The 72,089-nt window shown below is 36.5% G+C and overlaps 1 protein-coding gene across 1 annotated transcript; it reads left to right on the plus strand.

Annotated features, from left to right (window-relative positions):
• Nucleotides 1–4,002: 4,002 nt before the first annotated feature.
• KCNH8 (potassium voltage-gated channel, subfamily H (eag-related), member 8) lies at nucleotides 4,003–44,282 on the plus strand (the record flags this gene model as incomplete). The annotated part of the gene is made up of 9 exons (XM_010019532.1): nucleotides 4,003–4,200; nucleotides 6,960–7,159; nucleotides 8,708–8,957; nucleotides 13,126–13,340; nucleotides 25,162–25,200; nucleotides 26,929–27,284; nucleotides 31,043–31,149; nucleotides 32,239–32,315; nucleotides 43,572–44,282. Coding segments are annotated over 9 exons (2,153 nt in total), but the record flags the coding sequence as incomplete, so codon positions are not given.
• Between the last annotated feature and the right edge of the window lie 27,807 nt (nucleotides 44,283–72,089).

The raw sequence follows: 72,089 nt of genomic DNA on the forward strand, positions 1-72,089 counted from the left end.
ACAGCTTCTTGCTCTAGATCCAAAATGGGGAGCTATGAGCAGCGAACAGGGACTGCTGCAGTGGGAATCAACATAGCTCACAGGTCACATGGTGATTTTAATTTTAAAATGCATTCCAGTGATGAAAGATCTAGTTTCTCTTGCACAGTTTTTATCTTTTCCCTAATAAAAAAGGGTTTGGCTCACTCTTTCTCTTTTATCACCATCATCATCACTGATATACTGGGGGACTGTTCCTGCCTTCAGGCATTCAGGGATGATCTAAGAGGTACTCCAAGAGATGGTCCTTATCCATACCTCTTTGCACTGCCTGACACAATAGTGCAGATTAAGCCAGTGAGTTTTCATCTACATTTTAACTGGAAAAAAAAATATTGGTTTATAGAATAAATTCTGTAAGTAGTCAATGCACTAGAAAATGAAACGATTTTCTAAGTTTCTAAGCTTTTGAAGTACCAGACAGCATTTTAGTATGTTAAGTGTATGGTGTATAAGCAAAATTTAAGTAGCTGTATAGAACAAATCTGAAAATTATAAGGAGTGATGTACCTGCTCAACGCAATGCAAGCAATAAACCAGGGGAAGACTGAGTTTCTGGATGTCCAGTAAACTAGATAATGTGTTTTACATCCAGTTACAAAGTATGTCATTTATGGATGTTTAAATGCTTGTTTATGTTTCTGCTGGTACTTAAGTATTCCCCATATACATATAAGATGAAACTTCATGCAGATTCTTCCAGCAATTTTCAAGGTAGCCTAATGGAGCTGGATAGCTAAATCCTGCTGACTTTTCTGATGGGACTTGATTACTTAAGTGCTCTTTTTCGTTTTGAAAATTCTTCCTCTTAATTATGCTAATTGATGCTTAAAAATGTTTTCAAAGTTAAGAGCTATATCTAGATAATACTAATTCAGAGCCAGACAATATTAACAATGTTAAATTCTAGGAAGCTTCCTCTGACTACAAGGTATATTTATTTTTCTCTTCTTCTGCATGGGTAAAAATTAATTACTCAAGTTTGCCAGAAAATCTACTGAGAGCTGTTACCTATAGGAACCGAAACAGTAAAAGGCATTAGTCAATCATGTTACCTCACAACTACTTCCATTGGTAATGAAAGTATTTACAGCCAAGAGTAGCTTACCTATACCCCAAAACGGAGAAAAAAATGTGCTATCAACACAAATCTGTGAAACGTAGATGATCTGAAAAAACTTGTGGCATTTTATGTATTTTGGCTGAAACCTCATCCTGCATTTTTTTCAAAAGGTCCTGATTAAGAATTTCTAACAGCCAAAATAGAAATAAGAGGCTGTAAACATGTCCTTATCTACAAATCAGAGGAGAGTATTTATTGGGTTTTCCCTTTCAAATACATGTTTTCTGTTCCAAATCTCATGGTCCTTTTCTAAAGAAAGTTACCTAATAGCTTTTCTTTACATAGTGAGCATTTTTTTACCAATTGTTAACAATTGCTAATAATTGCTGATTGCTACTGTTGTAGCTCAGTGATAAGCCATTCATCTTACTGATTAAAATAACTTGTTTGACCTTCAGTTATGCCACAGAACTGGGCTAAGAGTGCTGGACTTGTTTCAAATAGTGGTGTCCTGGCCAGGTGTGCTTGTCAACAACTGTAAGATGCTAATATTCCATTTGGTACTTTGGTGGTAGAATTATAAGAAATATTATAGATATAAGTACTTCTGCTGTTTGATACAATGTAGGCATAAATTTTTTTGTACCTTGCCTTTACTAGCTGCAGTGCATCCTTTATCAGTGATGTTCAGTAGGGTTGGATGTTTTGCTTGATAATCTTGAAAGTGTGCTGTAAAGGAGAAATCAGTTTACCAATTGACAGATCTATCAATTAAAGAATGGAGTCATCCACTGTTTTTGGATAGCATTGAAAATGTATTAGTCTCAAATTGAGGCCCATAATGTTTCATATAAAGTAACAACAGCTAAACTAAATTGTTTGTTTGCTTGATAGCTGAAACTGAGGTGGAGAAACTTGCAATTAAATGCAATATGACCATCAGGAACAATGAATGTGAAATTCATTCAGATAATAAAAAGCAGACACGTGGGAATACAGAGGCAGGAACCAGTGGCTTTTGGAACACTCACAAGAAAGAGATTTTCTCCTAGATATTATCTCAGTAGTAATCCATCAGTTATAGTTATTTAAATAACTTGGTTTATTTCAGTTTTGCAGTTCTTTATAAACAAGAGCACTTTCAAAACCTGATACTGAAACTTTTTGATTATATTTCTCTACGTTAGTTTTAGATAGAATTTTCTTAACTCTATTTACTCTTTGACAGGGATTTTCATTGGTTTTTGGTTTTGTTCTTTAACGTGCGGGGTTACATTCCCTAACACGAACATAGGAATGAAATCTGCTGTACAAAGGGCCATATTATTGTTGACGAATTGTAATGTAATCTCAGGGAAACAGTAGAGCACAGAGAGAGGACTGGTATTAGTTCAGTTAGGCTTTGGTTTTGGTGGGTTTTTTTATTTTTGCTTTTCTTTCATTCATTTCACTTTAGCCACAATTATAAAACAGCTACACATGATTAATACTTTCTATGAAGGTAAAATCGAGATTTTCATGCACTTTCTTGTCACTGGCAAGGTAAACAAGCCCACTCAGTACTGCCATTTTACGGCAATGCAGAGCACTTTCACTTATGCTTTGGATTAAATTCACTGTCCTGAATAGGGTGGGTCAGCAGGGTCAATGCTAGATCTTAAACTGTTACTACCCAGCCCTTCTGGCTTAGTTTTTTCTCTGTAGGAGAGCATTCAAGAGAGTATGGAGCTGAGGATGGTAGCAGCCATGGCTCAACAAGTCTGCTGTAGGTGGTAAATTCTTAAGGACTTTTTCCCCAACATAACTAGAAGTGTTGGGAGAGATACTTTAAATCTGCCCCCTACTTTTGCAGGTATTCTGTACAAGGGGATTTCCCCCAGTTCATATTTGGGTTCATCCAAAATGAAGAATAGATGCTGACTGAAGTGGAGAGAGAATAAGCTTCAGGAGGTGATTCAGTCTGTCAGGTCTCAGCTTACAACAGGGGGACCTCCAACCAATATTCTAAAATAAAACTCTGCTAGGAATATTTTGTTTTGTCAGTTCTTCCTAGATACCCAGGAAAGATTCCCAGGTGAACTGCTAACAGGCAAAACTGGGCACACAAATTATTTTTATCTTTATTTTTTCTCCCTATCTTTATTTTTGTGAAGCATTTTGTTTATGAAATTCATTCTGGTTATTTATTTCCCTGTTCCAAAAGAGGAGCTATATACTTTTTCCTGGTTTGTTGCTTCGGGTTTTTTCTTGGTTTGTTTTTGTTTTTCAAATATCTATGAGGCAGTAGCTAATTCTACTTTCTTTAGCACACTTAGACTCATTTAGCAAAATTAAAGATAAGATTAAATGAACAATTTAGAAAATACTTACTGAAGCATCTTTTGAAAATTAATTCTGGTTTGTAAGTTATGTTTAGTTGTTTGAATCTTTATCTACTGTAAAAAGAGACATGCAAAAAGCTTTTAAATATGCAATTGTTATTGCAAGAAATTAGTCTTGGAATCTGAAAAAGCTTTCCAAGTATTAATTAATGGAAATAACCAAATCAATATTGCATTCTTGCTGCAATGTTATTAGGTGATGATTTTTATCTTTCAGTGCCATAATGGATCTTGTGAATTATCTAATTAGACCTGTAATATGCAATTCAAAAACACTTGATTTCCATACAGAAATAAAGTTCTTATAAATAATCATGCATAAAAATAAATACTCCAGAGACACAATACTTAGCATGCTGCATAAATTCCTACAGTTTAATGTTCTTTTTCCTCTTGAAATTGTTTGAAGAATGCAGTATCTTTAAATAAATAATTTTAAGAATTATTTTGTTTTACAGAATGTGTAGTTTTCATGGTGTCAGTTTTCCTTAATAATTCTTTTTATGCTTTGTTTTTCAGGTTGGCTTCATGAGCTAGGAAAACGTATTGAGTCTCCTTACTACGAGAATAATACACTAGGAGGCCCATCAATCAGAAGTGCCTATATAGCTGCCCTATATTTCACCCTCAGCAGCCTCACCAGTGTTGGGTTTGGAAATGTTTCAGCCAATACCGATGCTGAAAAGATCTTCTCCATTTGCACAATGCTTATTGGGGGTAAGTACAAATGTTAAGCATCATGTAAAATATTTTGGGGATGTACTGACAAGTAAACTTAATGCTGAAATTGTGCTAAGTTTCTTAAAAAAAAAAAAAAAAACAAAACCAAACAACAACAACAAAAAACCAGAAAGTTTAAAATAGCAAACGAAGGAAATAACTTTGCTGATTTTGATTTTACACAAGACAAACTCTCTTAAGCAGACATATTTCTAACCATTTGATCACTTATGGTGACAAAAGACAGTTGCCACCCAGTAAAATGCAAACTCATATTATTGTCAGGTTATGTGCCAGGTACTTGTCCAGTCAGCCAGGAAACTGGGGTACATTCAGCTTCAGTTCAGTCTCCACAGCAACCCTGGGAATGATGGCAAGGGGAAGTGGACAGCTCACTGATGAATCTGGCTGTGAGCTGGTGAGTATACTCATGCGTAGGACTAACCCAGAGAGAAAGCGACAGAGCCAGGAGAACTATTTGGTGAGCTACATGTGACTCTACCATAAACAAAAAGCTCTGTAATTATCACAAAGTACATTTTACCAAATCACTGTTCAGATTAGAATCAAAATGCAATATTTTTGTCACTTTTGGAGCTCTAGTAGTATTTATATTAATTACCTGGTCATACTGCTGGGGGAAACCAAGTGCTCATTTATGGTCTCCTTTCTTCTGAGGCACCTGGGCACAACCAGTGAGCTGGTGGCACCTGTAGAGCTTGGTAAACCAAGACCACTAAAGAAAGTACCTGCAGCTCTCTTTACCTTCATCTTCATCTCAATAAAAAATCAGCTGTGCTATTTCGTAGTGTACACCATACTACGCAAAGATGTCACAGTGGGCATGAAGGCTAAAATCAAACCACAATTTCCCACTGCCCCCCTCATTATAATTTTTTCTGTTTGCCTAATTGTTCTGGAAATACTAGTACATATTTCTGCAGCAGTAGTCAGTAAGGCACTGGTTGTCAGCTTTACAGCATGAATTTTCCTGGGCAAAAAATAAATTGGCAGCTTGACACTTACAAGCTGGAACACAGTGAATGACCCATAAACTATGTATTTGTGGCACTGAATGATACAGAAAGGGCTAAATGAATTATTGTCATTTTTCCCAGTCCTGAAAATGGGTGGCAACAACATAATGGATTATCCAAAAATTATATTATTTTGATTTTGACAATGTCACAAAAACACAAGCAGCTTATTAGTTGCCTTTGCTGGTAGCATAAAATTATAGTTTTAAAATACAATGTGGTCTCTGTGTTTTGGGGTTTTCACTACATAAGATCTGTTGGAATGAAGGAAGGAGTTTTCATTTTTATCATGGAATAGAGAGATATCATGTGTAAGGCAATGATGAATATTTAATTCACTTTGATACAGCAGAGCTTTCACAAACTTAATAGAGCAGAATATAAAAGTAGCCTATACTTTTATTTAGTCCAGTTATGGCAATTTCTCTTTCACTTATATTACTGAGTGATATAACTGATATGCTTGTGACTGAATAAACTGTAAAGAACTAGCTGACTAGAGTGCACAGAGGGAACTGAAAACTGAAAGGCAAAGTTACTCATAGGCAAGTAGGTAGAAGAGTGACTTTATACCTGTGAAGGTCCAGTGAACAAGATACGATATCTCCAAACTAAAGAATTTTCTGCCTCTTTCTACCATCTAAAGCATTATTAACCACCAAAATGTATCCTTTCCTCCTCCTATTCCCTCTAGTCTCTCTTCACTCACACTGGACTTTAAATTGCCATAAAAGGTCAACATCTTGTCTTGTTTATAAACCAATTCTTTTGCCACGCTGAGGAGTCTGTCTGCTTTCTTTCAAGCACTATAAAGATAGATGTCCCTTAAGAGCAATAATCAATCTCCTTAATAGTTTTTTCAATAAACGATTTGTAAATGTGGATATTATATGCCTCAGATCAATACCACATGATAGGCAATCTGGCTGTGATTCTTCCCACGGATAAGCAGCAAACACATTTCTGCACAGACAAACCCAGATGTCTTGTATTTATAAACATTTCTTCAATTTTGCTTCTGCTGCTTTTATTCCCAGGCCAGTCTCTACTTGCAGACAAACTTAGGATGTCAGAACTTTTTGATAAACAATTTCACACCAGATTTGACCTTCTCAAGCAACATAAGAAATCAGATTGTCAGTTTGAATGTATCTTTTCCTTTTTTAAAAAAAAAATAACACCTGAATTTCTTCTCTACAATGTTTTGTTTTGTTTTAACATCTTATTCCACATAATATGATACATCTCTAAATGTTTGCAACCACATTCCACTACACATGGTCCCCATTAGTAATTGCTTTTATTTATATGAGTTTTTGAAAACCTGGTACATTCTATGTAGTTACTAACTCACCATTTGAGACTAGTTTTCATACTGATTAACAGCTTCTCATTATTTCCTGAGCATGCCTGCCTACATGAGTTCATCTAATTTCCTTTTTTCTTAGACTATGAGCTCAGTTTGGCTTGGGCATTCTTTTGCTTCGTACCCTGACTAGATAGCATCCTGTCCCATGGCAGTGACTGCTAGTGACACAAAAAATGGAAATGAAAAATCATACGAATACTGTACATTATTCATGGAGTCTTGTATTCAAAAGCTTTATTACATCTCTCAATCAGGAAATTGATTTTCTGTGAAGATCCTGTTTATTTTCTGTGTTATGTTTTAATGATCAACAAGTCACCACATTATGCTTAATTTCTGTCCTCTTCCAGCTCTGATGCATGCCTTGGTGTTTGGCAATGTGACTGCCATTATTCAGAGGATGTACTCTAGATGGTCCCTTTATCACACAAGAACCAAGGACCTGAAGGACTTTATACGGGTCCATCACTTGCCACAGCAGCTAAAGCAAAGGATGCTTGAATATTTCCAAACCACGTGGTCTGTCAATAATGGAATTGATTCCAATGAGGTAGCCAAACAAGGGAGGTTGTATTTTTGATGGGTTTTACTATGGACTTAGAGGTGGGGTGGTGCTGTAATCTTCCATTTGTGATGCTGTGTTTTGTGTGAAGTTCTTTTTTTATAAAAAAGAACATGCCTAAATATAAAGCTGGGTAACCCCAGGAAGAGGGTGTGCTATTGAAACATCTGGTTTAGAACATCATACCATAAACTAAAAATTCAAAAACTTTCACAGTTCTCGAATGCCGAAGAGGCATTCATCAGAAGTCTTTTGGACGATGCCAATAGAAACACCCCAGTGAGTAGTCTTGCCTTTCACGCAACAAAAAATCTCCTAGGGCTTTTTAGATGTTTATTAAAGGAGGGACTTCTTTACTGCTTCTTTACTGCCCTTTCCTCCCTTTTTCATTTTTTTTTTAATTCCTTGCAATACTGTAAAAAAATGGTTTGGCCTGAATTTTTCTGTTATTAATTTCTCTATATTTTTAAATATTGCAGAATGTAACATGAGAGTGAAATCAAAAGACATTTCTGATCATGTCTTTCTTTGCTTGCTTGCATCAAATGACTTATCCAGGTTATGTATTACTATACTGCAGAAGAAATACTGGCTCCTCCCTGCTGGAGTGTTATTTGAATGAACCATTCCCTTCAGAGTTCATGTTATATATGTCATTATAAAACTCAGTGGCCTCTAAAGATAATGTGGAAATAAGCAGAAAGATTTGGTTTTGAGAACATTCTTCCCCTGAAAAGTTCTCTTCTGTGACGTGCACAGCACAAAGAATGGGATATTCAGCAGCATCCTAGCAACAGAAGGAGCCTAATAAGATTTCCAAAGATACAAAAAACACTTAGATGTCAAAGCTTTCCTAGATTTTGTTAATGATCACCTTCAGCTTCTGTACCTTTAGTCGCACTGAAAATGAGTGACTGCTGTACTACAACAGCAGTCCTTGAAGAGACCATCAGTATTTCATGATTTCCCTCCATCCACAAACGACATTGTTAAAATAAACAAGCAAAACAAATGAAAAACACACAAAAAGAAAACTTAGAGAGTTTTTCAAGTTATTCATCTTTCAGTGGTTTTAACATATGAGAAGCAATATAGCCTGTTGATGAATTTTATATAAGCATTTTAAAGAATATTGAAATAAAGTTTGTTTTTACTCTCTTTTCAGTATATGCTACTGTATACAGTGATATATATCTGAACAGACTACTGTATTCTAACAGCTGAGAAGAGCTGGGACAAGGTTAAATTGTGCATTAGGGGGAATTAACACTTAAATGTTGTTGAATTTTTTTTCTTGATTCTATATAAAGACATCTTTTTATTTATGTTTTTCCTGGAATTTATCAGTGTTTATTGCCATAGTGATTTATTAAGACATAGCACACATCTTTTCAAGGGAATAAGAAAAATCAAAGGGAAATCTTTGTATCAATACGATATGTGTAGGACTACTAAATCAGATTACTTCTGCAAAAGAAGAAATAAATTATTTTGCACTTTTCCTCTTTTTCACTCATTATTCTGTTTTTTGGACAGCTCTTAAAAGACTTCCCAGATGAGCTGCGTTCAGACATCACCATGCACTTGAACAAGGAGATTCTGCAGCTCTCCCTTTTTGAGTGTGCCAGCCGTGGTTGCCTCAGGTCTCTGTCTCTGCATATCAAAACCTCCTTCTGTGCTCCTGGGGAATACCTCCTCCGGCAGGGAGATGCCCTGCAAGCTATTTATTTTGTGTGCTCAGGTTCCATGGAAGTCCTGAAGGACAGCACGGTGCTGGCAATTCTTGGTATGTTCATAATCATAGTTTCAAAGAGAAAAAGAGTGGCCCTCCAGTGTAGGAGTACCTTCACTACTAACAGTTAATGTGTCCTAACAGTCTGAGGAGAAAGAATCTGTTTTATCTTAATATGCTATTCATACTCTCTGGTCATCCCTAAATTTTTTATTTTAAACTTCCTTATTTTTTGCCCTAAGGAGTTTTCAATTGCTGGAGTGCTAACTGTACAATATTTTACTTCCATACTGATTTTCCTATACTTATTCTCTCTCCTTTACATGTAAGGAGGTATATGCTAGGTTTTGACAGAAATTGCTGCTTTCAACTAAATTTGATGACAGTACTGACACCTCAAAGGACATTGGTTATTAGTTCTCAAAACTTTCATGAAAATTAGGGGGCAGTCAGTGCTCCCTAATGCAAAAGAAAGAAAACAATGTGAGCTTGCTCTTATTCTTTGATGTATGCATATGAACACCCCTTGCAGGACAGTCATGTGTTGAAAAACAAGCATTGTTGGCCCTAGTCCCCAAAGAGTTCCTTCCTCAAGCTAACTCATGTTGTCAACAGTCACCTGAGTATATTATAGTGAAAGGCCAGAAGTTCTGTCCTAACAAATTTCATTTAGTTGTTTGCTAGATGGCTGCTTTGACTTATCAAGTGTTGAGCATCTCAATTTGTAAATTTCAGTGATTGGCCTAACTCTAATACCTAACAAAGAGATTCCCTTTATCTTCCACTAAAGGATGATTCAAATTGTCTGAGTTAATGTTTATAAACTGTTTTGATAAAAGAAAATATAAAATTTTACTCTAAAGAATTATCTTAATGCATCTTTAGATTTAAACACATTCTTCTTTCTAGTAACTTTTAATATTCTTATAAAGCAGAGTTAAAAAGAACATTTCCTTTTTTGCTTTCCTTCCTGTTTTGTGGGATTGCTCTAGATTGTTGATAATGCAAGGTTCTGGTCTTCTGTAATTGAATTTCCTTTATTTTACTAATATGCATTTGACTGGTCTTTTTTTTAGAATATAAGTATGATACACGTCCTTTTTGTTTCATAACTCTTTAATTCTATTAGATTGACAGTCCACCTCGCTCCATCACTCATTTATAATTAGGAAGATTTAGAATGCCTTGATTTCACTGGATCACATAGATAAAAGCTATAAAATATGGCTTACAAAAACCAGAAGCTTAAATACAGAAAAAGCTCAAGAGCTGCCCCCATTGGAACTATGATTTCATTAATGATTCCATTTCCAGGCACTTCCAAAAATGTTAATGAAAGCATCATTGTGTAATGGTGTCAATGAAAACAATAAGAAGGAGATTAGTGGATTTCTGAGGGAAGTTAATGAAATCGTAATGCAAACACACAAACATAATACAATGAAATAATGTTTTGTTACAGAGAATGGGAGCTTCATCATTTAAACCTAATTAACATCAGCAAAAGATGAATGTATCAAACGTGTAGGTCCCTACAAGAAACTGTGTTACTAATGTGAAGTAAATCCAAGAGAGCAGGTTTTTTTCCCTGACAATGCTGGGTTACTTACAGTTCTCAGACTATGATTTTGTAATTCTGTCATGATTCTAATTCTAGTGGATTAGTTTTTCTTTATTGAACCATTCTCAGTAACAAGCAATACGGCAAACAATACAATGAAATGCTCCGATTAAATAGACCTGTTTAGTTCCTCTTGAGACTATTATTACTTTAACAACGGCTGTTAAGATATCTTTTATAGGACAGTATGTTTTACTATAATAGTTAGTTATGTACTTTTTGAGCATACACCTTAGAGTTCTAAAAAAATTTTAGCCATAAGTTGTTTAAAAGATATCCACAAGGAGAATAAATTTATAACTTCGACTTCATGTCCCAGATACATTAACAGACGTGTCTGCAGAAATATTTACAAATATGTTCTGCAATGAAAAAGAAAGAGCTACTAAGAATAACTTACACGATTCTGTTTATGCAACTAATGTCAATATTCAAGACACAATCATTTCACTGCTGCAGTGAAACTGCATGAAACTTCAGTGTACTACCTACAGCCTTTACTACACGATTTTCATCTAAAAAGAAACATATATTAACACTGTCAAATCTGTTGTAGCATCTTTCAGGCTGACATTATTTCATCAAACACAACAACAATCTAATTGTAACTACAAACAAATATAACTAACATTTTTTCCAAAATATTTATGCAATATTGATACTAATACTGTTATATGCCTAAAAAGTTTCAAAATGAGATGCTTAAAGATCAGTTTTGGTAAATTTGAAATATTTTTTCCTTTGTCTATATTTACACAGCCCACAATAGATTAACATTGCCAGCCCTCTGCTTAATAGTATCAAATAAATTTAAAGAATTGTTCATATTTACAGTAAAATGAAAAAGTGGATTACTGTTTAGCTTTATGCTACGTTTAATTATATAAGCACTACATCATGTGATGAGCAATGACAAATGTTATCATCATCTATGATTTACCTTTCCCAGATTGACCTAAACATGTACAAGTTCTTATTTATACTAATAGCAATTTTTAAGAGACCTCAAAGCAGCAGTATTCCATGTATATTCCAATAATAATAGAAAATCCTTCCTCTGCTGGGTTTATGATAAGCTCTTTTGAGAAAGTTGTTCAAGCTCCATATAAATATAAAAAATTGCAAGTAGAATTTGAAAGTATAAAATTATCTTTTTTAAGGAGCTTCAGTTTGGCTGCTTAATTTAACTTACCCTTCAAGTTCACCATTTCCTGTGTAATATACAGTTGGAACCACATGCTGGTGGACTTTCAGATTTTACAGTCTTCACTTATTATTTATTGATCACAGAATAATGTAAGATTGGAAGGACCTTATACACTATGTTCTCAAGTCCCTGATCACCTTGGTGGCCTCTTCAGGATTCACTCGAGTATGTCTATTCTGTTTTTTACTGGGAAGCCACAAACCGGACACAATACTCCATATGTTATATGACAGATAGAAGGAAAGGGTCACTTCTTGGGACTTCCTGGTGGCACTCTTTCTAATGCTGCACAGGAGGTTCTTGGACTTCTTTGCTGCCAGGGCACATTGTTGACACATGTTCAACTTGTCTACAACGACCCCCGGGTCCTTTTGCAGAAAACTGCTTTCAAGCTGGTCAGTCCTCAGCCCATACTGCTGCAAGGGAAGTTTTCCATCCCAGGTGAGGACTTGACATTTGTTCTTGTTGAACTTCATGAGGTTCCTGTCAGATCTTTTCTCATTCATTGAGAATCCTCTTAATAGCAGCTTTGCCCTTCAGCATATCAACCACTTCCCCCACTTTGATATTGTCCATAAACTTGCCAAGAATGCAAGATATCACACTGTCCAGGTCTTTAACAAGCACCATGTGCATTAAATTTTGAGGAAGACCTCTGATGCAGTGACTGTTCTTTGGACTTCACACCTCAGATCAGATCTTTAGGGAAGCTTTTCATTATAAATTTTTTGTGCTCTTCAATATATGGTCATTTGTGGGTTTTAATACATCCAGTATTCTAAGGCACTATTCTAAGGCAGTTTTGCCCATCAATTAAACTATAATGGCTTAAGAATTCATTTGTTTTTCTGGACAGAAGACCCATTGAGCTACACAGCTATCAATAGCTTATACAACTAAGATACATCATAAAGTGTAGCTACACAGCCATGGTTATCATAGGAGTATTTTGCAATCCAAGTTCTAATAAAGGTGTCATTTGAATAGATGATCTACACTTCACTGCGTTATTGTTAAAATGCTATCTTAAGACCTGTCTGTTTTATGAAAAAAAACCCAAATATAATGTTAACTTTTTGAAAAACAAATCCCACCTGCTATTAGTCATTCGTGTAAATCTTAATCTTATATGTATTTTCTTGATTGCTCCCTTAGAACAGGTAGTTACCTGTCTGGAAATTAGTCTTCATACCTCCAATTAGTTGCATATAAGACTGCACCTTGTAAAAAACAAAGACAGCTTTTAGTCAAAGATCCTTTAGAATCTTATGAATTAAACAATGCAGTGGTAATAATGTGATTTAAGATTTAGAAAATCTGATAGACAGATTTATGATTCAAAAAAGAAGTAAAGAATTCATGTTTTGAAGATTTTTTTTCATGTTTTCTTTTAGGTAAAGGAGATTTAATTGGAGCAAACCTATCCATTAGGGATCAAGTTATTAAAACAAATGCAGATGTTAAAGCTCTAACATACTGTGACCTCCAATGCATTATCCTCAAAGGTCTCTTTGAAGTGCTCGACCTTTACCCAGAGTATGCTCACAAGTTTGTTGAAGACATACAGCATGATCTCACATACAATTTAAGAGAAGGCCATGAAAGCGATGTAAGTATCTTTTAAGGTCTATGCAGTTATTGTTACCTTTAAGAAGTTTCTCATACTTTAGCCAGTTCTCATAATTTTGCCACAGTAAAGAAATACTACACAGATTATGTTGAAAGGACCCCCATTCCATTTGTTTGATAATTCAGACATTACCTACATGAATTGTTTATCTGTTGATCAGATCATAAACAGTGAACATGTTCTGTGCTTCTCATTTTTACATAGAAAATTTCATCTATGGGAGAACATTCCTCTTTAATATTTTGTCTTTTTTGCTTATGTTTAAAAATAATTCATAGTTATGTAAAGCATGTGTCCAAGTAAAAGTATATAACTATGCCTTTTCTAGAAACTCATGTGCCAGCCTAATGAACATTTATTTCACAGATCACTGATTATCACTTCATAGTTAAGAATGTCATCATGCACATTCAAAATGAGAACCAGTTGTTTCTCATCACACTGTAACTAAAATGTGATTTTCCATTTAAATGAACAATTTAATGTGGGAAAAAAAGAACAACAAGAAATTCCAGATAAATCACTGCTGAAAGAAGCAGTTCAGCTTTGCTGAACTTAATTTAGGTCGGGAGCACTTCAGTTTAGACTTACCAAAGTACTTCCACTATTATATTTCTTCAGTGTGAGGGTGGTGGGACTCTGGCACAGGTTGCCCAAAGAAGTTGTGGCTGCTCCAACTAGGCTTGGTTGGATGGAGCTTTGAGCAACTTGGTCTAGTTGAAGATGTTCCTGCCTATGGTGGGGGGATTGGAACTTGCGAATACACACTGTATTTTCATGGTATAGTGCATTATCTTGGAAATATAAAGGTGGGGGGAAAAAATCCTGATGCTAAGCACCATCCAGTGTCAGAGGCAAACAGAGAACCCAAGACAGATTATTGTAGTCTCCTACATCCTCAGGTTAACTATGCCCTCCACTAGTGTTTCTCTTGCAGCAGAACTAACCTTGGTTGTGTGCACATCATTTCTTATCCAACTGTTTTATTTATCAGTAAGGATAAAGAGCAGGAATAAGGTGGCCAAAAATTGTACAACCACAAAAAGAGGGCTCAACAAATGAGGGAACATATTTGTTAGTAGCAAAAGTGTCTGGTCAACCACTCACTCTGCTACATCTAGAAAATACGATGTCTTCATGAATATAAATTGCATGCAGAAATAATCCTAGAATCATCTGATGGTTTACTCTCACAGAACAGTAAGAAGGTATTCAGAAGTACAATTTGTGGATATGAAAATATGACTTTTTTAATATAATATTATTTCTTGAGAATAGTGCTATGGGAGAGTTTGGCAGCTGTGATAATGGTATCTTGATCTCTCTCTTCCTGAAAGAGAGAGATTTTACCTTTGTGATTATGTATGTCTCCAGCAACTTTATGGAAATTTTGGGTTTGGAGAGCTTTTCCATAGTTAAACATAGAACTTAATTTGACTACGTCATTTCTCACTTTCTTTTTCTTTGGATGTTTTGAATTACTGCAAATTTGCAACTGAATGTGAATTTAATGCTGAAAATGGATCAGTAAGAGTATTTAGGGTCAGGTAAACCACAGTAAGTGCACCAAAAGGGCCAAAAGTCATCAGAAGTTTCCTGATTGTAGAGTGTCAAAGTTGGATACTTAGCACTAGATCACGACTACCCTACCCACACAGAAAGCTCTAGGGAAACTTTTAAATTTGTTTTCTCAGTTCTGAATGTATATAATGATGTGCTCCTTCTGCATTACAATCCAAGTAAGATGGAAAAGGCTCCAGGATTTCCACAGCTATGTCACTCTTCAGTAAAGCAAGGAGGAGTGTTATTTAAGCAATTGTGGAAGAAAAGCTCAGGAGATTTTAAGTACAGGAGTTGTCAATTGTGTAACTATTTCAGCCTCTAATGAGCAACAGACAGAGAAACAGGAAGACACAAAAATGGGGAGATTAAAGTTTCAGCGGAGTCTCATGGTAGCTCTAAAAGCAGCAATCATTAAGTGATTTATTATTATAAACATTAAAGTGTGTGCAATCACACTGGCAGTGCTATTATGCCATCTTTTTATACATTCCCATCACAGCAAGATGTGAGTTAGGAAAAAAGTCTTTATGTTCATCATATATATACTGTCCCTTGCTTTCTTTGCTGTGTTTTCCTTAAGAAATTTCTAACTGTTTTTTAAATGTACTCAGTTATTTGAGGACAGTTAGAAAAAGCTAATTTGTTTGGTAGCTGGAGTTGTAACGTTAAAAAATATCTGGCCATTCAACTGTTTCAACCAATTTTTCTAGGTCTGTGACTGATGTCACAGTCATGAAGCAGTTTGTTAAATGACACAGATTTTAACATCCACCTCACCCCACCTATATCATTTTGCCCTATATGTCACAGGTTTCATATACAGCAGGCAGTGAGAGAGTCAGGTATCTGATTTGCTAAAACTAAGCACTCAGCACTCATAAGAAGGTTTTTACAAAGAAAAATACCATTATGTGAAAGAAACTGGGAATTATTTTGGTGTGCACCATCCCTGGGAAATATGTGCTACTTACATATTTAGAGAGCCGTAGCAGATTTTGAATGCAAGCACAAAATTCAGCTGAAAGTCCGCCTAGCCACTGTCTGTGTTTCAGCTAGTAGATTACTTATTTGACATACATTCATTCTGCACACTTTAATCATGCTTTTGCTAGTATAGGTCTGCTGAATTTATGAATGCTGTTTATCAGTATAGTAATAACTCAGAAGGAATTCTATCTGTTACATCTTTGATTATCTGTTATGAATCAGCAATGGAAATAGCATGGCATTTCTGACTTTTTAATGTATCTCTACTGTCTGCATGAATAAATATAATTTTGCTTTAAAGAAATAAATCAAAGTTATCCTATTAGCAATTCTATAGATATTAAGGAAAAAATAATCATATTGTGTTGGAAATAGTTGCTTTTAATTTTGGCAACTGTTGTGAAATAAGAAAACTTAATAGAAACTTCAGTCACAAAATTACTTATTGGTGTGTTTAACTTTGAAAGCAAAAAAAATCCTATTTCTCTGCTATTACCTGTGTGTTTAAAATAAAACCTAGGCATTGAAAAATTTAACTTCCAAACCAACTCTTATTACGCTGCTATACTTAGCCATAAGTCCTCCACCCCAGCCTAGATCAGAGCTCATCCTGTGCACTGCAGGGCAATCACAGGTTGCAAAATGTTTTTCATTATAAATAATTTTCACAGGTAGTTTCCTAAATAATTCCAACCACCTTTCAATAGAGGGTTTTGTCACATTACCCAGCAGCTATGTAGAAAAAAGTGGCTTATCCTAGAAAAGTTAAAAAGCCCTACTTTGACAGTTAGAGTGGAGTTGTATAACTCTGAGGAAAACTTGTCATTTTTAAACAAACTTACATGCAGTTAGGCACTCGCCTTTGTCAATAGCTCATCTGGTAGAAGGTCATGTATTTTTACTGCAGACATAATTCACTGGTGTTTATCAGCTGGCACAGTAGGTATAAATCGTGCAAAACAAGAGACCAATCAATTGTAATTTTTCTTTTTCTGTACAAGAATTATTACAACAGGTGGAATATAGAAGTGAATAAATCACCTAAAGCAACAGAAGTTTAATACTTCATCTGCATGAGTATTCTGGGGGGAAAAAAAAAAAAGAAAATACCCCAAAAGTTAGATTTCTGTTCATTATCTTTCCCTTTAGTTCATGTTGGCAGTAACACAAAACAAATTCCCATTATTCTATTAGAGACCTTAAGTGACTGTGCATCCACTTTCTGCCTGTCAGCCATCATATTTCCTTTTTTATACCTCTTTTGATGTGAGATAGGGTCTACAAACTTCTCATCTTCTCAGCAACTGTAGTATAGGAATGAAGGTGCTCATCATACTATCAGAAATTAAAATAATTTAAAAACTGTGAACATATTCACTTTGCAAACCTGATGTATTGACTGAAGTAGGTCTCTTACCTGCTTCTGTGCATGGACTACTCTGCAATCAGTGCTGCTGTGAAATATTGCTCAGTGGTCTTTCACATTTTACAAGCTACTCCGATTTTTTTTTGTTTATGCTTCTGGGACCACCTGGAACTTGTTTTCTCCTTCTTCCCTCTCTCTGTCCCCCTCTTCACCTTCCCAAAACACTTTACCCTACTGCTGAACAAGGCAGCACTTATAAAACGTCACTTACACAGCTCAACTTCTGTATTTCTATGGAACAAGTAACAGGATTGTGCAGCTGTAGAAAGGACATGACCAAGTTCCTTTGTCTGTTTTACACTTAATTTCTGATTTTAAATCAATGAGAAGCAGTTTGCCAGATAGCTTTGTCATTTAGCTGTCTGCAAGATATTCCCCAGGCCTCCTACCTGTATTCGTGACAGTAAGCATGTTTTAGTGAATCTTTGTCTATTTAAGGTGGATGCTAGTTTCAGATTGTTGATGCTGCTGCAATATTCCCCTCCCTGTGCAGTTAGTCAGTCCTTTCTCCACATCCTCAACCTTGAAATTACCTGCTTCACTCAGCGTGGGAGCAGAGCCGTCCTGGAGCTACAGTGCAAGCCAGGTTTCACTCCTTTTTGTTGTCTGCCAACTCATAAACCTTGTTTACTTGCAGTCATCGGTGAGCCTGATGTGTTGTGCCCCTGAGCCATCAGTTCACCTGGTACCCCTCAAGATAATAATTTCAATATCATGTTTCTAATATATCCTTCACTATGGTACACTGCTGAGAAATAATGCAATATGTCTTTTCTCAGTGGCCTTTTCATTTTCTTTCCTAGTGTCTTCACCTGAAGATTTTATTTTATTTTTTGCTGCTATGCTCCTGTTCCATTTCTGCAGCCTTCAGTCATTCTAATATTTTTTAAAATACCAACACCCAGCCACCTCCACTGTCTGTTTTTTCTGATAGTTTATTCCTTTGCTTTGTGGTAATTTTCTACAACTTTTTGATGCAACTATGTCATCTTTTCCATTTTTTCTTTTCATTAATTCTTGTGTTTTTAAAATCTTGACAATTTTACACCTAAAACAAATAGATGATTGGCTGTAAGAATGAATCCCACAAGACGTGAAAGAGGATAAAGGGGAGGAGAGGAAAATAACTCATAAAGTTTTGGCTAGGAATATGTTATATATATGTGACCTACCCCAAAATTCCTAACCCTGTGGTCACTCTTACTTTTTTTGAATAGCTTAAGAGACAGGAATTATGATTATCAGTTATGCATTATTTATAAAAAGACTATTCAATGCGCGTATGTAAGTAGGATTTTCACAATTGGACTTTCTTGACAAATATAATTTTCACTGTAACTTAAATGTTTAAATAATTGAGAAAAATTTACTTCTAATTTTAGCTTCTGAGTCCTTTTGAACGTTATCCATTCTCATTCATTTCACTTCCTGCGATTATTACATTCTGCATCAGATTATAAAGCTTAACCAGAGGGTTACATGCTGGGGAAAAAAAATCCAGGCTAGCAAAGCAGCTTATTGATGTTTTTAGACTGGCATAAAAGGAGGGTATGAAACACTGTGTCAAATAGAATTTTAGCCAGGAAAAGCTCCTGGCTTTCACAAGTATTGCCTTGGAATCTAATCATATTTCTATTTTAATTACACAGGGATGTTAGATGATAACTTTTTTCACTATGCTTCACTGTGCCTTAGGAAATATGATAACATAACTTTTACAACATTAATATTATATCTTTGTCTCTACATTGGAAAAATTGAAAATAAAATTAAACCTAATACATCTTAACTTTAAAGTGGCATGAAGCTAGAGGGTGGACTTGATTTTGTTTTGCTTTTTTCATAATCGCTTTTATTTTGCATTGGTAAAGCAAGGACCAGATAATGGCCTTAAATTTAGAATCATTCTTACAGGAACCTAGCCTTTTATTATTCTGTGTAAAGTAAGACTAATTTATGAAGGAAATTGTAATACTTACCACAATTTCTTCTATATGAACACTAATTCTGAAGGCACAGACTGTCTCGAGATGTAATGAGCATGTTGGACTAGCTTATGTGTTAAATTTCTTATATGACATGCAGAGTTATTGTAACCTCAGGATACAGGCTGGAATGTGTGAAATTAAGTATGATGTATTCTTTGAGCAAACTGTCTATAATCAGTGCAACTTGTGTATCAAGTAGGCATGGTACATGGATACAACTGTGATCTCAATTTTATTGAACAGGTAACATTTTTAGTGCAACTTTCTTAAACATCAAAAAATGTACAAATGCAGTCTAAGATTCTACTGATATAAAAACAAATATATCAGCATATTTTTCTTTTTAATTATCTATACAATCAGTAAAATCAGAGCTACAGGGCCTGCCTACATAAGTGTAACTAGAGTTCTGACAAAAATACAGTTCCTACTTAAGACATATAGATCCCTTTTTCAGTGCTGTGATAAATAATTTTATTAACAAAGAGGTACATAAAGTATGTATGTATATACATGTTTATAATGTACAGTACTGCCTACCTAGTAAGTAAAGACAGGCTCCATTGATAATCTCACTATGCTCATTCCTTCAGCAAAATTGATATTAGATTTCTCTGACACTGGGTTTGGTTTTATATCACGGTACTTTGAAAACTGAAGCAATGTTATTCACTTATTGAGTGTCCATATTGTCTTAGTTTCTAAACTCTGCAGAACTTCTTGAATAACATAGCTGGCAAGAGCTACAAAAATCTACGCTCTCGGCTTTTCTGTATTATGCTTATATAGAAACACAAATTGCATCTCAGGGGAAGGAAGTTATGATAGCTCTTTTAATAAAACTATATACTACTTCTTAAAAATAAAAGATATAAAAATAAAGCTATGTTCTTCTTCATAAAGCTATATACTTCTGCTGTATCTTCACCTGCCAGGACATGGCCTCTTACCCTGAGGTAAAATCATGCAAATTGCTTTCACAGTTACCTTATGGCTCTGTCTTCCCTAAAGTTTTATTTCTGAATATATCGAGGGGCCAGATATGTGCTCAATTTGCACTTTGCATCCTCCTGGGAGAACTGACTAGATGTTAATCTGCTGATCAAGTCACTGCCCAAAAAGCAAACTATTCATAATTTAGAAAAAATGTTTCTGATTAAAAGCAAAACAAAACAAACAAAAAGAAAACACAAACAACAAACAAATTTTAAAATAAAGACACAGATTATACCTGTCCCTACTTTCTTTTTTTGTAAGGTCTGCATATATTTATGAGCGTATGAAATCTTAGAGTTGTATGAAGTTAAGCTTATAAGTTTTATTAGTTTGAAAGCCGTTAGCATTCATTATAATTGCCATTAATATTATGTAAATCTTTATATGACTGTAATCAAATTGTAGGAATATTGAAAAGTTTTCTCTACTGTATCTTTTGTCTGCAGTAATCTGCAACCTGCCAGAGAAACGTACAGTCAGTGCCAGGTCTATTGTCTATTTTAACAATTCCTCCTTTTGTCTTCTTTTGACCTTATTGACAGTCTTTTCCTTAGTTGTCTGGGGGTTTTTTTAATTCTTACTGGCACAAATCTGCTATGAAAAAATGCATGTTCAGAGCAGACTGGGACCCTATTTTCTTTGCTTGTTTTGGGGTGGGAGAGAGAGACATGAGAATACAGAAGTAAAAGTGACAAATTTATACCATCCACATTTATCATTTATTTGGTTCTTGATTTGGAGCAAGTAACAGAGAGATTAGGTTTTGTTTCTGTATTTTTTTTATTATGAAATCCAGTAGATCATGTGTTGTTAATGAAACAATCAAAGTATATGATAAAAATTTTTGCTAATGAATGCAGTGATATTAACACCTAGGTTATAAAGAAAAATATGAAAAATACTAATTTTTTTTTATTTACTTAATATTAAATATAAAACCTCGTGAGAAATTTTAATCCAAGAAAGCATTCATCTGCAAAAATCTTATCCAAAGCTAACCACAACCAGCCAGTTATTGAACACTTGTCCTAACTTCACAGGCTATGATAATTTGTTTAAAAGATAGGAATGATGTAGGATAATGGCTCAAAAGAACATTGTAGAGCTCATGGCAATTCACAGTTATTGGTCACCTGGGATGAAGTACTGGTGACAAATCTGCTGTTCAACTTTTGTTGCTAATTCAATATATTCTATACCATAGGTAGGATTAGAGACTGCTGAAAGCATCTGCTTCCACAAAATACATTTTCTCTAGCTGTTCACTAAGCAGGGAAAAAAGAGATAAGAATAAACCTGAGAAAATATAGGAACAAGCCAGCAAACTATAAAGTCTTAGGGAAGGAAAAAAAAGGAGGAAAAAAAAAGGGTGGCAAATTGTAGATATAAATGTAAATGTGTAGATATAAAACAATTATATCTAGGCTTAGAAACTCTTTGTGATTTAGTCCTTTATGATTTAAAGGATTTGCAATATTTCATTGAAAAATTCCTGATTATGGAAAACTGAGGCCTGAACATGTGAGGCATTAAGCTTTTCGGCAGTACAGTAATCCCTTGTTACGTATTTGTACCTTTTCCATTACTATACAGTAAATTTGCAAAGAATAGAACATATGGCATGTGTGCTTTTTTTTTCCCCCTCACACTGCCAATGCTCCTACATGTTGATTTTTTTTTTCTGCTGACTAAGAACATTCATATTCTAGCTTGATTTCAAATCCTTTCCTGAGAGTGTATTTTATTCTTTTGACTCCTCAGATAAAAAGAATTATTCATATATTTTAGGACCCAAGATTTACCAGCAAAGCACTGAAATTATGTTTCTATTTTTGCTCCTACTTCCCATGAAGGCAACAAGAATCAGGCCAGTAATTTTACTTACCTGGACATTCAATATATCAACCTTAAAATATATCTGCATCTTTTTATATTTCTCTTTTTAGGGTTTTATCACTGGAATTAATCTTGAATTTTTGTACACCAATTACCTGGTTTTGCCACAATTCTTGGAAGAGACACCAGGGCTGAAATTAAAAATTTTATTAGACTTTGACAATATTTCATGTACCTTATTCTAACACCAGTCTTTCGGGGTTTTTTTTCCCAAAACAGAAATACCTCTGTTTTTCTTTCAGCAGCCCTTATCCTTTAAGAGTTGTACTTATTTTCAAAAGACTAGCATGAGAGCCAATTTGCATCCTCTTTCTTTTTGCATAAGAAAAAAGCCCAACACTTTATAGAAGCCTACACCAGTGTGTTGCTCTGAATTAAAGGTTTTAGCAGATCAGAAACTAGGACAGCAACCTCATAATTATTTACTCCGATACTACATTTTTACAGAGATAAAGCTATGTGCATGGTGAGGTGAGGTCTTTAAATTTACTTCCCTTTGACTTGCTTTTTCCATGTTCTTGTGTATCTTTCCTTTTCTCTTTAAGAATGGTATTTTTGCAGGGAGAGAGAGGCAATTTGCTGGAGGAGGTTTAAAAGCAAAAGTTGAGAATTCTCTCTGATGACAGATTAGTTTCTCTTTACCAGCTTTTGACTACCAAGCCATAAAGTCCCAGACCCTATTTTATGTGTGTAAGATATGGTGTTCAAAGTTACAAGCAGTAAATATGGCTGCAGTGTATTACTAAAGAAGCAATTGCATTTTTACTTTGGGTACTGTGTTATGGAAAAGACAGTTTATATGTCCACAGTTTATCAAAAAATAAACAGTTTATTCAGGCTGAAATTGTCCCCCAGTGGTTTTAAGGGACCATTTTGGGGTAAAGGAAGTCTGATGAGTAGTTTTTGTATGTTCCCTATTCATACCTGTTGTTTTCTGCTACCCTTCCTCCCAAGGACACTCCTTCCCTCCCCTGCAAAAAGCAACCAGCCTTATCTTTCTCTTGGTAAGGTCATAAGGCAACAAAATGCTGTCAGTAACCCCATTTCCTCTGCAGCCAAGTTCTCCCTTATGCAGCAACCAAGTGTAAAAGTGAGAGCAGAGAGGTAGATCCTCACCCATGGGTGTCTGTGGCTGCTGTACTGATGGGCAGTGGAGAGGTCCTGCAGCCAGCTGACAGTGCTACCAACTGGTCACAGAGCTGAAAGCCTGCCACAGGTGAAAGACCCTGGCAGGGCTGTAGGGATGGCAGGGCTGTAGTGAAATGCCACCAAGACACCTAGGAGATACCCATATGATTTCTCTGTCTCTCTTTTCAAGATGTACAATTGGCATTAACACATGTGCTTAGGAGGGAAAAAAAAAGTGAGGATGACTTTACTACAAATGACATAAAGCCTTCAAAAATCAAATTTGTACTTTGTAAAATCTTTTTTGTGAAGCTGCTAATGTTTGGGATTGGTTTGGAGGTTTAATTAAGGCTGCTATTTAACATTCATACTGCACCTGTGCTTAGAAGCCAAGCAAACAGATGCCTCAAAATTCCAGGCACTATTGTAAATAAAACTTCTTAAACATATGTGCAAAGAGGACCATTAGCACTTCCTATTTCTGACGTTAATATTTTAGTACATTTTCAGTTTCCTGTTCTCCTGAATCTTGAAATGAGATGTTGTTTCCTCAAATGGCATAGGTTACAGCGCAAATTGGGAGATTTTGGGACCTGAGATCTCATCCTCTGCTAGTATCATCCACTTTATCTAACTCAGGAAGAACACAGCAGTTATTTTATTTACATAGCCTAATTATTGCACTTGTTCTGTTTAGCAGCTGTTAGAGTACTATTGCTAAATTTATTGATACACCTGCTACTGGCTTGGCTGTTGTGGAGTAGGATTATCTGTTTGTTTACACAAACTTAAACTTTGAGTATTTGTATATTATACTACTAGTAGTACCCTCACTTTTATGAGCAACTACAGAAGAGTTTTCAGATTAACCTGAAAGGCTGGTGAAGAAAAAAAGAAAGAAAGGCTGATGTTCTTTTACCTGAGTTTAGATAAAAAATAAACTAATGTTGCGACTTTAAAGTTGATGGGTGTTAAGCACTTCTTTTTATCTTAGCATGTGGGTTTAGAAAAGCTGGAAACCATTTCTGAAAACTCTACCCGGCAGACTAAGATACAGCATGTAGGATCTCAGGGACTTGCTTGTGGTCAAGGTGTGGACATTCAAATAAACAACAGAATGTTAATAACAGATATTATTCAGCAGTTCCTGTGGATTTTATTAGAAGTAGCTACACACTAAATTTGCATGTTTTTTTTTCTTCTTCCTTCTTTTTTGTTTTGCTTTCTGTTTAATCCAAAAAGGGAAATGTCATGGCCTCAAATAGCTGTTAGTCACAGTATCTCCCTCAGCATTATACTGGTCCTACTTTCTTCAGTCCCATCTGCCTTTGAAAATTCACCAAAGATGCTACAGTTACTTAGATCATCTACCTGTAAGGACTAGGCTGGCGCAGGAGTTAAAGCTACAGGAAGGTAGGGACAAAGCAGAGCATTGTTCCTGAGTGGGATTCCATTAAACCAGCACTGAAACTCACCAGACACACATTCACCCATCCACATACGCTCACAGGTTTGGAGCCTCGACCCAACTTTTTATTAAAGTAAAATGTTATTTTTGAGTGAACTTTTTAAATTAAAATAAAACTTCCATGGCGGGGTTTTGGGTGGGTTTTTTTTCCCCTTCTCACAGCATCTGTTTCCAAGGAGTGTCATTAGTTCGGTGCTATGTCACCATTTCCTTTAGTACAGCTGTTTTAGCATGAGATTCTTTTCTTGTATCAACATAAATTGTTTATGTTTAGGTGTCTGTATGCTCTTAGAAGCCAATAGTGTGCAGATGCACATGTTTGCTACTGTTTTGTTTTGTTTCTTTCAGGTAATATCAAAATTATCAAACAAGTCTACATTATCTCAGGTATGTTAGACACATTTTAAATATGCCAAGCTTGACTTTGAAACATGTACCCTGTTATGGCCAGAGCAAAGCTGGAAAAACTCCGAATTACTTCCATGGTTTAAGAATGAGATTTTTAAATAGCATCCCACAGCTAGTTCTGCCACTGCCCATTTTATGAGTAAGAGCTTATGATCTTTTCTACCAGGTGCTGGATTTGGATATCCTACTATAGCACGTGCATTTTAAATACATGATTACCCAAGCCGAAGTTCTGAATAAGGGTAACATTCATTCTCTGTGAGTATAGGCTGCATCACTGACACGTCCTGTACAATTTGATCATGACAGCCTTCAGATGACTATTCTGGTTGACAAGGCTGTTATATTTTACATAGATGGGTCTTTTGCCACTGTTTCATGTTTTTACCTTTTCATATATCTCAGATTGAAAGGACCTAGTTCACTAGATCTGTCAACATATACTAAGAGAAAAGCATTAATTCAATGGAAGTGTGCTGTAGCACACAGCAAAATTAAACCTATGCTGCAAAACATTTAGACGATTACTAATAGGTGCTAAGAATGTTTGGATAAATGCCCCAAATACGCATTTCCACTTCCACCCAGCCAATCTTACTTGGCCTGAATATAGGAAATTTGACTAAACAAGTTCATCTGAGGTTTTCTATCCAAAGTTAACAGTGCCTTAATCAAGCTTGATTAAGAGGAGCAGCCTGGGGAAAAAAAAGAATATCAACCCTTTCTGAAACCATGAAGTTGCATTTGGCTGTACTTTTCACTCAGAAGTGTGGACTTTGTTAATTTGACCTGGAACCTGATTCTGCCTTTGTCCGATCACCTACTACCAATAAATACCGAGTTATACCATGGGAATGAATGGAACTATTTTTGAGTTATGGCCTGAACCTGACATGAGCTTCATGTTGGCTTATCTCAGCACTCATGGCCAGTGTATTTTTTTACCATGAAACAATAACAACCAATATATTGCTCTCTTAGACTGTCCTTTAATTAGTACATAGAGAACCCAAGTTCATGTGCCTCTAAATTGCCTTGGTTCCAACATCAAGCATTCAAAATGCATTTTTTCTAAAAACAGATATGATGACTCAGTTCTGAAATTGACAATGCCACACCACTGGTGCATTAATGGGACTTTATATAAACTTAAAAACCTGCCTCCTATCCCAGCACTGGTCTCAGTTACAACAACTAAGAAGGAAACAGAGGACATTCAGCTCAAGGGCTTGAGCTGAACTCGTATAAATGCTATTTGTAGATATAAATATGTTCCATATGTAAATGTGGAATTATATGAATTACCAGCCTCAGTTCTTTCCCTTGGTCCACTGGAAGTCTGACAGTATAACATTCAAAAGAAATAACGCCTCAGTAAAGCAAGATTAATCTACTCAAGTGTTTATATGGCACATGGCTTGTAAGAACTGGTCATGTAATCTTTTCTGGTAAAAAAACATATTGCAGAGAGTTCAGTAATCATGTTGCTACTGAACTTTTTTAATTTGTTTGTATTTTTCTCACATATACACATTTAGCCATAGTTGAGGAGGAAAAGTAGGAAGAGTTCCAAAAGAGATATCTCTAATGAGAAATGAAAGCTGTGCTAGACCTGAGTTTGTTCCAGGATGAATACTAGAAGAAATTTTGTTTCTGAAACATCAGACTCTGAATTTTACAGTAACATGTAAAAATCTGTTATTTTAGACAGAGCTCAAGGGAAATGGAAATATAAAGAAGAGACTCCCTTCAATTGTGGAAGACGAAGATGAGGATGAAGAGGGAGAAGAAGAGAGCAGCACTCTTTCACCAATCCATACAAGAAGCACAAATTTCTCCCAGCAGAAGAAGGCTGGAAGCAATAAAAGCCACCTAGGGAAAAACTTGAAGCAGTTGGCGTCAGGAACAGTGCCCTTTCATTCACCCATCCGCGCTTGCAGTTCAAACCCCACAAGAACCAAACATGAAACGGAGCTCCATTACTACTCCAGAAGGAAGGACAAAAACCTTAAGTTACATCTTTCAGCACTGACCAGCAATGGTCCACCTGACCTGAGCCCAAGGTAATAGTTACGAATCATTATTCTCTCTCACGTAACTCCTATTACAAATAGCATGATTGTGAGACTATAAAATGTTTCTTTTTCTTTAGTCGTTCATGCTTTTGTTCATCCCACAGAGAGGGAAAAGTCCTCTTATCGTAGGAACTATTACACACTGTGCAGAACATTATGACTTTAGGACTTTATTATGAAATAAAGTATTTCTACCAATACAAAGGGAAAGTATTAAGCAATAACAAAAATTACTATTACTTTATGGTACCATTTTGTCTATCTATAATGATATGCATTCCCACAATAGCAATGTGAAACCTTCTGAGTCCATCAGAAAGAGAGCAATTTAGAAAGCAAGTAAATGTTTATACAGCATAGTTGTGCAAATACAAAAATTACTATAGGACTATAATAGAAAATGCAATTTTAGAGAAAAAAAAAAGTTTTTTATATTAGAGAAAGGAAAGCTGATAATGCAGGTGATGTAGAGAGTAAATACGGAGTTAAGAAAACCTTTTTGCTGTGACTTTTAACGTAAACAAGAGTTACATAATAGGTTATTGTAGAATTATTAGTGTCTGATTTTAAATATTTTAAGATTTTACTTGCATGTTACTTATAAGGTGATTTATGTATCTTATTTCTAAAAGCTGCAGTAGTTGATCTTCAAGTTTTGGTTTCTATAATTTTTAGTATTTTACATGTTCAAAAACCTCACTGGAGGCTGAGTGGTAGTTTCAACAACTTGCCATTGCAAACATGAAACAGCCACAGCTTGACCAATATTTGTTTAGGTCTGTCAAGGCACCTGTCCCTAAGGATGCAATCACAAGTAGGACATGGAAGCCTTTATAGAAATCTTTCCTCTTATCATATATTTGATCAGTACTGTTACATTTCAAGTAAGATCAGTGTATAGATTAATTTTATTTTTGTCAATACAGGGGAAAATAATGTGTGGAAAACCAGCTTCTACACCAGAAAAATTGAAATGCATAGTGGGTATTTTGTCATTTTTTTCATACATCTCATAGAATTTGGTTCAAGTCAGCTATGAGTAAAGGTCATTATCATTTGTGTAACAAGTGGTAATTCAGGGAAAAGCTACCTGTCACATTTTCTGCTGGAATCTTGCTTATTATTGTTCTGAACATACGCAGTGAGACACTGGCACCCAGGGCTGCAAGAGTAAATGTGAAACAAGTACTGTTATGAATACCATTATCTCCTGATTTTCTAATTGCAGAGTAATCCTGTTAATAGGGTGAAAATTGGCCCAAGACATATGTGTTTTTCAGACTTCTGTTTTCCAGCCAAAACACTTTCACATTATTTCCTGGAATGAGTTTATATTATTATTAGAACATTTAAACTGATAAGCTAAAACCACTTTAAAAAGAGCCTTCAATGTTTCTTAGTAAGAATTAAAACGAAAATAAAAGAAGACCTTAATTAAGACTATTGCTTTTGTTTGCTGTTAGACAGCAGTGCAAGGGAAAGGCAAGACTCTGGTTGAAATGTACAGTCAGTGCAGTTTTGAGTTGTATAACCATGCTTTGTCAAGAGAATATACTTTGTTGGCTTAAGAAAGTTGCTCTACTGTGGGTGTTCCCTAGAGTAAACCAACTCGAATTCTTCACTGCTCTTCAGGTTCGTTCTTCTACACCACAGTGAAGATAATAAGAACAGATACTAGGTAAAATATTTTAATAGTTCTTGGTGCAAAGAATGGAAATCAGTGTCCTAATTTTCAGGGTGCAGTGCCCAACCAGTTTTTGAGTATACCTATGAAGTAGAAAAGCATCAAAAGGAAGAAAGTATATGTGATAAAAGCAGTCTCAGGAGGAAGCATCGATGTATTTGATTCTCCTCAGACCCACATGAGCAAGTGCACTGTAGCCCTGATTGACTGGATAGCAGAGGTCAGGTGTTAACTCTTTCTGACTTTTTGGCTTGTAGGATTGGAGCTGTCTTTCTTCAGGTGAAAATTCAGGGCTGTACAATAGCTAATTCAGAAAGGGCTGAGACTTACCAGTTACTTTTGTTCCCTCATGTTTTCAACACACTAGATTATGTCACTCCACAGCCACTTTCTTGTATAAGCATCTTGCCTATTACATACTTCTCACACAGGATCCTGTATTTTGGCTGTCCAGAACTAGCTATTTTTTCTAATATGATGTATTTTTAGTCTGAATCTTTAAACACTTTAAAGATTATAGCATCTATAAATTCTGTCATGTTTGAGTAGATTTTCCCCTGTATGCTTTAAAGGCAGTTAAAATGTTAGCATTTTATATAATTAGAAATCTCTAAAAAAGGGATATCAGTGTTTAAAATTTGCTTTTTGAAGCAGTGAGGCCAGATGACATTAAATAGGTTTTATAGCAAATTTCAAACAATGTGATCATTCAGGTTTTCAGCTGCAGATAACAGTATAAGCCAGAGCAGCTCAAGAATTATATTTGAGTCTCATCTCCTCCCAGAGGCTGGTTAAGATTAGACTGAAGTTTAGTAACATCCAGCTGGCATTATGAATACTCAGACATGACACAAAGCCCTAAATCCACACAAAGAGCAAAGAAGGACAAGAATATATGGTATGTGCATAGAACTGTAAGTTACATGGGTCTTTCAAGCCCAGTACATCACTGACATCTCTGTGCTGCCTGTTCTTCCTTTCTCCAAACTTTTCCAGTCAAGAGGTTTGCTTGAGAACACCCTTACTGGATGGAAAGTCTAATTTCCATTATCACAAAGTTATCACCACTGAATAAGAGGCCAAGAACTGCCTGCTTTAGTCCTTCTATCTGCCTTCTGTAAAACAAATTTTGAATTTTGTGCTTGGACAAAACAAGAAATTGATGCTCTATGTCTGTCAATTGGCAGTTTTCTGAGCCATTTTTATTGACTCTAAAACAGTTATCTCTATAGCACAATTTATTACCAATGAGAACAAAAAATGTTCAGAGTTACATATTTTTAATAATGTGTGTTGACTCCTTCATCTGATACCAGTTTTCTAGTCTTTGTATGCAGCACTTGATTGATTATTGTATAAAATGCTTCTTTTTTTAAATTTGGGATTTCTTGACACTGTAACTGGGAGGTCAGCTGCAGTGCATGAGTAGAAATAACTGACACAAATATCTTTCCTTGTAGGTTAGATGCAATACCAATACTAATGTGACTGGGACATTGCAGTCTGGTCTACATATCTTCCTATGCCCAATTTGCAAATAACATTGCTCTGCCTGAGCAAGTTAGTTTTACCTAAATTTCAGAATAGATATTTGCATGACAACACTCTTGACTGAGATTTACAGAGGCTCTTTCGTAAGTGTATTATGTTCAGGCTTAGACTCTGCCTAAGTTAGCTGAAAATAAAAGCCTGACTGCTATGTGCAGGGAGATTTAAATTTCACAAGAGCAGACTGAAGCATCTTTAGCTTGTGTAGAAGAAAGAATAGCAACAGATTACTTTGATACGAAAAGCAAAAACAATACAGGTTTTGTTATAAGACCCAGAACATACTGCAAAAGTCATGAAAATTTTGAAACTTCAGTTATGTTTGCCTTCCTTCCTCAAACAGTCTTTAGTGACTCACAAGAGGTTATACCAGTACAATAGTTTTTACTTCTCTCTAAAAGTTGTGCAAAATTTGCCATTGCTTAAAAATATGCCCTTTAGGAGTAATTTTGACAACTTAGTTATAAATTTGATGTTTATGAAACTGCTCCATCACTCCGATTTTTCTTAACAGAATTGTTGATGGTATTGAAGATGGAAACCATAATGAGGAAAACCAAACCTTCGACTTCAGCTCTGATCAGCTCAGGCAGGAATCCAGGTTATCTCCTACAATTGGAGGTGAGTTTTGCCTGGGAAAATCACTCTTCAGGGAAAACAATTTCTATAACCGCTTTTTGCTCCCTTTTTTTTCTTTGATTCTCAGAAGTGGCATAAATGGATTTAACATATATCTGTACTTTCAATACCATTTCAGTACCACAATTGGTACTATAGAAAAATATAACAGGGTCCCAAAGGCTGTTTGTTCTTTTCCTGGTAACAGACAGTCATGATAAAATAGTTTGCAAAGAGTACTGTGTTTTTATGCATTGTATTTTACCAGCAGTATTGTGGGATCAGGCAGTAGCCTCATGCTCCCAGACCTTCGGGCATGAAAGGTACTAAGCACAAGGGGAAAGTTTGATATAAAAACATTCTAATACCAAATTTTAAATAAATAAATAAATAAATTAAAATCCTTAAAGAGACATATGAAAATTTGGCTCTCAATTTTTGTTAAAGAGATTTACAGACGTGGATTAGTGTGGAAGTACTCAGATTTTAGAAATAAATTTAAAAAACCATGAATGGAAGAGGTTTTAGGGACCCTTAAATGGCCTACACTCTGAAAAACTTGACAAAATAGTAACACAGAGAAATAGAGCAGGTCAACATGGGGGGCAGGGAGAGAGATTGAAAGAATGAGGCAGAGGGGAAAACCAGTGGACGAATGCTGAAGTGACACAGCTAGTGCAGCTCAGACTGTTTCCAACATCCCCTCTTTTATGAGCAAACAGTCCTTACATAAATTAAATACCTTTTGCATGGAGACTATTAGGACATTTTTTTTTCCTCTTAAAGCCAAACAGAAGAATAGTAATACAAGATTAATTTTATCTATGCTTTTCAGAAACAGTTGATATGTTGCATGGTTGGCATCAGGGTTATCATTTTCAGTTCTTTCATGTTCAGACTGAAGAGAGGAGTATGAACTTTATTGTCGCACTTTTCTTACATATTATACACTAAACATTAAACACCAGATTTTACTTTCATTCAAAGTACAAACTAGGTTTAAATTTAAAGCATTGGATACATGCAAGAATAGCATTGCTATTCCCAGATTTTTATACTTCTCTCATTTATGTGCATTTGAATTATTTTCAGAGGCCGAAATTGGTGCTGCTGTGCTTGTTATCAAAGCAGAAGAGACCAAACAGCAGATCAGCAAGCTTAATAATGAGGTAATGAGCTTTTGTGAACATTGGAAGATACTAACAATGAGTTGAGGAATGCTGGAGAAAACTTGGGAACATGATAAATGTGTGATAAATGAGTTTGCAAAACTCAATAGGGTTCCTTCATGTAGGGCAGTTTGGGGCTTTTAACTCTTCCACAGTTTAACTTTATACATGATAGCTATAGGAAAAGTTTGTGCCATGTGCTACCGATAAAAACAAAGCACAGCTAGCATAGTTAGTGTATCTAATTTTCTTAGGATTTATCCTTTTCTGAACGTGCTTCTATTTCTCTCATTCCTGTCATTCTTTCCCCAAGTTCTTTCTTCCAGCTTTTCTTGTCTTGCAGAATGCTATGCTTTTGGGGAATTTCCTTGAAAGAAATTCAAATCCAGTCATGTACAAATTCATACCAAACATTTCAATTCACTTTACTTGTGCCTATTTAGAACGAAACAGGAGATCAAGCAATATGATCTGAGGGATGCAGGTCCAATATTGTTCAGTAGTGCTTTTTAATCTTCCGTTCTAATAACTTGAAACCTGTAATCAACTATCAATCTGACACTAATGTTCTCGGGCTAAATTGTTTCATATATTCAGCCATCAGACTTTAGCTTCATGGCTGTACTGCAAGACTAAAATCTATTCCCAGCATACTCTGTCTTTCATTATGAAGAGATTAAAGACAATTTCTTATGATTCCGCATAAGGAAATATTTAAATAAATCAAACCACGTGGTTTCACTTCTTTTTTGTTAATCTCTTTGGTTACCAGAAATGTCAAGTTTTCTTTCATTTTTCATTCTGTATTGTGTACGTTTAATCTAGTTATATTTTATTTCCATATATAAATTATTAGACTTATAAACCTCATTCAGGTTAAGTTGGTCAGATAACTTAAATGTTGTAACCTAAGAATTACATGGATAGTTAGTCTTTATGAATGCATCACCTCATTTACATGTCAAACTGTATTTTTCAGACAAAAGTATCATGACTACAGTTTTTATAAGGCTTGGTCAAAGAACTCAAAAATATCTCCAAGATGTTCACTGACAACACTATTAAGATAGAAAATTGTATTTTCCATTTAATACTTTTAAAACAGACAAATCATACTGAAACATCCCTTTTGACTTTGAAAGAACAGGGATTTTTAAAATATGAAAATGTATTATGTGGCTATCCACAAAAGGAAAATACATCATGGTGGCAGATGTGTTAAGGCAGGCACTTTGTGGACTAACCAAACATTTCAACTTCAATAGTTCTGGGCTTGTCATTGCATTTCTAGTGAAAAGCAATAAATTGTTCTTGGAGCAGTGTAGTATATTAAACAAAACCCAAACCAAACATAATGAAGGTCATTTCCCTTCATGCACAATTTTTTCTTTCTCTGGTAACTCTATCAAAATAAAATGTTATGCAATTTTCTTGCTCAAACTAGCATAAAAAAGGGAAATATGACTACATGCAGTAAAACATTAAAGTTTCCACACAGGGAAACCTAATCCAAAATCCAGAGACAAACTTTTCACTGTTCCGAATATGGTTCACTCTTTTATTGTAAAATTCGGGAGGAGGATCAGTCCATTTTTTCACATAGTACTCTACCTGTGAGACTTTACTTGAAATAAGAAGTGCTTACCTCTCAACGCTTCTTCAGTCTCTCCTGGGATAGAGACAGATTTGAACCACAAATTCTTGATTTTGAAAGTCAACCATTAGGCTTTCAGACAAAAAGAAGTCATCACTAGCAGATCCCTATCTTTGCTTAGCAGTGTGACAGAAGCAGGTTCATCTATAGTTTGTCTGTTGAGCAGGTATCAGGAGTCCTGTAAGAGGAAGATAACCTCTGGAGATTTAGAGTACCACTAGCTTGGTGTGTGAGACATAATTTGTTTTCACACTGTCTAACTGACTGGGGTCTGCACCAGCACAGAGTGCTAAGTACTAAAACTGGAAGCCAAACAAGGTTTTGGTAGGTTTAGACATCTTTTGGCAACACCTGAACTGATTTACATCTAACCCGGTTAGCGATAAAACTACAGTAACAGTAAGGCAACGAGAAGATTGGGCCTACAAGGATGCTGGGGAGGGACTCTTCATTAGGGACTCTAGTGGTAGGACGAGGGGTAATGGCTTCAAACTTAAACAGGGGAAGTTTAGGTTAGATGTAAGGAAGAAGTTCTTTACAGTCAGGCTGGTGATGCACTGGAATAGGTTGCCCAAGGAAGCTGTGAATGCTCCAACCCTGGAGGTGTTCAAGGCCAGGCTGGACAGAGCCTTGGGCAACATAGTTTAGTGTGTAGTGTCCCTGCTCATGGCAGGGGGGTTGGAACTAGATGATCTTAAGGTCCCTTCCAACCCTAACTATTCTATGATTCTAAGATACAACTAGCACAATGGTGTCAAAGGATTCTGAAAACAGCTATATTTACTGTTTAATCACAGCAGAGAAAGATACCTTTTTCTGATTGCAGAACCTCATAGAAGTTATAGAACATTATAGACCTACATGAGGCTAAAGGAATAATTATAGAAAACCCTACGCTCTGGAAAACACATCAGAATTAGTCTAGGAACCTAAGGGAACATTTATACTTGACTTTGCAGTATCTCTTAATTTATTCCATGCTGTATAGAGTATATTACATACACTACATCTACACTAGTGTAGATATGTTTAAATCAAAGATTGGGTTTGGTGCCCTACAGTACTTGGAAGGAGTATTCTCTACTTTCCAAGCTCATATTTTGTCTTCTGTCTAAGAAGTCCACTGGCAAAGCAAACATCATTCTGCATTCTGACCAAGAAAAAGTCTTAAACATAGAAACATTTAAATATGTGAGAATTTTTAATTCAATGTGACAATGCATGGGCATACAATATGGACAAATATTGGACTGGACATTAAAAAAAGCATTAGAAGCAATTGTAAACTGGCATAGATTTCATAGGGAATGTTCTGGGCTCAAATCCCAGAGACAGACGGTTATCCTCCAAGTCCTCCAATGGATCAAAATTTACATTGAAAAAACTGCATAACTGTAAGCCTGCTTAATTGCATATTCTACAAGTATTCAAACATGCCTCATCTGGAGTTTCTGAATGGACAGTACTGACTCGGTACTTACCCAAATGAGCCTATGAGTCGTCCTGCTTGAATACAATAGCTGTTTTTAGGTCTTTTGTTGTTACATTAAGTACTGAACACTTGTAGACCCAGCCCTTTCATCATTCCATCACTCAGTGATGTCCATCAATGGAAGGTAATGCCTGATGCTGCATCAGACTGCTAGCAGTAGTTAAAATACTGGCAGAGTTAGAAACAAACTCCTCATCCTTCTCCTGAAAAAGAAAATTCAAAAAAACAGGTCACAAGTAGCCAACAGCAGCAAACATTACTACATTTTCCAGTGGAGGTCAGAAGTCAATCAACAAATGCCAAAATAACTGCTTTCACAAAAAGCAATTGTATTACAACAGTTCACTAGTTAGCTTAAAAGCATTTCAGCTGTTCATTGGGAGAACAAAGACATACATCTTCCTATTCAGACATTCAGTCCAGTCTGTTGTTAGCAAAGCAAAAGAAAACCAAAGCAAATCAAAGAGTTACCCTAGAGGTAAATCTACAAAACAAGCTACACCCAGCTTAGATATCCAGAGGAGCTCCTGGCAGTATTTTAGACATATGGCACTCACTACATAATCCAAAGGAAAGTTCATTTAACTAAGAACAGGCATAACAGAAGACCGAGCCTTGATTTCACTTCTCAGAGTTCATTATGTACTAACTTTAGGACTAATGGATGGGCAGAATTCCTCTAAGGCGGGCAGGCTCTCCCATGTCAGCACTGCCATTCAATTAGGCAATGTGAGAGAAACTTGAACACATCGCAGATTATTATTTTATAGCTCCATGGTTTGGCTGCTCAGTCATTTACCCAGCATCTTCAATACCTCACCTCACCTCACTTCTCATTTTGAGCTGGAATGAGATACAAGCTGATAAAAGGAAATTTCCCTGCAGTTCACTATTGCAAGGTGGAGTGAAATACAACTATTTGATCTCCTACCCTATTTTTCCCGTTCCACTTAGTCTAAATAACCACTGAATAAAAAAGGCATGACTTTCATCATAGTTTAGTATGTTCAGTATGTGGCAGGCCCTTCAAACATACATGTACATGATTTCACACTCAGTTATAGAGGACATCTTGCCCAATGCATGCAGGTGAACTCAGATTTCTGTTTCCCCTGTTTTGCTTCTATGCAAAACCAGCTCCAGTGCAGCCTCCTTCAGCCTCAGAATTTGTGGGCTGATCTCATACTTTGCCACATCAGTAGACTGCACAATTACAGTACTAAAACAGTAGAATGAACAGAGTACTCACATTTCTCCCATTCAACTGAAAAACAAACAAACATAAGGAAATATGAATAGGGTCATGTTTTCTACCAGAAAACTTCCTTCTATGTGGCAGCATGTTGGAGCACTTAGTGGAAATTCAGCTATTTTTAATTTCAGGGGTTTTTTATGCAAGTACTTAAAATATTCTAAGCGTTTGGCACTTATTTAGAACACAGAAAATGCACTTACAGGGATATTTCACTTTCATAGAACAAAAGGAGCTATCCTAAATAAATAAATTTATTTTCCAAATAACCTAAAGAAATTTTATAAATAGATTATTTTAAAATATATTTCACATCCAGCTGCCAAAAATCAATCTCATTCTCCTCTCAGGTCAGGAAAAAAGCTTTTTTTTTTTCTTTTTTAGGCAAAACATATTCCTTGATACTAAAAATGCACGCACACGATGGAAACAGTCATTTTGTAATCAAGTGCAAATGAAGAAAGTTTGGTAGTTAAGTTAATCAGGCCTTCAGTTTTGCATAGAGAATGTACTGTTGAAGTTCAGTTTGGAACTTGAGAAGTCATATAAAGAATTCTCCTGACTTACAGTGATTAAAAACATGTTATTTGTAACAAGTTCAACTATATTCTCACATGAGAGAAATTATTTTGCAGCAAGGATATCCCACTAATTCACTTTGCAAAATATTCTTCAATCAAGAAAAATGTGGCAAAAAGTGAACTAGCACCATTTATTGATGATGAAAACTAATTACAACTAATCTGTCCATTTTGGGTTTTAGCAATGTAAATTTAGCATAAAAGACATAAAACTTAGCATTATTTGTGTTAAGAAATAAAACCTTTCTAAATCATAAATACCACATAAGTACATTTTTGTTTACTGAGATTTGTAAAAATATATTTTCCTTTTAGCATTAACATTCATATTTACAAAGAGCTCTTACTCAGTTATTGTTTTGTCTCTGTTTCTCTCTGCTCTTTTAATTTAGGATTGTGCAGTAGTCCAGGTTTGGGTGATTTTTTTTTCTTCCTTTTAATGTAAGCTTAATGCCTATTGACAGATGAAGGTAACAAAAATGGCTGATGTTCTAAAGCTTAGGTTTATTTTTTAAGCAGAACATACAGCACATACATGCTATAGGTCCTATATGGTGTGCTGTCTCTCTTGCACTTTTCCTTGGTGGAAAGGCACCTCAGACAAAGAAATTAATCAAGAGAGGAGGCTGTGCACTGTAAAAATGGGCACCAAAAGCTGACTTCAGATTTAAATAAATGATGACTATTATTCAGTTAACTCTCTAACAAGCATTTCAGACCCTTCACTGTACTTGAAAATCTCTATTTTTCCAATACCTAAGTGTTGGTATGCAAATTCACAGCTTCTTCTCTTATGCTTAGTCGATATAAGAAAAGCTGATTGCTATTTTCCTTCTATAAACCAATTTACACTGGAAATGCATACTGTTCCAGCAAATCTCAACAAACAAAATTCGTTCTGTCTTTGCCCATCACATGTTCTATAACTTTTCAATGCATTTTATTTTGGATTGTCTTTGGTTAGAGTTTTTAAGTCACTGACAAAGTACGTAATTTCAAGCAGTACCAGCTTAAGTGATTCAGCAACATTCCACAAACATTTTTCTATAAGACTCTGCATAGGCAGAATATTGTGCTTATATTCATGCCTCTGACATTTTCTTTTGAGATGTAATGCTTAACATTTATCTTTATAGGATTTCATATTACTGATATTTAAAAGTGAACATGAATTCCATTTAGCTATCAAAAAAAAACACTAAATAAAAACAGATCGGGATAGGCTGCAAAAAAGAATGGCTTGAAATGTGCAGGAATGACAGCAAACTATTGACCATAGAATTATAGAATAGTTTGGGTTGGAAGGGACCTTAAAGATCACCTAGTTTGAATACATTCAAAATGTATAGTGTTTTATACTTTTCTGTTCTGACCTTACTTGTTTAATAGCAGTAGCAATAATCTTAGTGTCCTAATTTACCCAGATAGATTGGTTGCCCTGGAACTACCCAAGAGGTGGCTAGCAAGTCAGTAGAGAAATCAGTAAATTTGCTTCTTCTCCTGCAAGATAAAGCCAATTTCACAGCCTTCCAGATTTCTACATTTATTTCACTGAAACTGAATCATCATATCACTGCACAAATCCTATATATTTAATCTGAACTCAGATTAGCTGCATTGGATTCTTTTTTTTTTTTTCTACTGCAACTAGCTTTATTCCTAAAGTGCCATTAAATCAGAAATGTCTGTCACCATAATACCAATGGCCACAGAGGTACTGATACGTGATCAGTGAAAAGTCTGTCTCAGCTCAGTTCTCATTTCATTCATTCAACAATGCACTTACTGGGAAACAGAATATCAGTATCTAGTTAATCTGAGCCTTGTAAGACAATTTATTCTAGCTAAAAGTCTCCCTGACTTTATGAAGCACTAGAATAGAAGAAACAATGAAACATCAAGCAAGGCAAGAAAGAAGCTTGCCATATTCAGTGCAAGCCAGGCAGTTTCCCTGAGTTGCCAAAATGCAATTTCCATTTTCAAGAAGAAAATTTTCCTCACTTCTTTAGCTGTTCAGAAAAAATCGTGGTAGGAAGATGTCTGGGTGATGTTTGATTTGCAAAAGGGAGTAAACAACAGAGAGAAAAAAATACCAATGTGTCAGGTGTCTGATCAGAAAAAAAAAAAAAAAAAATTATTCCAGATTTATCCAGGAACAGTGATGAGAGGTAGGCATTCTACTGCCTCAAATTTCTTGCAGAAATTTTAACATTAAAAAAAAATAACTAAGTTCTGGAGTATATAAGGGAAAAACAACATCTTTTTAGCCAATACGACTTAAAAAAAGCAATAATCATAAAATCACAGAATGGTTTGGGTTGGAAGAGACCTTAAAGATCATCTAGTTCCAAGCTCCCTGCCATCAGCAGGGACACCTTTCACTAGAACAGGTTGCTCAAAGTCCCTTCCAGCCTGGCCTTGAACACTGCCAGGGGTGGGGCAGCCACAGCTTCCTTTGGCAACCTGCGTCAGTGCTTTACCACCCCCACAGTAAAGAATTTCTTCCTTTTATCTAATCTCTATCTGCTCTTTTTCAGTTTAAAGTTGTTCTTCCTTGTCCTATCACTACCCACCCTTTTTAAAAGTTCCTCTCCAGCCTTCTTGTATGCCCCTTTATTAGGTACTGAAAGGCGGCTCTTAGAGCCCCCTGCAGCTTTCTCATCTCCAGGCTGAACAAGCCTAGCTCTCTCAGCCTGTCTTCATAGCAGAGGTGCTCCAGCCCTTGGATCATCTTTATGGTCTCCTCTGGACTCACTCCAACAGGTCCACAACCTTCTCACTTTGGGGGCCCCAGAGCTGAACATGCTACTCCAGATGGGGTCTCACCATCTTACATACATAGAGCTTCTCATCGCTTTTATGGAAAGGTTTAAATACAATCACCTCCATTCCTACTTAAGTCCAGTGAACAAACTGCACAACTGTTTAACACTGGTAATAAAATAAATACCCTTTCTAGTGAAACTAAGTAATTTGAAAATGTAAAATACAATTACTAAAACTTATATAGGTCAGGGCATCAGAAAGAGTTAGTTATTATTAAAGTCCATATGTTAAAAAAATATATACTTTTTAACCTCTGTTATGAGAGATATTCTTACTTTATAACAGAGTCTCTAAAAAGGTACCAGCCTGAGGAGCACCTTTTGCTAATTAAAGCTATATCTGTATAAATCCCAGTTTCTATACTAGGAAACACTGCACCAACTTCTTCAAGTTCTAGAAACTGTTAAGGCAGCATTTCAAGTATAGCTGATATCTCACAGATCATTTTAAAGCTGTCTGCCTAGCACAGCGGGAACCATTTGTACAACTAGCTGTATTGCCTAGCAATAATCACTGAACTACTGAAAAGAAAATAGCTTTAACAGCATGCAAAGAATTAGTCCTTTCACTCAGAAGGAAACTGTGCTGCTTTCAATTTCTGTTTCATAGACTTGAAATTTCTTTTGCTTTTAATCTCTGTTCTTTCACACTTTCTGGAGCACTGTGAAATTGTTAACATTATTGATCAGATTGTTCCCTGTTAAACATGCTTATTTGCAGCTGCTCAGGAATCACTGCAGGGTATAAAAAGGATTGCATAAACAGTATAGCATTATTAGTAACAGTAATAGTATACTGTGTAAGTATGTAAGTATAGTAATATAGAGATAGATGGTAATGAATAGTACTACAGATATTGGAGGTAAGATTAACAGCTTGTAAAATCCAGAGAAGTTTTTAAATTACCTAGGAAATTACACATTTGCTTTGCCTATGTGTCAAGCAGTATTCATTCAAGTAGATGTCACTAAATGGTGGTCAATTTCTAAGAGTTTGGCATAAATACTTTGGATTTTAAACTATCATACTACTGGAAATTATTAAAGTCTATATCAAAGGCAGGTTTATCAGGTTTATGACTTTGCGAGAGCAAGCTTATGAGAAGACAGCACTGTAAGAGCTATCTGATACATCAAAAGTAGTGTCTGGGCACTAGAGCAAGTTGTAATTAGCAGAAGTTCAAGACTTGCACAAGTGCTCATGCTGGGATTGATTTTTGCTGTATTGTCTCAATGAATTGGCAAGAGAAACATGTTAAAGAATAATTAAACTTTTTTAAAGCCTTTAAGTAATCATCAGTGGAACAGAAAAACATGAACCAAACCAAACAAGGTATCTTTGTGGATGCCTCATCCCTGCAATTGTTCAAGGCCAGGTTGGATGGGGCTTTGAGCAACCTGGTCTAGTAGAAGGTGTTCCTGTCCCTGGCAGGTTATCAAGATGATCTTTAAGGTCCCTTCCAACCCAAACCATTCTGTGATTCTACGATTTTAAAGTTACAGATATTTTCACACAACATCCATAGTAAGGTGCATACTCATAACATAGTACCTATCTGCAGAAATCCCAGTAAATAGATGCAAGTAGGGAAATTAGGTACAGAAAACAGTTGCTTTATCTGATAGGAGTAGGGGGCAGTGAAGATCCTCAAAAATAGTGATGACCACTGAATCTATGTAACCCTGGGTTTGATTGTTCCTCTTCCCCCTTTCTTCCCAAAGAAGCTGTTGGAGGTTTTATAATGACATCTCCCAGTTCCCAGTGGAGCACAGAGAATCCTGTGTGGTTGATGTGTCCAGAAATCTCACAGTGTGTTTCCTTACAGGCTGACGGTACCAAGAACCTTCTCTTGCTGTTCTAACCCCACAGGAAACCTGTTCAGAAGTCACTTTCTTAACATATTTTAATCCCTCACACTAACTGAAGTTTAGATGAGCTACCTAGCATTCAGAGCTTTATCTCAGCTGGCAGGAGGAGATCTCATGGTTATTTTCTACCTAGTATGACTTAAGTAGGTAACAAAGCAGAGGTGGAGGGAGAGACACAGAGAGATCCTGTCATGTGACACTCATGAGTCTCCTCCAATTAAGAATTTTTCCCTCCAGGGGTAGTGTGATCATCACAAAACTATTCAAACAACATGGTGGGTTTGAACTCTTCGCTCAGGCAGAAATGAACAGATCTATTGGAGCCAGATTAGAGCTTCTTACTTTCTTTCTAACTTGGAATTTCTTTATATTTATTGTGCCTGTATAACACAGTCTTTTCAGCAGATTTCTTTGGAACTATCCTATCAAGAAAATGAAAATTGTATTTCTGTTTCTGATTACATGAAAATTAATCACAGTAGGGCACCTAACTGGTGATGTTCTTCAGGTCAAAAAAAAAAAAAAAGCCTTCTGAATAAGCCTTTTTTTCTTTTTGGTGGGTGGTTTATCCTTCTGAAGAACTGTGCTGTCATGTCTTTTTTTGAACAGAGTATTTTCAATAGCCTCAGTAAGAGAAACTCTATTTTAACAGTAATGACCTGAAATAGATTGATCAGCTGCCATGGGGACAAAGTTAATTTCTGCCTCTTGATAGGTTAATTTCTCTCTATTAAAAATAATTTATTTCAACTTCCTGCAAACTTTCCTTAAAGAAAAAGGAATGACAAACTCATTTGAAATGGTGAGTTGGTCACTTCTGTGTTTGAGTTAGGCTTTTCATTTCCCAAAATATCCTTATAATATCCTTATGAATATTTCTATTGATATTATATACCAATTTACTTTAAAACAAAAATTCAGAATTTGCCAATCTGACCTGACCCAAACCAGCACTGTTAGGGAGATTAGAGACTTTATATAATTCATGTAATTAATTGGATGCTATCAGTGGTTTCACCATTAAACAAAAAAGTAGTCTAATAGAAAATAGGATTCTTCCTTTTGCACACACAGCGATCTATGCTATGCATTATTCTCTATGTTATATGTAATACCTTTCAAGCATAAATATAACTACATGGAAACTGTTTTACATGCTTTTATATTGTTTAAATGTTTAGAGATAACAAGTGGGTTTTAGAGCTTCCAGGTTTTTTTACTAGTAGACTGCCAGATTTCATGCAACTTCATCTTGCATCTGATAACTTTGGGTATGGGTTTCTTTTATTTTACTATGAAGACAGCAATATATTTCACATGTGTATTTCTGAACAAGATTTCACAAGATCTTTTTTTTTAATTTCATTCATCAGTATAAAATTGGTTAATAAAAAAGTTTTATGTATTACAATGTTTAACGATTGATCAAGAAGCTACCAATGTCATATATTGGTATATTTCTTTAAAAACCCTGTGCCACAGGTCAAAGCTGATATTATTAGCGGGAAAAGAAGCTATGTATGTGTGTATTTCTGACATGACTGCACAAATAAATACTGTGATATTTTGCCCTGCCATAACAGGTCACAACTTTAACTCAAGAAGTCTCACAATTAAGTAAGAATATGAAGAGTGTGATGCACCTTCTGGAGAACCTGCTCACATCCCAGAAGACTCCAGGGTTCTGTGCTGTGCACAGCATATCTCGAAGTCCTACCCTGGAAAGTCTTCAGTCTCGAATGGCTTGGACTACACATCAACCTTGCACACACTTGCAAGCTGGGAACTTTATTTGCACCAAAGCACAACCTTGCCGCAGCAACACGTTATGTGACATTTGGAATACTGATCTGTCATCTGTAGGCAGCAGTCCCCAAAGAACTGAACCCAACTTGCAAAAGTCTATGGATGGTGAACTTTATTATACACCAGGCCTTCACAATTCCTCCTCTCAGTATCAGGTAATTCAGAAAGACAATCTGCAGTTTTTAAGATGCACCTCTCCCCATTCAGACACTACCTTGACTCCTCTTCAGTCTATTTCAGCAACTCTTTCTTCTTCAGTATGCTCTTCATCAGAGACATCATTACACCTTGTGCTCCCCAGCAGATCTGAGGAAGGTAGCTTTAGCCAAGGAGCAATCAGCTCACTAAGCCTTGAGAACCTGCCAGGATCGTGGGACCTGGAAGGAACAGCCGGAGTCATTTCTGCACAGACCCCAGATTTCCCAGTAGACATTGTGACAAGCACAAGGGATGTTAAGGATAAAGATTACCAAGCCATAGATGTATAATGAGAAACACTGAAGTGATACTCGAGGCATGTTTCACAGCTGCCAGTTTTAAATTTAGACTGCATGACAGCTTTATTTGACCTTTCCTCTGGTGATCATGGAGACTTACAAACATGAAAATTCAGATTTATAGAAAGTAAGAAAAGGTATCGACAGTTTATACTACAGGAAAAAAAACCAATCTAGATTCTAGAAGCATGTTGAAAAGCATTTTGTATACAGATATAACTTACTGGTCTGTTTGGCAGACTTTTGTGATAGTCCAAAGACCCTGAGGGTCAGAGCAGCTGGAAGTCTAGGACAAAAGAACTGTCATGGGTGGCTTTTGTTCATCGAAGCAAAGGTTTTCCCTGAGTGTCTGACTGTTGTTCCTAAACAATATCTATGGCACTGTTTGCTTCAGGTGACTGTGGGTCCTGCTGGTCTGTTTGTCAGTTCTGTGAAGGCAAAGGGACAATTATCGCTGCATGTCATCTAGACAATCAACCAAATAGAGCTGGTAGAGAGTGGTTAGTTGTTGCACGTTATTTGTCATGTAAATGAAACCTCTTAATTTATCTAAAAATACTATTTTTATATACTTGGTATGAAACATGTACTTAAAAAAATATTTATAAAGAGAATAAGAGTTTGTTTTCCTTTTGGTAAAAGCTTGCAATTTTAACAAGAAATGCACTACCATCATGTATTAGATCAAATACTATTTATTGTTCAGATATTATGTAGTTTACAAATGGATTCTGGTTTATGTGCATGCAATTTGCAATGAATGTATTCATGCTGGTGGACTACAAATAAATTAAGGTATTATTTTATTTAAAAAAATAAAACAGCTGGAGTGTTGTATCCTATATAAGTCAGCAACCACTAAAGTGAACTGTTATATTTATAATATTCAGTACCCTTGGTTTATGTCTTAATATCGCGCTATTATTGAGAAGACCAAGTCAACATTTTAATACACATTCCTGTTTTGGGTTTTTATATCTGAACAAAAATATTAAGAGAGATAAAAACTATTAAGTGAGAATATTAAAGGATAAAATTACAATGGTTTAGTCAGAATCAAATAATTAAGTTTAAAATATTTATTTATTGGATGATATTTTTGCTTACATATGTAAAATGTAGTTTTGACCTTTAGTGGGAAGAAAAGGAAAAAAAAAAAGATACTATAGATTTGGCAAGTTATTTAATCCAGAACTTGATTTAATACTCAAAGGAAATTTTAAAGTTTTTTTCAGTATGTAACACATTAGAAACTCATATTGCTACAGTGCAACCAGAGTTATTGCTTTGCATTGGAATTTTGATTTATATATTTGAAGATGCACAGTATGCATCATACTTGCATGTTCTTTAGCAAGCTTTCTAAAAATGACGTTTATAACCCAAAATACATGTTCTAAAATAGAGAAGTAAATTAAGTGACGTTTAATAAAATGGTAATTGTTCTCAAATTTTTTACAGAGCACAGATTTTATGTTTTACTTCCATAGGAGGTTGGTTGCTTTTTTTTAATTTAAAAAGAAAAAAAAAATCATTTTCAAAGACTAAAAGTCTTTGCACAGGAACACAAATCTCAGCTGAAACTCTGTGCCCAGCTTACATCCTTTTGCATCTTTTTTCCCACCAGTACAAATTAAGAACAAATTGTCATCTCTCATTTTGAGCTGCCTGAATTTTGTCAGGCAGGGTGGCTACACTTCAACATGAGTATTTCTGTACAGAGTTTCTTATTTTCCCTCTATTCCAGTTTTCACTTAGTTTAAGGTTAAATAGAGAAGTACTGATTAAATAAGGCATATCCCAGAAATTAAACAAATCCTGGCAGAATAGCCAGAAGCTCAGTGGCAATAGGGCACTGCCTTGCCACAGCAACTGGCCAACACACCATATAGCCATGCCCCTTTCCTGCCCTCATCATAAAGCACAGGTGCTGTTTCCTTGGATACACAGGCACATGCATCATGGCTGTCTGCAAATCCTGACCAGTTACTGCTGCCTTCATTATGCCACATAGGGTAACCTGCACTCAATGAAATACACAGGCTAATCTAAGCTCACTGTATCCCAGCCATTGACTGGGGGCTGCACAAATATGCTATTTGTCTACCATGCTTGGTTCCCAATATGAATGAATAATTTCCATTACATGTATAAATTGGGAGCAGTATTTGCTTTCTCATTATATGAGCAATACATAAACCATTATGTATTTGCTTTAAAGTTTTGGGTTTGTTTTGGTTTTTTTTTTTTTGAGTATAAACATGTGTCATGAGATTGAAACTGGATGTTTTGTTCTGGAGTTTTTGTGTTAGTTTTATATAAAAGTGTAAAAAAGTCACTGGAAACAAAAAGCTACTTTGCATAAATAGCCATAGCTTTACTCTTGTATATTTAATTCTCAAATCAAAAAAATGCATGCTCAGTAACTGAGAAGAAATAGCACCAGGATCTGTCCTACGTAGTTCCTTGTTTCTGCAAATGTCAAATATAGCCTAAACAAAGTTGGCAAATGCTATGCCATTTGTAATGGCTACAGCTTCAAAGAACATACATAGCCATTACCTGGACTGCACAGAGTATTTAAGGTGAGCATACGGCCTCCCAGGGAAAAGCTCAAGGAACTTCAGAGAGCACAAGTTCAATTCCAGGTCAAAACCAAGAAAGGAAAGAGGAAGGCCAGCAAAATAGAAATCTAGATTTGAAGGGTGGTTCTGTTTTAAACTCATTGACACCATTATATAATGGAAGCCTCAGAAAAAGAATCCCCCAAGCAGCTTTCATTGGAAAATATCTGGCAATCAATGCAGAAAATTTCAATTTTGAAGGTAAAATGACAATTCACAGGGGCAGATGGGGAAACACATCCATTTGGAATGGGGCAGTAAATTCCAAACAGGATTACCATGAGCAGAGTAGTTCTACAGACAGCACAGACATAGAGGATTTCTGGGTTTAAAGCCACAACCACTCTTCTGTTCAAGTATTACACTCAAAAGGTGCTCATTATGAATATCAATACAAGCATCCCATACCCTAACATCCAGCAGCCCTGCTCAGACAATTTATTGTATTCCTTTTTGCTTTACAAAAATAAAAAATACAATTCATTTTTGTCTCAGGATTATTCTTGCCTTCTAATTCCGCATCAGTTTAAGTCCTAAATTTGCTACAAATTTCTTCCTTTCTTTCACTGTTAGTTTCTTCTGTATAGTAATTGTAAACTCTATTTATTTCCCCACTCTTTTTCTTTTCCTTCACCTGATCTCGTTTATATTCCGTTTATAACACTATCAAACTCAATCATTTTTGATCCTCATTTCCTAGTCATTTCCCTATGAAGAAACATCCTAAGCCTACCACTAAAGAACTAGGTGGTTACTGAACTCTGTCATACAGTAGGACAGCAGATTTGGTCTGTGTCAAGACTCGGACAGTAAACCATCAGTCTAACCAAAATCTCCTGCACTATCTTCTCACAGTGCTGCAATTACCTCCAATGAATATGGGGAAAAAAAGAAAAAGATAAAATAGGCATTGAATAAAGAACAAAGGAAAAAAACAAAACATGAAAGTAGGATTCCCCGTTCATTTTCTCCTATCCTCTGATTTTATACCTTCAGATATATTTTTAAAGAGATATGTTGTGCTCATGATGACTACTAGATTCAATTTGAGAAATAAAGCTTATCACAAATTCTGCAAATACTCATCATTTTTTACAAGTCATACCCAGGTCTTGTGATAACCTTACTTTGACCCATCATCAGTTGGTTACCTATCAATCACAAATAATTTACTCTCTAATTAGCCCATCTGTTAACTGCACACGAGATTTTAAAAAGTTTTATTTTATGAGACAATTTTGTAACACACTTTATTAATAGCCTCACATGGTAGTTTGTAAAAAAACCTGGTTTGCAAATGATGTTTCGGGATGAAACAATCTGTTCTTAAACTTTTCTGCATCTTCTTACTTAAGCCTAAAAGCGCTTCTTAAACCCCTCCCAGTGGGACACCTTGTAGATATTTTGTACTGCTGAGCCTACCAAAGACAAGTCACAGTCACATTCCCATTTTCTAGAAAAACGCTTCTAACTTCTTACCTTGACATTAAAAATTGAAGCCATAGGTGGGAATTAAGGCAGCAGTGGAGTGAGAATAAAAAAAATGGGAAAAAGTTGGTGCTTGGTTTCCTTGCTCCATCCTCCAACTCAGCTAGGGGAATTAGCACAGCAGTCATCCATTCCAGCAGCCTACAGAGTATTGAGTCTTCACTAAGAAAATCATACAACCTATCACAGGAAACCTTCACCCGTCTTCCTCAGTATCTGCAAATCATCAAAACAGTGAAATCCTATTATAAAAAAAAAAAAAAAAAAAACAAAACACCATAGCTGCAAGTTTCTGAGACAATGTCACACATAAGCTCAGTCTTATCCCTTCCAAGATGAACCTAAAAGTCGTATCATTATTCCCAGACCAACCACTGACCTCCTCTGTACTTAATAAAATTTTCTTCCAAGAGTAGCTGTATGTCTCCGACCACGCACTGTCAGTAGCAACAACAATTACAAGAAACAACAATTTCCTGCTTCAAAACCACAGATCTGATCCCTCTGTTTAAAGAAACTGGCTGATGAAAAGAGAATTTTATTTCGTATGTATCTTGATACCAGAATTCTCCCAGACTTTGGAGATCTCTCAATGAAACAGGTTAAGGAAGGCTAAAGGTTGAAAGGCCCATTTCAATCAGAACTCAGAGCCACATAAATTGTGCTACAGGAGTAGCGGTATCTTTCTGTTTCAAGTTGCTTTAAAGTTTAAGATTTAGTATGTAGTCTTACACTTATGTCTTTATGGTATGTCTTAAGTCTTGGAATTTGTGCAGAAGAGATTAACTCTTGAATTTTTTCTCTCTCCACAGCTCTTGAGAAACCTGTTAATATTTGCCATGGTAATGGCCCAGTATGATAGAGACAAGGGTAATAAAAAAAAAAAGGATGGTAAACAATTTTATCTTCAATGACATCAAATTGTATATTACATATAAAATATATTGACATATTACGATGGTAAACAGCTAGGTTTTTTCTAACTATAGGGTAAAACATCAACAGAATTAATCTCACATGGAATAAATACTTCCACTTAGTGGCTTATGAGGAACATTGAAAAGAAACATTTCCTCAGTTTTCTGATTTTCTTATCCAGGGTGTTATTAACCTCACATATACAAAATACTCTGATAGGGTCCTTAAAAGTTACAACTTCAGATAACTATAAATTCATTATTTTTTTACATGCCTTTGATCTCTTACAGTTGATTTCCTCCAAAGTGTAAGGGCCAGAGTAGTGCAAAAGAGCTACTTAACACTGTCGTAAATGACAACTGTGGGAACTGCCCTAACTAGAGTTTGTGTAGAGGTGAATCCTAGGGTCTTACAAAAAAAAAAAATAAAAATAGAAATAATAATAATAATACTTTAAGTATTAAGTAGATCAAAAAGCAGCAGCAGGTTTCTCAGGGAAGCATGCGAAGATAAGGATTTTTTAAAATTAAAAGCTCACAGGCCTTCATGTTTCACAGTCTACACATCCTAAAAATGTAGGACAGCCAGCACAAGTTTTGAGATGTGTAAGTCCACCTTAACTGCACTTAAATTTCACATTTCATATGTAATGGGTGGTATGTGTGTATTCACCCTGGGCTGCGGGGTAACTATTCTGATTCCTTATTTTTTTTAATATTCTACCTCTGATCTCTTTGTGCAGTTAAATAGACTACATCTTCCTTCTCTTGCCCAAATAAAATAACTGTCTAATCACTCAAAATCTACATACTTGGAGAATTATTTCTTCACGAGGCACCTGAAAGGTTTTGCTTCTTGTCCTAAAAATCAAAGCTTTGTTCAAAAAGAAGAAGAAAACAGTATTAACCACTCTAAATCAAGCACAATCAAAACCTACACAGCGGTTTCTTTCTGACTGTGCAGTCAGACACAGGACAAAAACAGCAGCACATGAGACAAACTGGAAGCAAAAGTCTCAATAGGTGGTAACTTTACAGACTAATTATGCCTTCTTAAAGGCCAGCATTGTCAGTCATTTACTTCCCGAGTTTCCTTCCACGATATTGCAAGTTAATACATATATCTGCTGCTGCTGCTGCTGCTGCTGGATTTTTTCCCCACCCCCTGCACAGCACCGATCCACAGAAATACAGCTCACCTTCTTAGTAGGAAAATTTCAGTGTTATTTCTATAACCACACACATGCCTGTTAAGCAGAATTGTAAAGCCTGTAGTATGTGCAAAATGTGTGGGTCTCTTGTATTAGACTTGCTTATAGAAAAGGAATATTATATATATGAAAATATTTTTCTTCTCTCTCTCATTAGACTGAAATTGTTTACCAAAAGCAAGTGGAAAAGGCCTTTTCTGCACCTTTGCTTGCAATGAAATCTCATAGATGGGGGGAGAGGGAGGGGTCACAGACCAACACCACACACTCTTTGAGTGCTACACAGTGTCATAATAGTATTTTAAAATGCTACTGGGTCATGTTGTCAAGCAGCTATTCTGGGTTTAAAAAATGTGATCAGCTGCTTATTTTTCCCTATAGCAAATTACCAGTTTGCGCTACAGACTGTGCCACAGAATCTCCAATGAATGTACGTATATCGTGTACTAATAGTTTCTGGCACTTCTACCATATCAGAGATCAGGCAAATCTTCTATATTGAGCAGCTGTCTAACAACAGGCAAACCTTTTTAAAAAAACAAAGTAAGACAAAACTGCTGTTTATTCTTTTGTAAAACATTACCTTTTTTAAAAAAAATATCCTTAATAATTTCTTTTAGGACTAAATTATCTTAATAAACAGTAGAAATATGGCAAGTGTAGAGCATCCAAGGTAAGAAGTTACCTATTTCTGATGCAAACCAGCATGTTTTCTTTCAACTATTGATAAGAACAGAGGTTTTCAGCAAGCAGTTATGAGAAGCTTGTGTCTATACAGCTACTTAGTAGTAACAAAATAAACCAGAAGAATTGAAAAACTCTGAGACATTTGACAATACCCTCACTAGCGCCATAGCAGACATTCTTTTGAAGCATTGGTCGCCCTTCACTTCAATAAGAAAATTATACTTACGTAAAAATAGATTACCTAAACCCAAGACGTACGGAGGGTTGTCTGTGGTGCGAGCTATATAGCACAGCAGTTTCTCTAACTCTGCTTGTTAACTTTTTGAGGGCAGGTGCTTGAATTATGCCAGCCAGGTTGACAATTAATTAGCCTTTTCATGTGTGCAAGGTGGAAAAAAGTGTAGCCTCTGAAGGTCTTGTGTAAGGTTTATATTGCACCTGCAATCCCAGGTTCGCAAAAATAGCAGAGCAGCCCTTTTCCTTAGCCAACCATGAGACATAAAACTGACATCTGGACCATACCTGTGTGTTTTAATGCCTGTGAGGATAAACTTTGCCTCAGTCAGGTGTTTTCAGAGGCAAGAAGGCAGGCAGTGTGTCCTAGCAATACACAATACATCTGCTGACTCCGCACGTACGGCTGTCCAAGCCTCATTGCTGCTACTGTCAGCTTTTCAAGCAAAGGCAAAGCCTTGAGAGACAATTTACACCCCATGCTTTCACTTCTTCTACACCTTTTCCCCCAATCACCATGCAAGCAGTAGTAGGCCTATCTAAAGCCAGAAACAAAGTATAGCTTGGGAAACACTGTAATCAAAACTAAACAAACTAGGGGACAAAGAAGAGTATGTCCAATGCTGCCTCAACATAATCTTCATATGAGTTAACATGCACTGAGGCACTCACCTGGGTAAGGAAAAAGCAGCCAGTTTTGGGAATGGGAACAGGTTCCCCTAGAATCAGCAGCAGTGAAGTCCTGTACAATTATTTGCAGCCAAGCTTCATGTTTAAACTGAAAGAGGGGAGATTTAGATTAGCAATTAGAAGGGTAATGAGACACTGGCACAGGGTGCCCAGAGAAGCTGTGGCTGCCCCATCCCTGGCAGTGTTCAAGGCCAGGTTGGACAGGGCTTGGAGCAACCTGCTCTAGTGGAAGGTGTCCCTGACTGTGGCAGGGGGTTGAAACTAGGTGATCTTTAAGGTCCCTTCCAACCCAACCTGCTCTATGATTCTATGAACATTGTTAACAGACTTCAATAGGTCACTGTTTATCTATTTTGCCAGATGATGTTGCATAGGCTAACACAGTCAAAATTTCTTGTGTGAATGACTGATGTTAATACTGGAGCCTGTCTCCAAAACCACTGTCCTTCTTCTAGGAATATGTATAGATATTTTGTTATATCTTGGATTTAAAGAAAAGCAAAGCCTCCTCAGTATTGATACCCTTAAGAAACTTAGGTGCAACTGTAATATGCACATCCTTTCAGACTTCTATTTTCCATCTAATTTTAATTCTCTACATGTGGTCAGTCGGTTCAAGGTTACCTTGTGCAATGCCCCAGTAAAAAGTCTAAAATAGACATGATGTAGGACCTCCCTCTTGTTCTTTCAGGGGCCATTTGGTGATTAAATCTGCCCGCTGTCATCTCTCTGGCATGTTTTTTGCCTACCACTGTTAGCAGCATTTGTTCTTCAAACTATATTTGAGAAGTGAAAGTTTCTCACAACGAAACAGTTCCCAGTTCTCTCTCTTTCTCTCTAATAGCACTGAACTTTCCAGCCATATCCAACTCTAGCCTAGAGAGTTTATGACAAATTCATGATATTTCTAGGGTCTTTTGCCAGCTCTAAGCTGAGTTCTGCAAAGTAGAACATTTAATTTTTCTGCAGTTGTAAATGTCAGTGGCAGAAACCAATCTTTTTTTCCTTAACTACAGTTTTATTGTAGTTTTCCAGCCAGGCTATGGCTTTAATCTAACCTGAACTTTCCTGAGTGAACTCTTAATATTGATGTGAATCTGTTTTCATTTTCTATGTTCCTGCTATTGCTTGGTTTAAACAAGAATGTGGTGACTCAGAAATAACCTCTGCAGGGACAGTTTTTCTGGTCCTGAGCTTGTTTTAGCTTGCGTAAATTCTGTCATGTGAGTGACATCAGTGTAAAATAAATGGCTTAAGTGTGAAATAAAAGGATTTCATTGTCCTATTCAGAACTTCAGCTGAATACTAAAGCTGCTGATCCACACAGTGTAAATAGAGTATTTTTAAATTAGTGCCAAGCAAACAGTAGTTGTATTATTCATTGTACGTTTGTCTGTTACAGACTTAATTTATGACACAGGTGCAAGGCAGCCTGAAACAATGTGCTTTGCAAATAATAACTATGAAAAGGACATGCATTTCCGTTTGTTAGTGTTCTTATTAATAAATAAACAAGCCCTTGAACAGTGGAAAGCAGGCAAAGTAGCACATGACGATTCATTGCCAGATGGGAAGCATTTAGCAAGAAAAACCTGTAAAACAACAACCAAAGCCAGAGACTAACTGTAAGGGAGGGGAAAGAATCACCACCACCCAGGAAGAGAACTGCAAGTAGCCTACTAACTACAAGGCTCAACAGCAATCTGTAGGCGTTATCCTGAAGCCTACAGATGGATACAAGAGCTCACTGTGATGCAAGATGAACATCAGGGCTTAAGTTTTTGCAGCTGAAATATTCTCTGGTTAGCATCAGTAACAAAAATAAAACAGATAAAAAGTTTCGGCATCCTTGTTTTCAGGTAATGACCTGCAGGAAAGCAATGACAGAAAATCAGAACTTGCCTTAAGGTGCCAAGTGCTTTATGGTACCTCAGAATGCAACTGCTCAGAAAGGTTTCTCCCCCAGCTCACAGTTTCCTCCAACTTGGGTCCACATTTTGCTTTTCTGACCACCACAATGTAAATGGCTTAAGTATGAGACAGAATGCTTTTGTAGGCATCTATAATAATCACCTTTCTATTCTCACTTGAATTATGCTACTGTCTAGTAGTGAGTACCATAACAAAAAATTATTTCTGGTGTCCAGCTTCCATTTCATTTCAACAAAATCCTATTTGTAATCTATTTTAATACTATTTTTTTTTCTTGAGTTTAGCGCTCTCAAATGCCTGTAAGGCATATATTCCTCTTGAACAGGCACAAAGTCCATGCATTAAATCTATATTAAAGTGCTTTTTAGAAATCTTCATAGGAATAATTTTCTCCTGTGAGAAGTTCAATTTGCCTTAATGACTGCCACAAAACGGTGCAAGAATAAGAGATCCAGGGAGCACTCTGAGAACTCCTCAGGAGGAATCCATGTCTATTATGGACTATGGTCAAGCTTAATTTTCATTTCGGTTTGTTAGCTTACATTTTCCTAAAAGCAGTTTTGTGGGTTTTCTACCTTTTCTCCTAAATCCTGGGTTATTCTGTTCCATATCTTCAGGGCATTTTTCTCCTTCGTGTTAGGTTGCCCATAAGAAAACAAATTGCTTCACTCCACATTCTTCAGTTCACCAAAGAGGGAACATCACTATCCATCAGCAGGTTTTACAGTTTCCGTATTAAAGCTATAACATAGGCTCTACATCAGGTAATGTGAAAATTGATATCTTTCTTCTGCTTTCTACTTGTAATTCTTCAGGGTACAAGGCTGGACTAGCATTGACATTCATGTGCCTCAAAAGCAGTTATATGCAACTTGCAAAAACACCAGAGTTACATTTCTGCTCAAACTGGTGGGCTAAAAGTTGTACACTGACAACTTAAAGACAGATACAGCAGTTTATTCTATGCATTCATAAAACATGAAGTTCTGACAAACTCATGCTACAGAAGTAGGCTGAGTACAACTTACTGGAAATTTTCAGGTAAAACAGATTTAACTTGAAATTTTGGAGTTACTGAACCTGAAATGTCTTCTAAAAATACCCAAGCTGCCACTAATGCTTAACAAAATATTGGCAGTTTCCAGACAATTAACATAATAGTCTTTGGGCTTTCTAAGTCTGGTTTTCCAGGGCAGTCTCTGATGTACAGAATACCAGAGGTTTTCACCTTTGTGATACCAAACTGTGAGAGCACTGTAAATTTGGACCATGTATACTAAGAAACCCTAAATCTTAATTCATAATATCAAAAAAACTTTGAGAACTCATCCTTAAAGTTCCGGAAACTGTGTCACACCCACATTAGCAAATACTTTAATTTCAAATAACTAAAGTTTAAAAAACATTTCAAAAAATCTGCTGTTTGCTTCAGATACAGCTCAACCACCAACTCCCCAGGTTACCGACAGAACAAAAGTTCCATCTTTGGACCACTCGAGCTCAGGTATCTTGACAGTGTGTACTTTACTGATACTACCTCAATAAATGGATGGGTCCTTCTTTGTTATGCTTTTTCTATCAGAAAAAAAATTGAGCTGTTATTTTTCGATTAGTAACCACTGTAGAATGACAGAAACATACTTACTTCCTCTGCTTGATCTATTGTAAAAAGACAATTCTCTTTCTGCAAGTGCTTTCAATTAGCTGGGTGTTTGAAGGTCAAGGAAAGATGCATTCGCTCTGTAAGTGAAACCAGTCTGTGCACCACTGATACCACTTTCCTATTATCTTCTGGTTCAAGCAGAAGCATGGATTTTTCATCTTTTACAGGAGTCACAGCAAGCTCACTCTATACACTTTTTGAGGACATGTGAAAAGTTATATTAACCCATTGTCTATGGCAGTACATTTTTAATACCGCTTAGTTCCAAATAGAATAATTCACTCAGGTGGCTGCCAATTAAGGTGTTATAAGATGCAAGTAATTTCTTTCCTCTCCACATACAGTCAACATTGCTGCCAGAATAAACTTTTTCACATGATTCTCAAAAACTATTTTCAAATAAATTTCTAATAGTTTTGGTGCTATTGACAATTTCATACTTTCTTTCCTTTGATAATTCTTCACTTTTCACTTCTGAAGCAATGTTCTGTAGGGATAGGAACATAAATTTCCAATTTGCAGGTAGTTTTCTGCTTGTCCATTTATACAATACCTTTGCCATCAGGTGCAGTTCCCTGCAAATCCTGAACTGTCACAGCTGAATATTTGATTAGCTAAGGAAAGAATCAGATTCTACCCTGGGCAGAGCCATAATAAAAACAACAGAAAAACTTCACCCCTCTCACTTTTGGCCTTGAACTCTCTAAGGAAGTGTTAAGCATCAAATGGAGAAAGCAGTCACTTGAATAGCTAAAAAGTGTCATAATAACTGGAAACTAAAATTTCCTGACATACTCTCCACTTCAGGTAAAACCACTGAGTTACTCTTTCCAGCAAGAGAGAGATGACTTCTAAGACTCCAGTCCTGTATCAAACATAGCTGTGCTGTTAAGGCAGGTTTCTTGCTGTTTCAACAGTTCCTTTCCATTCATTTTAAAATCAAGTGTTAAATGCCTGAAAGCAAAACACCTATTTTGGGGTAATTAGCTACCCAAAAGATAATTATTTTCAAACTTCCAGTTCAGAAAAAATTTCAGAACTCATTTGTTCTTGCTCAAAATGAGAAAGCCCCCACCCCAGAATTTACATCATTGAACATTAAAACACATTTATTTATTATGGCCTTCTCTGTACTTCTGCAGCCAACAAAATCTAAAATATATTTAAATTATAAATAAATCAAGATTAGACTGAAATCTGCTTCTGGAAAGTCAAGCCAATGTAAGGAAAAAAAAGAAGAAAATTCAAAATGAAATCAAAACACGCTGCTCAGCTGGAGCTGAAGTCCTTTACTACTTTCTTCTTATTCTCTTACCTATTTTCTGCCTAATCCATTTGTTACCATACTCCATTTCACAAGTGAAGGAAACAGCCAGCCCCTAAATTAAGTTTCCTTAAGGAAGCCCATTAACAACTGGATCAACTCAGGCTCAATGACTCCTTTTCCCACACGGCAGGTTCTGTCACTGGAATCTGGATACACACATGTCTAGGATGTAAAGGACTTTATACCCTGGGTGGTCTTTGGCTACCATTTTAACTTTTTTCCTAGCCTAAAGTTTTCTAGTCAATTGTGATAATGTTACAAAAGAAGAGCCACAGAAGTAGGTAGCAAGCACCAGCAATAAGCCTCTGGGGAAGGAGACACACTTCTACTCCTAGAGGAGAGGAACAAGGAAAACCAGGTGAGAAACAATAAGCAAAAAATCATGAGGTAGCTCTGTGTGTGTGTGTGTGTGTGTGTTAAAAAATAAGGCGGCTGTAGCTAAATGAGTGGTTTAAGATCTTCCAAAGAATGACCATCAAAGGTACTGGTAAGAACTTTCAATATGCTTTACAAAGGTAAGAGCTTTCAATATGATTTGTAAAGGTAAACATAACAGAATTCGATGGCAAGGTTCACCCTATCACTTATTACATGGATGAAGCATACAAAGGAAAATCAAGGTAAAATCAAGCTAAAAATGATTGATACAGAGACTGAAGGCACAAAAGGGTAAGGGAGATCATTCTGTTGAGTCTCAAGGTTCAAAATAGACCCCTTTCCTTTCTAAACTCCTGACAGAGCCTATGTGCATCTGAATCTGGTCTTAATCTGGACTTGGTCAACAGTTTATACCTAATGGAATGTATAGAAAGCAAATCAAGGTAGAATCAAGCTAAAATGATTTGTATAGACACTGGAGGTGAGAAAGGGAAAGGGAGACCCTCCCATTGAGTCACAAGGTTCAGAATGGAACCCCTTCCTTTCTAAGCTCCTGACAGAGCCTCAGTGCAGATGGATCAAGTCAGTCTCAGACTTGGTCAACAGTATATATCTAAAGGGTTACAATTGCACCAATTCACCACAGAGGGAAATTTTACACAGCTTTCATCTAGCAGCAGTTTGCAGTTTTAGGGTGGATCTTATGAAGCAAGTCAATAGAATTTACTACACATTCCTGTAACAATCTATACACACACACATACATAAAGACAGGTAAAGGTACCTGTTAAAAATTCACACTGAGGTCAGTGAAATACTCACATCTAACGTCTCAGCAGTTCTCAAAGGTTGAGGGTTGAGTCTTGAGGAGTGGGGGGACTTCAGCCAGTCTTGTCTTTCAGTGATGGTCCTCTGCAAACTCTGTGAGGCATCCTGCTTAGAGGGACATGCTGGTTGCCATTTGCTGCAGTGCAGGAGAGCTCAAAGGACCTCAGTTAGGCTGCAAGATGATTGACTTTAGTCATTATTAAATTTCCATCCTGGCCAAAACCCCAGTTGGTAATTATTAGAAAGAAAATTCCAATAAAAATGTCACTATTCTACTTGGGCTGCGATCAAGGGAGGGAGTGTTCTGATGGTGTCAAGGGATGACTGGTTTTCATTGGTTTTGCTTTGCACCATCGCCAGGTGTCAGAAATTCCTCCTATGATCAGTGCCTCCCTGCTTAGACATATAAGAGGTCCTGGTACACGGGATGCTTCAGCAAACTCATTACAAAAGGGCCAAGGCCTGACAGGCATTCCTTAGCTTGTAGACTAGCCCAGAGTATGGTGAGAGAGGATGCACCACTACAGGAGTGGAGCTAGTAATTGCTGGGAATAGCAAGAATCAGGCAAAACCCCCAAAACAGGAACAGCCACAGCAAAATATTCTGCCAGAGGTTTTGACAGTTAAAAAGCGTCTGGTATTTTTGGCAGCTAACAGCAGCACACAACCTGACCGCCAGGAACAAACAAGCTGAGTACATGAATAGTCTGTACCTCCAAAAGGTTCCTTTTTAATAGAGATGGTACATAAATTACCAAAGAAATTGTCAGGAAAAGCAGCTTGCCAGTGAAAGATACCCATCAGACTGGTGATAAAACCAGAAACAGGCATGAGATCTCATGACTCAGGCCAGCTCCCATCCAACAGCCCAAACTGACTCTCAAACTTTGCTAAGCACTTAACCCGTCAGCTTGCTCTCACCACACCTTGGTACCAGTGTACTCCCTGCATCTGTTGAGCAACTGGCTGGCTACCAACACCCACAGCCCAGTCCCCTGCTAGTCTGCACAAGGCATTCTAATACTTGAGAATTACATGATCCATCTGAAAATGCACCAGCCCCCAGCACTGAGTTCCAGGTGACACTCAAGGTCAAGGCTGTGACCTTGTTATCTTACTCAATTACAGTAAGAAATGGATGCAGCATATTTCTACTGCTCTCCAGGCAACTTGCACATTTACTGAAGGCAATCTTGAACATTAATAACACCCAATCCCTGCCACAGAGCAAGCAGCAAAGCAAAATAAAAAAAGGCAAAAAGTGGTCAAAACCAAAAGCATATGTCTGGAAAGACAATAATGTTATGACTGTCTCTATCAAAACATGGATAGTAGGAAAAAAAGTTGGAGAGCCACATGGTGATAAGGAACCTTGAAATAAAACAAAGGTATTTAACAAGGTTCAATATATCTAGACTTTGGGATTTATTTTTTTTAATACCACGTAATTAGTAAGATAACAGCATACTCTCATTCAAGGGGTATATGATTTTCATTAAGTGGGATAGGAAAGCTACACTCTGCTATAGTGGGGCTGACAGCATCAGGCTTGCATGGAGAGTGGCATTAAGAGAGCAGCAAACCAGATTGCTGAGCCACCTCAAACAGCTAGACTCACAGGACCTCTGGAGGCCTGAAATGCTGCCCAAACGGCTTCTTCCCTGTTCTGAGACAAGTCATTAAGACCACACTCTTTTATAAGTGTGTCATGTGCCATGTGCAATGCTGCATTCAAAATAAAACTTCAGATACTAGGCATGAAAGTGGATCAAAGCATCTGTTGCTTTTTGAAATCTTTCCCCAACTTGCTACTGCTTGCCCCCTCAGCTCACCCATCCTTAATATGAAAAGGTTTTGAAGACAATTTCCTTGAAATATCAGGGATGTTTTTCCTCCCATATGAAATACAGTCTTCATGCCTGTTTTTTTTTTTAACTTCATATATTTCTCTCCACTCTGCCTTTTCTTTCCCTTTCACATCTTTCTCCTAAAAATCTATCCATCCACATACTCTTCTACTTTACATGCCAAATTATTCCTGTCATCATGTTACACAAGTGACTGGTACAAAAGATAAAAAGAAACCATATCCTCTTAACACCCTTATTGTCTCTATCATACTCTATACTCTTACGGCAAGGGCATGATTTTAACATGCATCCTCTGCCCCAAGACCCCCAAGAGGGTGCAATGTCATGTACTACAACATACATGCAGTTATAGGTGATTCCTGTCCTGAAGAAAATGACAAGCAGACAAAAGGAGGACAAGGCAGGAAAGGTGAAAAACACCACCTAAGCCAGTGGTACAGTCTCAGCCCACACCACCTCATTTCTATTTCCACTCAACTATTTCTTCTTGTGCCAAGTCAAGTCTTGCATCATTTAATTCTTTTAATCATTTTATGCAGCATTGAGGCATTATTATCTAATTGTTGAAGGTCTGCTTGTGGATGAGGTGCTTTTATACCTGAATGACATCCCAAGCATTCAAAAGAAGCATTATATTTCAGCTGAGGCAAAACCAACTATCACTGAAGGAAGACGACAATACCATGGCTTTTGCATGACAATCTACTTAACTGGATGTAATTGCAAATGCCTTTTTCTTCATAACACACAGTTACATTTATCTTAATGATCATTATAGTACAAATATTTCTCTGTGAGCTATTAGTGGAATCAGCTGTGTTACAGTACTTGAGCACATTATACTTGCTTAAAACTTCTAATGATTGACTGACAGAGTAGTTAGATAAGATTCTTCTATGAACTTCCAGACTACACATGGCAGATATTCAGATCTGAATAATTCACAGGCAACTAAATCAGAATTAACATTTTACACTCTGCATTTAAATCTTACCTAAGAAATATATCTTGAAAGGGATTAAATACTCCAAGTGGAAAACTTGTCTCTTGCTATGCTTGACAGCATGTACAGTAAAGGGATTACTGTCTGTGTTAGAGATGTGTTTATTTACCTTCTGTATTTGATATTTCAGTATTTCTAGTGATTTACTGTAGAAAACATGTAAAAAGCATAGTTCATCTCCTTTCAATGAAAGTAGACAGATGAAATGCAGTGGGAAATTTGCAAATAGGACAGATTGAAAAGCACATATTCTTGAAATCCACAGTAGTCTTATGGTGTTCAGATGTTATTTTTAATTACAGCAGTATTGTCAAGTGGCACCATATGGCAGTTGTATGTAATACATCGCCCCACTATGTTGTGACCTTCTGATAGGAGACAAAAAAATCTGCCAATTTTGGCACTCCCCGTAGAGATGTACTGTCTTCTTCACCTGCGATCAGCACCACTGCTGTCTGAGGCTGCACCAGGCTCCTTCGCTTTCATCTCCCTTCAAGTAACTCTTCTTTTCCAAGGGGTTAGCATTAAAGCTAAAAATCCCTCCCCTTCTTTATAATAACACTGTCTTAGTTCTTTGCCTGCCAAGTAGGGCTTACTAAAATTCCACCCCAAGACCGGGTGGGGTATTTTGCTTTGGTTTAAGAAGCTGAAGCCTTCAGTCAAAGTTCTTGGTGAGACAAAAGGTTGATCTTCTGCTGGCTCTCTTCAGTTGCTATTACAGACAGGTAAGAAGCCAGTCAGAGCCCACAATATTTCTGCTTACAGTGCTCCTTTGCTAAGCCAGATGCAAATGAGTAGGTGTTGTTCTGGCCTGGCCGCACTGCACTAGCCTCAGCTTTCAGACTAGCAATAAGCCCACCTGCAGAGAACGTTTTAAGCTCAGAATCGAGCCTGAGAAGCCTGAAAATTCAGGTTGGAGCTCATACCTACCAGTGTGCAGCTAATTACAAATCATTACTGGTTACCTGTAGTTCACTCACAGGTGTCTCCCTAAACTCCACAAAACAAAATCAGTATGAGAATCTAAGTGATGGGAACCACTTGTTCAAATTTGACTAGTGTCACTTAGCATTATAACAACCATGATAACAGGAAACCTTGTATTTTAGAATTTTTATAAAGTTTATCTTAAAGATTCCCTGCTACCTTCTCAACCCCAGCCCCACTCCACCCCCAGGAAAAAAACAGACAAATAAAAAACATCACTCTCTACAAGTTAGGGATATTTGAGCTCAGATATGGAGAAGAATTGAAAATAATTATGAAGGCAAGCAAAAAACCCCCTGAACAATATCTGTCCCACACAATAAGCTGCTGAATCAGTCTACTACCAAAGACTTCATATCATTTTTCCAATATATGCATCATGATACAAGTTTTAACTTACAGGCAGATTATACAAAATATATAATTAATGCTCTTATTAAATTTTATTATATACTGTTAGAAATTATTGTATCCAAAATTGAATTTGATAAATTTTCAGTTACAGTTATGCTGTATTTTATCAGCTTAAGCCATACTTTCCAACACCAGTGTGGTCAAAAGTATTTCGTAACTGTGAACAGTAACATAAAAATACCTTATATAAAAAAAGATACACTGAGAGCAAACACTGTATTTAAGAAATTTAAGAGGAAATGTAGTATCTCGTTCAGATGGCTTGAGGCAAACCAGCTAAAAGGTACTGCTCTAAATTACAGGATGACTCTTTCACTCACCCACAGATAAGTGTTAGATTTCAGACTTAGATTTTTATATTTTTTTAAACATTACAAGACTTGGTGTTATAAGAAAGAACACTGCGTGAGCCCAAAGCAGTTCCAAACAGACCAAACAATGCTGAAATAACTGAGGACTTGAATGCCACCTTGCCCGCTTAGCTCTACCATGCCAAGAAATAAGACACACAAACCAGGAAATAGATACTACACTTCCTGCACTATTTGTTGTCATTGTTCTAAGATATATTAATATTAATTAATTAGGGAGATGCAGAATTTGAAAGGTTTGGGTGGTGTTTTTGTCAGCTTTCTGTTTGTATTAAACTTCCAAGCACAGCCCCCTCCTTTTGCCTCCAACACTTTTCTGTATAGGTTCCTAATCTGTTCCTCCTTCCCTTCAGTTCTTCCATCAGGCTGATCAGCAACAGCCTTTCCTTGGCATCCATAGCCCTTCATTGTTAAGCAGCTTTTTGGTTTTCAAGAGACACAAGCTTAGTTTCTTTTCCATGAGCAATTTGCTTTCACACTCTAAATGCTTTAGCCAATTTAATAAGTGAGTAATAATCTGACAAACCTTTTTCCACTGAACAGACCACACATGGCATGCCAAAATAGAGCAATGTTTCTTCAGCTACATATCAATGTGCTTTACTCCTCAGATGATAGAAACAGCTCCGACCACTTATTTTGTGGCCTTGAAGAAAACCTACAGGAATGTGAATGAGGTCTATGTACTATTTAAGGTGCTCTGAGACAGACTTTTGGCGTACAGCCCCAGTCTCATTTAACAGAAACCACAAGAAAATGAACAGTTGGTAATAATACTGCAAGAGATCTATATGTGTAAAGCCCTTAAAATGGAAGGAATTTCTATAGAAAGTTACTCTCCTATTAGCCATCTCTTTTTCTGGAGCGTAAGTTCTTTACAAATACTACATTCCTTTTTAAGTCCTATCATAAGTACTTTCTACACATCATATATTATATACGTATCTGCAGTTTCCTTCTTGCATTGAGAAGTGGTGCATGACTGTGTAAAAGGACCTGCAACAGCATGCACTTGGCTCTACAGTTTTGATTTATTACATTAAGTTGAGAGAAAACAAAGGTTACCTCAAAGCACTTTAGCACATATGTTCATTGAGTTATTTTTAGACTTGCATAGATTTCATCTAAGAAAACAGGTTGGCTTATGCTGTGCTGTGTGTGCACCATAGACTGTACACCTGAACACACCTGAAGAGTCTAGAAACTGTGTGACTCCATTTAAAAAGTGAATTAAATTGAAATGATACAAGAGGGAAATATTCATAATTACTGCTATTGCCAGACATCTGCCAATAACTGCTCAATATGCTGACAAACACAAGGATAGTATTGCTGATGTTGCAGTAAATTAAACTTAAATTGATGTATGGCATGTTTGGGAAAGATGATGTTACTTTTAGCATCAACTGTTTTTGTACTTTTGAAATCACAATATTCAAATTTAATTTTATTTTTTCTTTCATTACAGACTATCAATATCTAGTAAACATTCCTTTTTATTCTACTAAAGAATTTGGTTGTGGAAGGGAATGAGAGATTAAAAAGCATTTCTACTAGGAAGAAAATTAACTCTATCCCAGCCAAAACCAGGACACAAATATATTCAAGGGTTGAAAAAGTGGGAATATCATTGCAAACAGGTTCAGTTCAGTGCATTTGGTAAAAGGCTCCAACACTTTCTTGTTTTCAGCCATTGAACTATTAAAAATGTGGGTCAGTGATGCCAAAATTTTCAAACTCTTTTTGTTTCAAGTCAAAATTTATTCATTCACTTCAGATAATGCTTTCTCATGAGAGCAGCTTTGTGGGTTTCCAGAACAAGGCTGGGAAGCCATGTTTCTATGGTCTTCTCAGATTGAAAGGCTTTGTACCATTCACTAAAACTTTTATTCTTTAAAAGAGAGGCAACACGCGTAAGAGCAAAACATTCAAACAGATACAACTAGAAGCATCCAGAAAAAAAAAAACCAACATTACAATTAACGCATGATCAACCTGTGTTGATCAATGCCTAACACTTGTTTTCTCAAGTAAGTGCACTTTATGCTGGATTTGTTCAAATACAGACTTTTACAGTGTTTCATTTACAATTGTTCCAACAAAGAAACTGAAACCAGAAGGATTCTCTCTACTGCTTGCTCAACTATTCAAGTTCAAAACCATGAAAGAATATACTGGGAGTAATAGAGACTGAGAGATCTTATGGAGAGCAAAGATTGTGCCATGAAAGATGTTCATGACAGCTCACAAAAAACCTAAATTCTGGTCTTTTCCATTGTTGATTGCTGAACTTTCTAAACTTAACTTGCATATCATTGTAATATACCGAAGTGAAGACTTGTTCTAAAATACCATTATAAAAATGGCTTCTTTTTACCTATGGCTGTATTTTCCAAAAGAGTTGCCAGCTGTCTTGTTATACCTGCTCTTTTGCTTTGAAATATTGGTTGTGACCGCTGTAGCTAAGGTAAAGGGAGAAACTAATTTTAAAGCCCTAGTTTTATAAATTCGGTTGCCTGAAAACAGAGCAGGGTGGCTTGCCTCAGCCCAGCATTAACAAAAACCCCAGTGTGCCAGCGTTACCAAAGATATGAGCCTGGTGTTTAGCCAGTTAACCTCCAAAAAGACAAAGCAACTTTGCTGTGGGTTCCACAGGGAAGTGTACATGCTCTGGGTACTGTGCTTCTTGCAGGGGATCTCAACCTGCCTCCAAGCAAAGCGGATCATCATCCATGAAACACTGCAAAATGCTACTAATGATTCTAGCTCTGATCCTCAGCTCCTGCTGATGCCACCTGCTTCCAGACTAAACAACAAATTGGTTGGGCTAAGTGGAGTGACTACATTGTTCTGTTTCTAGCTCTTTTAACATCAGCTGGGGGATATCCATTCAGAATCTTAATGAACAGCACAGACATGCCTATAGAGATTTTTGGTATTGCAAAAATTATTGAAGATAACATCTAGTTAGATTAAAGTTTCAATGTTTGATTTAAATACTGATGTATCTCAAATGTAAACAAATTAAAAATTTCTTCAATAAAACACTTCAACATTTAAGATGACAACTGCCATCTTCCATCATTTCAAGATTTCACTTTTCAGCCATTTAATGAACTGTATTTTTCTGAATGTGCTTCTTGCTCACAATAATTCTAAACAGTGTTTTAGAAGTCTCACTCCATTCTAATTATGACTACATGTCCTGGTTTCAGCTGGGGTAGAGTTAATTTTCTTCCTAGTAGCTGGTGCAGTGCTGTATTTTGGCTTTAGTCTGAGTACAATGCTGATAACACACCATTTTAGTTGTTGTTAAGTTGCACTTAACCTAAGGTAAAGACTTTTCAGTCTCATGCTCTGCCAGTGAGAAAGAGCACAAGAAGCTCAGAGGTAGCAGAGACAGGACACCTGACCCAAACTGGCCAAAGGGGTATTCCATACCACAGCACGTCATGCCCAGTATATAAACTGGAGGGAGTCACCAGGAAGGGACCAATTGTTGCTCAAGTCAGGCTGGGTATCAGTCAGCGGGTGGTGAGCAATTGCACCATGCATCACTTTTTTTCCTTAGGTTTTATTCCTCCTTGTTATTAAATTTTGTTGTATTTCAATTTGTTCTTATCTCAACCCACAGGTTTTACCACCAGGGGACATAGGGGTAGTGAGCAGCTGTGTGGCATCTAGATGCCAACTCCAGTTAAACGACAACACACAATTACTGTAAGTTGTGAGAAGAAATATTTTAAAGTCTCCTTTAATGATTTTTAGAAGCTCAGAAGGCTCATAGGTACAGTGGTATTCACTTGCTAGGAAAACAGCCAGCTTCCCATTGTCTCTCCAAGGAAAAGTTTTGACAAGTGAAACTGGTTAGAGACCCATCACAAATGCTCCTCTGGGATACATTTTATTGCAATACAGTGTGCTTCCTTTCGGCCCATTACTATCCTCTCTGGGCTTCAGGATGAAAATAAACTTGAAAGGAGTTCAAAGTCTGAATCTCATTTAGAAGTTTGTTGGATCTCCAAAAGACTAGCAGATGTGCCTGTTCAGCTTCTCTCATCCTCCTACCTCTGGTGAAGAATTTTATCAGGCTAGTAATTGCATTGAAATATCAATCATTAAATAAATATGAAAGCATTTTAAAAAGCTTTAACAAGCTGTATATTCTGTGCCCCTCTGCCAAACAGTAACAGATGTTGAACCAGCTTTCAAACAGATCGGTGACACTGATATCAATGTTTGTTTATATATATCAGTTCCTGAACACAAATGATGTCAGATTGATCTAGTCATTGATTTTTTTTGACAAAATATTTTGGGGCTGGGTTCTTTGTATTTTGCGGGCAGATGGGGGAGAACTGTTAGAAAATATTAATTCACAAAACAGTTGCCAGCAAGTATCAATTTTAAAGCACTGGGAAATATTTGTGACAGTCAACACAAAACTTTAGAAAAAAATAGAAGTGTTTTAGCTCTGAAAATAATTTCATACTTAGAAATGCCATTTGTATGTCTCAGTGCACTAAGTTAACTCCACTAGTGATATATTTTCCCTCAGTTATGTCAAATTACTTCATTTTTTCTTCTCACAATCAAACATTATTCCAACAATATTAAAGTATTTGAATTGAAGTATAATAAAAGGAACTTTAGAAACTCCAAGTTCACATCAAGACTTTCCCTGTACTACAAAACTAAGCACACTGATCACAAATGCAGTAAGGAAAGACGTTAGAAACTATTGATATTAACCATTTAAAGAAATTTAAAATACTTGCTTTAAACTGTTTTAGCTTACACATGTAAGATGTAAGTTAAATATTTGAACTAAACTGATAGGGCTTAGATACTACAATAAAAATTGGCTGTGGTATATCAGCTACACCAAACCCGTTATCCATGTGCCTGTTTTTCCTCACTTACATCCTATCCTTCAAAGCAATGAAAAATAGGCTAAGTGCCTTCAGATGGCTTGCATTTACCAAAAGATAGTTGTCCTATATTTACATATTTTTTTGTTGAGCCACCAATAAGTATCTTCTTCAAGTATCATAACCCTTAGATTTCACTTGACTTTTACTTACACGTAGACACCCTGTCAGAGGATTTCATTTCCCTATGTCTCAGACACAAACACTGGCCATGATATGTCAAAAGGGTTGTGAGTTGCATGCTGCAGGGGTACTTACATGCCCTGAGCCACTTCATCTGTATCGAATGGTTTTCCACTTTTCTTCAGCCTTGCAAGTAAATACTATCTATCTCTTAATTGTCAAATTGGTTGTCTCAAACCACAGCGCAGTGAAAAACCTGACAATTACTTACTTTCAAGCTATACATAACATATTACAAATGTTTTTAAAATCTGAAAGTTTCCAGCTACAATTTGACAACTTGTTTTTCTGTGTGTTCTCTTGGTTACCCAAAGACACAGTCAGTGTGCTCCTTTTTGCGAGAGCAATACCTAGCAACCATGTCTGAGAACTTCACAGCACATCTTGTAAACACTGAGCCAACCAAGCTGTATCTGCAGCTGCGCCAATGCTGTTGATCGCGCTCTGAGCATAACTTGTGTCAGGGCCTAAACAGGGATCTTGCTAATTTCAGCACAGGACAAAAATTATTCCCACAAAACCAAGAATTTGTTCCGGGTACCTGTAATATACAGTTGACCTCCTTCACTGGGTTGTCCTCTTTTTATTGCTGCTTTGCATTCCAAAGCATGCTTCCCTCTGTGATCCCCAACACAAATCAGCTGATCCTTGTGATACAGCAAGGTAGGCATTCTTAGTAGACCACATACCTGTGGTCAGTCACATGGAGTAACTGCCCTTCCCAGCAGTTCAGCCAGTGGAGCAAATTTATGTCCAAATCAATTGCTAGGGGTGACAATGCATCAGTGCTGGAAGCTGCCTGTTGTAACAGTGAGAATTTAGCTGCAGCTAGCTGTTGATTAAGTAGAAAGCAGATACTGTGGTCAATGTATCTTCTAGGTCTCTACCATACTACTTGGTGGAGAAATCTGAAATACTGTACAGAATACCAACGTATTATTACTGTAATATTTTTTGTGAATCAAAGTTTTATTTTCCATGGATAAAGAAAGCACACGAGAGTTAACCACTGTAAAAAAAAAAAAAAAATGCTATTTTTTACTTGTACTATCTTAGGAAAGCTTTCACAAACTAACTGCCAGAGACCACTCTACAAAACAGAGAGATTCACCCTATGCTGGGCTCTGCTAGATGAAAGTTGTTTGATCTACCATGGAGGTAAAGAGGGTTGTTGAAAGGCAAGATTCCTGTTCCAGAGATTCACTGCACAGACTTTCGTTCTAGCCTCCTATAAGAAGCACTCCACAATTTTCATTCTTATGGATAAAGAATCTTTAGCACGGTACAGTAGTCCAGACCATTCTTAAAATCATTTGCTACACAGTACTTTTAAGTTACTTATTATCTTATATTCCTCTTTATATTCATTATACAACTCCTGAGATTTGCATTCCAAATTAAATGAACTTCTCTCCTACAGTAACCAAACTTGTATTGCATGTTTATGTCACTCTCCAACTCAAGTTTTTATTGTAGGTGTATGTATCTCAGGCAGCTTAGCTTTGGAATTTTATTTTGACTGGCTACAAAGACATGGTTTTCAGAGGCTGTCAGAAACACAAGTCTTGCTATTCTCTTAAGTCCTCTCTTTTTCACATTTTTTTCTCTGTAGTACTACACCATCTGGGTAAAATGGGATCATAAAATTGCAGCTTGGTTCAATGCAAATCTTTAAAAGTTGTTCACACCAAATTTTGTTCTTACATTAGTCCTTTCCTTGGGTGTTGCACTGACCAGACCTTCCTCCTCCTTCCTTAGATAACCCAGATCTGGATCTCCTCCTCCATGCTCCTTCGGATTGTGTAAGAAATGCTTTGCAAGCCTATGCATGATTTTGCACCCCTGTAGACATATTTAGAGGCAATTTTAAGAAACATACTAGTCTACAGTGATAAAAATTAATATAATGCAATGAAGAGTCTTTGAACATCCCTCTCAGACTCACACTGCCGGGTACTATAATTTCCATTATTTTATTTCCTGTCTTTTTTAATCGCTTTCCTGAAGAAAGACAACCTAATCATAGGTATGTTCAGGTTTTAAGCCTGGGGTGGGGGAAAGTAGCTCCCTCATTTGCACTGACAAATGATAGCAAAGCTAGGTAAGGCAAGTGTCACCCAGTGACGTTTTTTATCTTTCTCTCCAGCAAGATGATTTTGAATGATATAATCAATTATCTGGTTTCAGAATGCATCCTAAGATCAGATGGAAAGAATCCTTATGATTTTTTTGACAGCACAGAAACAAAGAAATAACCAATTGCTAGTGTCTACTATTTCACCCCATCTGAAATAGACTCACCTTCAGCAATGAAGAATTCTCTTTCATCGAAGAGACAATGCTAAGGAAAATAATTAACAGAACCAGCATGATGGCTGGGAGACGGTTTGAGGTATGGACTGGTGGAGGCAGGGAGTGACAACATGTCACCACAGATGCCATGTAGAACTCTTCACTCTTGCCTTAAATGTCAAGTGGGAAACCTTGTGAGAAAGGTATTTTCCTTTGATGTTAATACAGATAAGGAGAAGAAAGATGAACAAGACAGACTGTTTAAAAATGCCAAGGTCTAGCAGTAAAGATTTGCCCCTCATAAGCATTCTACCCCTTGCCTGCCACCTTCTCCATTGCCCGTGCTCTGGGTTGTACAGCCCTTTCATTGCATAGCTTTACATTAATGTTCTTGTTTAATTTCAGTAAACTGTTCTCGGTTAAAGTGGCCTCACCTCAGAAGTTAGAGTTCATGTGTAGAAAATCATTACTGAATTAGTGGATGATAAATGGAATTACATCTGGATGGGGCAGAGCAAAAATAATTGCCACATCAGAAACTCTCAGAGTAACAGAGCTGTTCTGAATTGCTCTGGAAATCAGAAATACACAGTTACGTAAGCAGATGCAGTCACGTATACCAGCACTATCCTCCACACCAGGAAATCTATACTTACACAGAAATTATTCTTTAATGTATCCAAGGGATGAGATACGATATAGCTACAGTTAGAGCCTGAACTAGGAATTTATTTTACCCCCAAAAGACCTCATTGCCTGGGGAATGATGCTAAAGGATTGCAGCAACTCTTGCTGCTGCAGATTTTTCAGCTTCATGAGTTTCCATTGACAGTCTTAGTAGAATAACCTCTGGCAAGAAAGATAGAGTCAAAGAAGGCAGATTCTGTTCAACAAGCATCTTTTGAGAGAATAAAGACTAAAAACAATCTCATATGGTAAATGCTGGCCAAAAAAAAAAAAAAAATCATACAGAATACCTAAATATGGGCATGATTTATTTATATGATAGCAGAAAATTGTCCATCAGCTGCTTGTGAAGCCTGAAAAGGAGAATGCGAAAAGAGTCTCAAAAGCAGCTCTCAGTTACGTGCAAAAAAGGACAGAAATACAAGACAGAAATACAAGTCTGTCAAGTAAACAAATCTTCATGGAAAAAAAGATTACACCCTTACATTGTCTATCATAGTAAACAAATTAAATTTTTTTTAAATAGGAATATAGAATTGAACTTGGTGAATCTTCCACTGCAGTTGTACACAAGTTCTATACATGCTGGCCACTGAGAAAGACATACGTCAAAGCCCTTTTAAAGCATTCTCTGTAGCACTACATCTCTAGTGTCCAGTTACACATACATGAAAATACCTACAATGATGCCCTTTTTCATTGCTGCTTGTTTTCATGGAAACTCTCCTTAATTCTCCTGGGTAACTTTATCTCTCTAAGGTATGTCTGAAATTGGCCACATTTGCAAAAGCCATTAGGGAAGAAGAGAAAAGAAGTCCACATAAAACAGGTGTATATGCATCTGTAAACCCTGAGGAGTCAAATAAATGGCAGAGAAAATCAAATGTGGCAGGTGTATGGGACAGAGATGAGGTAAAGAAAATTACATGAATGAGCATTAGCTGATACCAAAAAGACCTCCAAACTAGTAATGATTAGAATGGCAAGAGAAAAAATCTAGCAATGCAGGAGGGAGAAAGAAACTGCTGCTGCAATGCTAGGTCAGCACAGACATCCCATTAGGCAGCAGCAACCATGGTG

Source organism: Nestor notabilis, unplaced genomic scaffold, assembly GCF_000696875.1.
Source record: "Nestor notabilis isolate BGI_N333 unplaced genomic scaffold, ASM69687v1 scaffold13758, whole genome shotgun sequence".
Lineage (NCBI taxonomy): Eukaryota > Metazoa > Chordata > Aves > Psittaciformes > Psittacidae > Nestor > Nestor notabilis.